At 45.2% G+C, this 72,089-nt stretch overlaps 2 protein-coding genes and 1 pseudogene across 3 annotated transcripts in view; 2 read left to right on the top strand and 1 right to left on the bottom strand.

Annotated features, from left to right (window-relative positions):
- Nucleotides 1–4,730, top strand: part of LOC129825954 (netrin-1-like) — a 41,525-nt gene extending 36,795 nt beyond the window's left edge. For both annotated transcript variants that reach the window (XM_055886133.1, XM_055886123.1), the window contains exon 7: nt 2,060–4,730. In XM_055886133.1, the coding sequence (XP_055742108.1) occupies nt 2,060–2,379 (320 nt within the window). In that variant the 3' untranslated portion in view covers nt 2,380–4,730. The remainder of the gene's footprint in view (nt 1–2,059) is intronic.
- A 22,123-nt stretch (nt 4,731–26,853) lies between these two features.
- On the top strand, nt 26,854–53,598 carry LOC129867389 (cilia- and flagella-associated protein 52-like; annotated as a pseudogene).
- A 5,340-nt stretch (nt 53,599–58,938) lies between these two features.
- LOC129867383 (acyl-coenzyme A thioesterase 6-like) lies at nt 58,939–68,344 on the bottom strand. Its single transcript, XM_055940750.1, has 4 exons — nt 68,267–68,344; nt 65,143–65,534; nt 60,323–60,332; nt 58,939–59,109 (listed from the first exon to the last, which is right to left on the bottom strand). The coding sequence occupies exons 1-4, from the start codon at nt 68,342–68,344 to the stop codon at nt 58,939–58,941; spliced, it is 651 nt and encodes a 216-aa protein (XP_055796725.1).
- Nucleotides 68,345–72,089: the final 3,745 nt, after the last annotated feature.

Below are 72,089 nucleotides of genomic sequence, written 5' to 3'. Positions count from 1 at the left end.
GAGAGGGGACTCAGCGGGAGGCTTGGCTGCCATTGTGTTATTAAACCCCTCTCTTTCTCCCTCTTCCTCTCTCTCTCTCTCTCTCCCTCTTCCTCTCATTCCCTCCCTCTGTGCTACCCTGCTAAGATGGTCCAAGTAGTACTGACGTACCATATTGTCTGCTAACAGAAAAACAGAAGTTTAGTTTCCTAGATCCATTCATGAGCTCAATTCAACACCAGCCCCATGGGCGCTTTGAACTTCATTGGGTGAGAAGCAGGACTGAAGCAATGTGCAGAGGTGTGAGGACTGAGCTGCTTGGTCTTTCCAGCTAACATCCATGATTAGTACTGCATACTTTGGTCCCCTCATGGACTGGAATCTCAGTCCAGTATAACAGTACTTGACTATCTGCTTAGAGAACTACCAATTTCCTGAGCGGCCCATAGAGTGACAGAGGGTTCTGCATTGGTGTCAGACAGCTGAGTCTGGTCCATTCACCCGGGGAGCTCGCTAGCCAGTCGGTCAGTAAGAGCGACCCAGAGAGAAGAGGGCTATCTCTGCTGGATTCTCACGCTGCTCTTGGATGGGGCTCTGGGAGCAGAACCCGGATAGCTCATGAGGTCGGAACACATTCCGATTCTTCTGGAAGCCTCTCTGTGGCTGGGAAGATAAATAGTGGCCCACTCCACCCCCCCACACACCCTTTATGTGTTTGGATGAAGGAGTAGGCTCCAGCCCAGAGACACATTGTTAATGAATGGCAGGACTGTGAGAGCGTGCTCTACTCAGCCCAACAGGCCTCCTTTCTTCTGAAATTGTGTACAATTTGCTCACACTAGCAGAGCCCCCCTTCCTGTTCTCTTAGAACGTTTCAGGCTGTTATGGGGGACAATCGATGCGGCTCCCAATAGAGAGCGTTGGCATTCAGAGAGAGAGAGACAAGGAGAAAGAAAATACTTCCTGTGCTATTTTCAGCCACCTATATTTTTCTAACATTAGTCCACATACAAGTACGTGTGTGTATGTGTCTGCGTGTGCATGTATGCATTTGTGTATGTGTGTGTATTTATTTGTGTGTTTGAAACATTTCACACCATCCACACACTGTTTCCCAAATTGGGTCAATTCAAACAATTGTGAGTGGAAACTATTCAGGTTGGTTCATTTCCCCCCTACTTTAGTCCAATCGTTAATAGCACATTCCCAGCTAAACCACTTCACCTCAAGCACAGATTAGCTCCTACCCCAGTGAGTTCAGTTGTTTTCCAATCAGAGTGATGAAGTAATGGTAGATTTATGTGACAGAGAAATCCATGCAGGGGAGAAAGGTTCAATGGCTACCAGGTCCAGGTTGCTCTAGCCCAGGGTTCTTAAGATGTGCAGCATCCTGCTTAACAGCTGAAAGGCCATTCTATCAAAAGCACAGGAATGGCTTTGCTTCAGAGCTTCTACCTCAAACAGATGTGGTATTTCTTTAGTAAAGGTTGAATGCTGCACTTTCACTGTTGGACTTTCTGAGTTGAACCCAGTATACCCGCCACTTATTTTTCTCTAGGCTTGTCAGTTGAGGAAAGGAAAGCGTTTCTAAGGATACGTCCACAGCAGTCAAACATTACAGCCAGTCTCAGGGAGGTGCTCATTCAAATGTACTCAGCGGGCACCCATTGTCTTTACCCTGGGGAGCACTATGGCAACTGTTGCTGTAATACGGAGCATGCTAGCCAACACAACAAGGAGAGGTCAGTGGTCATGGCTGAGGGGAGGGACCAGGGGAACAATTCACACACACTGGGTCAGCAATTCCTGAATCATACTCAAACATTGGAGCAGTTATTGGAGCTATAGTAAAACAGGACATTTACAGCTGAGGGGTCACGCCCAGGCCAGTCTGGACCCCAGGAACAGAAACCCACAGGCTGCTATGGATTCCCTGCTTAGTTACCCTGTGTGTTATTAAGAGGATCTATGTTTTACTGTACATTCACTTTTAACTGGATCTCTTATACTCAAGAGTTGCTTGCTTTATAGTGACATTTTCTTATTCCCCCTTCACTCCTTCTTCTCATTGGTCATCCAGCTGTCCAAGTGCACGTCCTCAAAGGAGACAAGGCAGGGGAGTGGTGGAAGTTTACCGTGAACATCATCTCTGTCTACAAGCAAGGTGAACAACGCATCCGGCGCGGTGACCAGCTCCTGTGGGTGCGTGCCAAGGACGTGGCCTGCAAGTGCCCCAAGATCAAGCTTGGCAGGAAGTACCTGCTGCTGGGCACGGATGACGACTCCCTCGGGCAGAGTGGCGTGGTGGCGGACAAGGGCAGCCTGCTCATCCCCTGGAAGGACCTATGGGGCCGGAGACTGAGGAAGTTCCAACAGCGCGACAAGAGGGGCAAGTGTTAAGAGGAGCCAGGGAGGAGAGAAAGAGAGGGGGCTCACCTCCAGTCTGAGGAACACAGGAGGAGGAGAAAGAAAGAGGAAACACCAGAGGGAGAGAGGAAAGAGGGAGAGGTGAAGTGAACAGAGAGAGAGAGAGAGAGAAAGTGACTGAGTGCTGCTGCTTTGAGTGGAAGCAAAAAGAGAATATTAGTTTTAGAAACATTTGTGTGAAGGAGCTCTTTTTACAGTTGTTGTTCTGTTTGTCCTTCAAGGTTTGTTTCGTTGTGGAATTGCAGAGTTTGCACCTAATATTTCAGATAAGTTACTTATTTTTTGTTTTATTCGTGATACCATTATTTTTATATTTCCAGTTCATTTCTACAGAACACCAGAAAAAAAATCTACTGTATCACATATGTGTTTAAAGAGGCTCTTTATATATATATATTGTGTAAAGTTGTTTCTAGCAAGCTGAGGTGGCACGGCATGACTTAAGGGGAATCTCTCTCATGTTTAATGAGTGGCTCCTGCTTGCCAGGCCTTGTCAAGATGAACTGTGTAAACTGCTAAGAGTGTTAACACGTTAAATTGATCATTTAAACTAGGTTTTACTGTGGTTTCAGCGTATACTTGTAAAAACAAGCCAGCTATTGCCAGTTACCTTTCTTCTTTAAGAGCTCCTCATGTGGTTGTTACCTCATTATTACTGCTAACTATGTCATCAAAATGAAAGTGCCATGAAGAAGTTGCTCCTCAGATACTAGCATAGGGAAAGAGTCTGTTAAATGATACATTTCCTTGCCATCCTGACAGTATGGTTGTGACCTCAGCAAAATAAAAGTACCAGTAGGCATGATATAATTATACAATATTTTTGTATTTAGACAGCACTCTGTTCTCAACTAGAAGAACTAAAATAGATGAGTTGACCGTGCACTTAATGTTTAGTCCTTTAGTATTCAACAGTATTCAGAACATATAAGATATGTTCAGTGTTTAATGGCACCTTGCAGGATACAAACTGACATACTGTATGGTTTCAGAAAAATCAAAGAACTAATGTATGTCCATTCATGATTGTTCAAATTGAGATCACACATTTGACTGATTATGTGCTGCCTTTGGCCTTTGGTCCCGGAACCTAATGTCCACTGACTCTGTGTCATTGATTGATGCAATTGGTTTGCTATCCGGTTCACGTTTGTTAAAATACTAAGTACTGCTTGAACATTCCTCTGAGCATTGACCTGTTTCTGCTGGTAAAGGACTGATCGTGGGGTGGGGGGGACATTCTGATGTCTTCAACAGTGAATCACCTCATGTGGTTTGATAAGACCTATCAAAATGAACCTACGTTTTGTTAAAATAATAGATGCATGCTGACTACTTAGCTGACTAAGCTAACCAAATTGTGGATGACAATATGTACAGTATGTATATGCTGTATAAAGATAAAATGCATTATGTTGTAAAATAAACCTGTTGGGTGATGAAATATCACAGGAGTCAAGCTGTGTGATCAACACACTGTGTCAGCATCTGATTCTCACTTCACACCTTGCAGACATTCCATTTTCAAGACGTTACTTGGTTCTCAACAAAAGGGGTGACCGGCTGTTAAATGTTATATAGCTGTATAGTTTGTTATTATTTTTTGTTAAACATTTACTAGATTTATGTCCATGTTTTATTAACCAGAGTTTTAAATACCATAGACTTAATAAATGGGTAGACAAATAAACGAAAAAGAGGCAGATTTCTCTTGTTTACAAGTTATGCATACCCAGGAGTGTATTTCAGCAGAGAGAAGCTTATCTACAACCTGTAATAAACATTCTCAAAAATAGTTGGGAAATACATAAACACACATAAATGCAAGCAGATGCACACCTGCACACACACATCCACACACTTTTTTTGACATATTTGTATTGACATTTTTATTGCAATCCATTTCAACTGTTCTTGTGCCAGTGCATCCATCTCTGGATCTACACATATCAAAGCTGTCAGTGGGTCCACTCTGTAAAGTTAGACCAGATTTCCACCCATTTGGAGAATGGTACTCAGTCATGACCAGATATCTGCTACAAAAATATATCTGAATGTTGCTTGTGTTCATACTTGGGCTTGTAAATGTTGTTTAGCTTTGTCCATTGCAAAAGTTTGTGTAATGTCCTGCAATGCATACTAATATATTATGTTTATCACAAATGAATATATTTAATGACACATGAAACAATGTGGCTTTTGTTTTTGCCTGTTTTTATTTTTGGTTACTCTTTGCTTTGGATAATAGACGGCTGTAATGAAAAAGTAAAAGTCTGTAGCTATTGAACAGCCTAGTAAATCTGAAATAAAGCTCTGTAAAAGTACTTGTGGACTTTCAACTGTTTCTCATCATCTCATCTGTGTCTCATTGTTAGTTCTGTACTTCAGTGAGTCATTTGGGATTGACATGGGCTAAATGGTGTGGCCCAATAAGACCACAGTCTCTCATTACCCTATGAGACTGCATCAGCCTTTGTCTGTTTTCCTCCTGCAATAACAGTGAATTACAGTTGGGGAAATTAAATTAAACGTCAAGAGTGGTGCAGCGGTCTAAGGCACTGCAGACACCCTGGTTCGAATCCAGGCTGTATCACAACCGGCCGTGATTGTGAGTCCTATAGGGCAGCGCACAATTGGCCCAGCGTCGTCCGGGTTTGGCCGGGGTAGGCCGACATTGTAAACAAGATTTTGTTCTTAACTGACCGACCTAGTTAAATAATGGTTGAAAGAAATATATATAATAATAATCTAAACAGCACCAAGTTCCTAGTTAAAGGTCATTTCAGTACAGTCAGCACAGAGGGTGACTTCAGAAAACAGCAACACTAAGAGTTGTTCATTGAGTAAATGTATTAAACATTTATTAGACATTACCGCCCAAGAGCTCCAGTCATTTACAACAACACAAAGAAGTTAACTCAGCAATTCCTTATCATCATTGGTTTTAGATCCCTGAACTCTATAATCTTCCCAGACAATAAGTACTCGATATTAAGCTGATTATATCACTAAGCTTTTAGTTAATGCGCAGCACAGATGGAACTATGAGGTGGAGGCATTGTAGTCATTGGATGACATCCTAAACTCCATTCTCAACAATGTGTTCATGGCCAAAAGTAGCCCTGCTTTAACCATCATACAAATTACCCATCCCCAACTCAAGTCCTTAGTTAGTTTTTTGTCTGTTATGGGAGTTTGTAGCAACACTACAGTAGGATTGATTGGTCATAGACTAGGCCTACTCAAGGGAAACACAATCCAAAATACTCCCAAGGATCCAACCAACCGCCCCTTTATAAAAGGCTGTGCTCTTCATTAGTGAAAGGGACCACAACCAATAACATGACTGGCCGACATGGCCGTAAAACGATCCCAACTAACAAGCCTTAAAGATGGAGGAGAGAAAGACAGAGGATGAGGTCACTATGGATGAGTGTAAACTCATAATGCTCATTCAGACATAAGATGTGGTGTGTCTGGAGTTGCACAACAAGCCTCTTGCTCCTTTCTCTATGTGCTGCTATTGGTTTCTATTGGTTTTGCTGGCTGCCAGGATGACTGTTCTTACTATCCAAGCTCCAGGCCTCCTCCACAAAAACACAGTTCAGTCCTGAACACCCAAAACAACTCTTTCACTTCAGACTAAAACGTTCAGACTGTTTTATGATGTGCTCTCCCTCTATTCACTGTGTAATAGGGAGGGATGGGAAATGAGGTGAAAAGGGATCTGGGTGTGTGTGAGTCTCACTCTCAGTGTGAGAACAGGAGGATCTGGAGCAACACATGGCTCTACTCCAGGATGCAGAAAGAGAGGGCTGTGGAGTGACATTGGGAGGAGGAATGATTTCAGCTCGCATGCAGGCAGTCTCCAGTAGACTGCAGCAGGGTGGGATTCCCACCTTTAGCCCTGTACATTCCATAAACATCCAGCCCAGGGCCAGGCACACTCCTGCCATTGTTTCCTGTTAACAGGCTGCAGACTCCTCCGAAAACAAAGGCTTCCGCCAGCACGTCTGAGAGGGACCGAACTAACAGCATGACAGGACAGGGCTGGACAGTGTCCCTATGCCCCCCACTGGTCTACAACAACCACTGACAGTAAATGGGGTAGCCTCCCATCACATTCAGTTCCCAGTCGGTTGTTTTGGTGCCAGAGGACCGTGTTTTTAAGACCATATTTTTTGTCATAATCAGACCTTCAAATGCTTCAAACACTGAAATATCTATTTCGCTCCTTGCTCCCTTGCTTCACTTTGAAACTTTTGAGGGGCATCTGCTTCCCCTTTCTCTGTTACTGTGGAGACAGTGATGTCCAAAGGTGAAATGAGCACATCGCTGTTGAACTTTTCACATCATATCCAGGAATAGATTCCCACCCCCATTCTCCTGGTTCACACCTCTTGTGAAGTACCACTTCACTGTTATGATTAACTACCACACAACTCTGACTCACATACACACTCCAGCCTCCCACCTACACCACCCAACCCCATTGCACACCGTTCGGAGGCTGTTTGAGATGCAAACCATCGACGGGAATACTATGGGGTTGGGTGGATGGTGAAGGGCTGAGGGGAGGTCTGAGGCTTGGAGAGTGGATTAGCCTGGAGAGAAGAGGTGCCGTGAGAAACTCTCAGACCCAATACAGCCAGGGCCCTCAACAGGCTGTAGGGCCTCAAGCGCCACCATGGTTAATCTGACACTAGTAAAGCCCTTCCTTCTCCCCCTCCGCTCCACTCCTCTCTTGAGGGGAAGTGACTCTGTGAGGGGAAGTGACTCCGTGAAACAGAGACTTCATTTAACTTTTTAGAAGAGTGCCTCCACATTTTCTTCGAGGGAAAGCTTTAGGGTGTGTTTAAATCACGTAGAACCAGAGCCATGAGGTTCTGATCCCCTTCTCTCTGAAAGTAGATACAATCAGTGCTTTTGTTTCTGGAAACTCACTACCCTTTGTAGCGCCTTGCGGTCGGATGCCAATCAGTTGCCATACCAAACGGGGATGTAGTCAGTCAAGATGCTCTCAATGGTGTAGCTGTAGAACTTTTTGAGGATCTGAGGGCACATGAAAAATCTTTTCAACCTCCTGAGGGGGAAGAAGCGTTGTAGTGGCTTCTTCACAACTGTGTTGATGTTTGTGGACCAATGTTCCCTCCAAAAAAAATTGTCATCTGAGCAAATTCCAGGTCTGCTGAGCGCAAACTTGAACGTTGTGGAAATTCAGTGCAACTTCTAGCGCACATTTATTGTGAGCACTGAGGCTGAACCTGCTTAAAGTTACAGTTAGAACATTGGTCAAGTAGGCTACTATGGCTATTTGATCATAATGTAGGCCTATCAGAGCGGCCTACCATCAAAAACAATGGAGAAAATGCATCCCATAATATTTTAACATGGAAATAGCTGTTCTATCATTCAGCCTACTGTAGCAGCCAATGTGTGGTGTTCAATGTAGGCCTACATTCCGTGAGACTTTTGGAAAAAATATGCAGGGCTTGACATTAACCTGTTTATCCACTTGTCCTTCTGACAAGGAGGTGACTGAAAATGTTTTGTTTGATGCAAGAAAACACTTTACAAAATAAAGTTTATTATTCCCATACCACTATTACAGAGAATCAGACAAATTATGCTACCCTCTGCCTATTGGCTACTTAGCTTATTTAAGCCTGTTTCAAAATACAACACTGCCCCTTTAAGACAGAAAGGCTTTTCAAAGATGGCTAGAAATGCACATGCTTTGTGCTCTTTTTGGAAGCAACCACTCCCCATTGCTGACTATAAATTAGCTATAACTGGGCTCATAACTCACTTATTAGCAAATAATATGAACAAATGAGCACAAATGGCTACATGCAGCTCTCGCCTTGATCTCAAAACATCTACTCGCGACCACTCATTCTGTAAAAACGGTCCAGTTCAAAATGAATGGCACAGATCAATATATGGCAATGTTCTATTTGCATATAGGGATACTGCAGCTGATTGGTTAAGGCGCACCGGTCTGCAGAGTAGGAGTTGTGCCTGTCAATGCAATAGAATCCTACTCTGGTGCGTTCTGCCTACAAGAACATCTCTTTCATAGTTAGTTTTGCATACTAAGTCTTTGTCACGCCCTGGCCTTAGTTATCTTTGTTTTCTTTATTATTTTAGTTAGGTCAGGGTGTGACATGGGGGATGTATGTGTTTTGTATTGTCTAGGGGTTTTGTATGTTTATGGGACAGTGTCTAGTCTAGGTGTTTGTATGTCTATGGCTGCCTAGATTGGTTCTCAATTAGAGGCAGCTGTTGATCGTTGTCTCTGATTGGGAACCATATTTAGGCAGCCATATTCATTGGGTAGTTCGTGGGTTATTATCTATGTCAATGTGTAGTGTTTGGGTCAGCACTATTTGCTTATAGAGTCACGTTCGTCGTTTTGTTGTTTTGTATAGTTTGTATAGTGTTCTTCGTTTCGCTTAATTAAAAGAAGAATGTATTGTTATCACGCTGCGCCTTGGTCCTCCTCTCTTCCACCATATAACGATCGCGACAGTCTTGCATAGTTCGTTTTGTTTCGGTATGTATTGGTATGCATTGAAAGTGGCTAATATTGTCAATTCCCACAGTAGAGGGAAAGTTGATAGTATTAACTAAAGGGGAAACTAGAAAGTTAAGAGAAGAATCTCGTGCTTCTCTGCATGGGCTGATAATTATTCTGCAAGTCAGTCCCAGGGGAGCTGTGTGCCCACGCACAGCTTAGAGGGAACATTGGTGTGGACCATGTTCATTCTTTAGTGAAGTGGACACAGAGGAACTCGAAGCTCTTAACCTGCTCCACTACAAACCGGTGGATGTGGATGGGGGAATGCTCGGCCATCCATTTTCTGTAGTCCACGATCAGCTCCTTTGTCTTGCTGACTTTGAGGGAAAGGCTGTTGTCCTGGCGCCACACTGCCAGGTCACTGAAATCCTGGGATGACGGTGTTGATGTGAGTCGTGACCAGCCTTTCAAAGAATTTCATGGCTACAGATGAGTGCTACGGGGCGATAGTCATTTAGACAGGTTACCTTGGCATTCAGGGACTATGGTGGTCTGGTTGAAACATATAGGTATTAAAGACATGGTCAGGGAGAAGTTGAAAATGTCAGTAAAGACATTTGCCAGCTGATCAGCGCATGCTCTGAGTATGCGTTCCTGCAGCCTTGTGAATGTTAACCTGTTTAAAGGTCTTACTCACATCGGCTACGGAGAGCGAAATCACACAGTCGTCCGGAACAGCTGGTACCACTCATGCATGGTTCAGTGTTGCTTCCCTCGAAGTGAGCATATAAGGCATTTAGCTCATCTGGTAGGCTCGCATCAATGGCTGGGTTTCCCTTTGTAATCCGTGATAGTTTGCAAGACCTGCCATATCCAATGAGCGTTAGAGCAGGCGTAATAGGATTCGATCTTAGTCCAGTATTGATGCCTGTTTGAAGGCTCATCAGAGGTCGTAGCGGGATTAGTGTTCTTGCCTATAATCCATGGCTTCTATTTGTGATATGTACTTATTAATGAATCCTGTGACTGATGTGGTAAACTCCTCAATGTTATCGGATGGAAACATATTCCAGTCTGTGTGCTAGAGAAACAGTCCTGTAGCTTAGAATCCTCTTCCTCGGACCACTTCCGTATTGAGCGCATCGCTGGTACTTCCTGTTTAACTTTTTACTTGTAAGCAGAAATCAGGAGGATATATATGGTCAAATTTGCCAAAGGCAGGGTGAGGAAAAGCCTTGTATGTGTCTCTGTGTGTGGAGTAAAGGTGATCTAGAGTGGTCTCGCCTCTAGTTGCACAGGTGACATGCTGGTAGAATATAGGGAAGACGTATTTCAGTTGTCATTAAAATCACCGGCCACGAAACAAGCCGCCTCTGGATGTGAATTTTCTTGTTTGCTTATGGCTCTATACAGCTCATTGAGTGCAATCTCAGTGCCGGCATCGGTTTGTGCTATTGAATAGACAGCTATGAAAAATATATACGGTAAATAGTATGGTCTGCAACTTATCATGAGCTATTCTAAATCACACAAGCAAAAACTCAAGATTTCCTTAACATTACAGATCTCGCACCAGCTGCTGTTAACAAAGGAACACAACCCTCCCCCTAGCCTTACCCGGAGCTGCCGTCCTGTTTAGACGACGCATGGAAAAACCCGCAAGATATATATATTACCCATGTCCTTATTCAGCCAAGACTCAGAGAAACATATGATATTACAGTTCTTCAGGTCCTGTTGTATGTGACCAATTGTATTGTAGTGACATATTTAGCAGATGTTATTGCGGGTGTAGCGAAATACGTGTTCCTAGCTCCAACAGTGCAGTAGTATCTAACAATTCACAGAAATATACACAAATCTAAAAGTAAAAGAATGAAATTAAGAAATATATAAATGTAATAAAGAAATATATAAATATTAGGACGAGAACACTCCATACACTGGAGTTTGTTCTCCAGTGACTGTACATTCGTCAACAGAACAGAGGCTAATGGCGATCAATTTGTTTGGCGACGTAATCTCGTCAAGAGGCTGCCTCGACTGCCTCTCTTTCTCCACCACTTCCTCTTTCGAGTCCCGGGGAATAGTGCCTGATAAGCAGAATGTTTAGAGCTGCCGACTCATTGAAGTAGAAATCTTCATCCAAATCGAGGTTAGTGACCGCTGTGCTGATGTCCAGAAGCCGGTTTTGGTCATAGGAAAGGATGGCAGAGAAAGTTAAGATCAGCATAAAAAAAACAAAATAGTCGGAATTGGTCGGGAATGTAAAACGGCTTCTATCCACTGTAACGCCATCACAAATACATTACTGTATTCATTTTACACAAATGTTTTATAGATATCAACTCACAGACATTAAATAGGACTGGCTAGTCTTGTCTCCTTGATGAACTTCTGCACACCAGATCACGTACACATAGAGTAACATGGTTTAGATGCTGCGACACACAATGCCCAGGCCTCCAATTCTACAATACAGTAATTGTCTAATCACCAGTCAATAGTTTACAAATAATACACATACACAACCTTTCCGGTTTCTATTTTCCAGGCCCTCTTCCATCCCTCAATCGTTCACACCCTTCATTCAAAGTGAGGCTTAAGCATGGGAGAATGGGACTCCGTGAAACAGAGAACGAAGCACCTTAATGGAGTCTAAATCGAGGGAGGCCTCAAAGAAGCACTTGATGTCATCCCTCACACACACACACAAACACGCACACACACATAGCTTCTTGGATTCCAAACGTGTTACACCCTCAGCAATTGACACTAACACCCTCAGACCCCCCTTCACTCACTTAATTACTCTCTCCCCCATCTCCCTCTCTATTTCTCTCTTTCTTTCAACGCCTATGGTTCAAAAGCTGTATTTCTGGCTTACTAGATTGGAGCACAAAGGCTTTTCTTATGCATCTTGGAGAAGCCCCACTAGAGGCCTACATTCCTGCCTGGGTACCCAAGAGCACATAGAGAGGGTTGATTTTCTTTCTTCTCATGACCATTTCCATACAGGATTAAGCCACTTTGCTTTTGGATGGTGCATACTATATTTTTCAGCAACCCCCTCACCATTCTCAGAGGCCTGGGGTGAATTATGGTTAAGACAATCAGCTCATAAACTAGCTCTTTTAATGTGTATTCACACACACTGTCAGGGCCAAAGTAGGTATGAGTGGAATACCATCTCAATGGTAGTGAAAGGATCTGCTCAACTAGGAAAGCCTTTCAGCTGCCTCACAGTAAACCGCTGTTCTTCTCCACTGTTTAAATAGACTATCCAAGAGGAAACCAAACAAAGCTAGGAAGAAATTATCAAAAACATTTTGCCACTATTTCGGACACTTGATTGCTGTGAAAATTTCATTCAGACTTTTCTAAGCTTTTCTGCTGTGAGCATTCAGAAATAAAACAGGGAATAGGGTCAGAAAATGGTGGGTGAAATTGGAATGTTCCCGGCCCAGAATCCCCCTCTTTCCCCCTCTTCATCAGAATACATTAATAACCGCAAGTGTTGGATCAGGCGAAAAATACTCATGGACTAAACAAAGTGCACAGTGACTTTGGGGTCTGGGATCTTCAAATAAACCCTCACTTGGTGTCATGGGGACCAGGAAGTGGAATTAACTGCTATATTAGCTGACCTTCATATTGTTGTTTCTCCAGACCTGCCTGGCTGGGCCCCATGGTGGCCTGTAACCACGGTCTCCAGGCCCAACAATGTGGGCATTTCCCTCAGCAAAACACAGGCCTGGGGTTTACTGAGCAAACAAGCCGAGCCCTGACAAATACACTCGCTCCCACATTTCACAATCACTTTTCCCCTTGCCTTTTTTCCCTTTTGCTGTTGCACCACCGAGGAGCCAAAAGAAACCACTGTACAACTCTTGGGATATATGGTGTGACAGGCCTAAAGATGATACTGAGGTTGATTCATGGCGTACATTTAGTGAGAGTGAGGCAGACAACCTTATATTCTCAGGGTGACTTGGTATGTTCAGCGCTTCTAGCATGCTTGTAAGCCTCCAAAAGTGCTGCCCTACGATCTCCATAAAGTAAATGTGCCACAATACATATTGTTGAGACACTGCTGAAGATATCAGTCTCAGCATCTGGAAAGATGGTCTGTGTGGAGAATTAACTTGTACACATTGAATCACTTTGCAATGAAAATGTTAGAAACTGTACCAAGAAAACTCTTACCATGTTGCAGTATGTTTAGGGGCATGGGTCTGGTTTTTCCATTACTGTCTGCCTGTAGTTCCTTCCTACTAAAAGCACAGTCAAAGCAAAGTGCTCATAGGATGCTAATAAATCAGGCCTTTTGGTTGTCGGATTAATACAGGAAGACATCAAACAGTCACAAAGGAACATAACTGTAACTGCAGAACACTGGGGAGAACTAGGAAATCGGTCTCCTTTACTACTTGACTGCCTCATGGTCCCTGTAACGAATAGAGCATCAGGTACTGCATTAATTCTTCATGTAAGAGAGAGATTTACATTAGAAATAGAGTAAAGAGTGCAGAGCTCTGTGGTGACGGTAGGCCAAATCAGCAGTCAGGATCAAAGAGGAACAGACACCTCCACTTTGGACATCAGCTCCAATGCAGCTACTCCAAGAACACGGGGTGATGTTCCAATACAAGTTCAGCATCGGCATTAAAGCAGCACTGACATCAAAAGCCAAACATCAATACAACATCAAAACACCTCTGATGGCAATCTGACGGGGTCAGATAAGGAAGGCTTGGGTCAGACAGGAGGCTTAGCCACGGGGAAGGCCAATTCCAGCCCCCTGCCCTTACTGAGTGAACAACAAACACATCTCTGGAAAATGACCTTAGACTACCAGGACATCAGAAACTTTGATCTGCCTGGTTGCGAAACGAAACAACTGTCACGCTGTATAATGATAGGAGACAGGCGCAGGAATACATAATAGTTTTTTCAATTTCTCCACCCAAAATAAAGTACGTCATGACAACGACGGGGACAAAGCCCAAAACAAACGTGTGTGTGTGTGTGTATATATATATAACAATAGAGCGAGGTGTAAACCTCAAAATAATACATGGGGACGAGACCTGTAATAACAAGTGCGCAAAAACACGTAGCGCGAAAGCCGATACAACAGCGCACAGGTACCAACGGACATGGGACAATAATCGACAAAGACAATGGGGAACAGAGGGCACATGTATACGCATACTAATCAGGGGGAATAGGAACCAGGTGTGCGTAATGAGACAAGACAGACCGGGGTTGGTGGTAATGAATCCAGTTCAGTGACCCATAGAAGACCGGTGACTTAGACCTCAGGAGCTGGTGAACGGAATGAGCAGCAGGACCGGGGGATCCGTGACAGCAACAACTTGTTTTAAATAGGCTATGTCACACTTACAGGCACCATAGTTTCTCCCCCATAGTTTCTCCCCATGGGCATATAATGTTAAAACATTGCAGAATATGGATGGTTTACGTACATCCAAACTTTTCACAGTAGCTGGCCAAGACCCAATATAAATAGAAAGGGAAAATGTCCACTCACCGTTATACTGCTCCCAAATAGGCCTATGTTTTATGAACATAATCGGAACCATTTTGCAGATCAGATCGCATTCACACATCTCCAGAAGTTGCATTGCAAGCGAGCCACGGATATTGTCACCATAATACCAGAAAAGTGAATAAAATGTAATGATATCATAAAATCGGTAGTTTAAAAAAGGCACGCATTGCTGTTGAACCAGCCTTCTTTATAGTAGGTCTAGGGGACGTCTTGGGTTTTGAACATATGAAACGGAAAACAATACATTTTTTCCAGGTTACAGATCAAATCAAATCAAATGTATTTATATAGCCCTTCTTACATCAGCTGATATCTCAAAGTGCTGTACAGAAACCCAGCGTAAAACCCCAAACAGCAAGCAATGCAGGTGTAGAAGCACGGTGGCTAGGAAAAACTCCCTAGAAAGGCCAAAACCTAGGAAGAAACCTAGAGAGGAACCAGGCTATGAGGGGTGGCCAGTCCTCTTCTGGCTGTGCCGGGTGGAGATTATAACAGAACATGGCCAAGATGTTCAAATGTTCATAAATGACCAGCATGGTCAAATAATAATAATCACAGTAGTTGTCGAGGGTGCAGCAAGTCAGCACCTCAGGAGTAAATGTCAGTTGGCTTTTCATAGCCGATCATTAAGAGTATCTCTACCGCTCCTGCTGTCTCTAGAGAGTTGAAAACAGCAGGTCTGGGACAGGTAGCACGTCCGGTGAACAGGTCAGGGTTCCATAGCCGCAGGAAGAACAGTTGAAACTGGAGCAGCAGCACGGCCAGGTGGACTGGGGACAGCAAGGAGTCATCATGCCAGGTAGTCCTGAGGCATGGTCCTAGTGCTCAGGTCCTCCGAGAGAGAGAAAGAAAGAGAGAAAGAGAGAATTAGAGAGAGCATACTTAAATTCACACAGGACACCGGATAAGACAGGAGAAGTACTCCAGATATAACAAACTGACCCTAGCCCCCCGACACAAACTACTGGAGCATAAATACTGGAGGCTGAGACAGGAGGGGTCAGGAGACACTGTGGCCCCATCCGATGATACCCCCGGACAGGGCAAAACAGGAAGGATATAACCCCACCCACTTTGCCAAAGCACAGCCCCCACACCACTAGAAGGATATCTTCAACCACCAACTTACCATCCTGAGACAAGACTGAGTATAGCCCACAAAGATCTCTTCCACGGCACAACCCAAGGGGGGGCGCCAACCCAGACAGGAAGATCATGTCAGTGACTCAACCCACTCAAGTGACGCACCCCTCCTAGGGACGGCATGAAAGAGCACCAGTAAGCCAGTGACTCAGCCCCTGTAATAAGGTTAGAGGCAGAGAATCCCAGTGGAGAGAGAGGAACCGGCCAGACAAAGACAGCAAGGGCGGTTCGTTGCTCCAGAGCCTTTCCGTTCACCTTCACACTCCTGGGCCAGACTACACTCAATCATATGACCCGCTAAAGAGATGAGTCTTCAGTAAAGACTTAAAAGTTGAGACCGAGTCTGCGTCTCTCACATGGGTAGGCAGACCATTCCATAAAAATGGAGCTCTATAGGAGAAAGCCCTGCCTCCAGCTGTTTGCTTAGAAATTCTAGGGACAATTAGGAAGTCTGCGTCTTGTGACTGTAGCGTACGTGTAGGTATGTACGGCAGGACCAAATCGGAAAGATAGGTAGGAGCAAGCCCATGTAATGCTTTGTAGGTTAGCAGTAAAACCTTGAAATCAGCCCTTGCCTTAACAGGAAGCCAGTGTAGGGAGGCTAGCACTGGAGTAATATGATCAAATTTTTTGGTTCTAGTCAGTATTCTAGCAGCCGTATTTAGTACTAACTGAAGTTTATTTAGTGCTTTATCCGGGTAGCCGGAAAGTAGAGCATTGCAGTAGTCTAACCTAGAAGTAACAAAAGCATGGATACATTTTTCTGCATCATTTTTGGACAGAAAGTTTCTGATTTTTGCAATGTTACGTAGATGGAAAAAAGCTGTCCTTGAAACAGTCTTGATATGTTCATCAAAAGAGAGATCAGGGTCCAGAGTAACGCCGAGGTCCTTCACAGTTTTATTTGAGACGACTTACAACATTAATTGTCAGATTCAACAGAAGATCTCTTTGTTTCTTGGGACCTAGAACAAGCATCTCTGTTTTGTCCGAGTTTAAAAGTAGAACGTTTGCAGCCCTCCACTTCCTTATGTCTGAAACACAGGCTTCAAGCGAGGGCAATTTTGGGGCTTCACCATGTTGCATTGAAATGTACAGCTGTGTGTCATCCACATAGCAGTGAAAGTTAACATTATGTTTTCGAATGACATCCCCAAGAGGTAAAATATATAGTGAAAACAGTAGTGGTCCTAAAACGGAACCTTGAGGAACACCGAAATGTACAGTTGATTTGTCAGGACAAACCATTCACAGATAAATTCTTAATACCGGTATTCACCGACAGTTTTTACATTTTTTAGAATGTAATTTTTATTTAAGTCAGTTAAGAACAAATTCGTATTTACAATGAAGGCCTACTGGTTCTTAGGTTAACTGCCTTGTATCTAGTCAGCTCTGGGATTTGGTGTGGTCACCAGCAGCATTAAGTACTGCAGTGCATCTCCTCCTCATGGACTGCAGTCGATTTGCCAGTTCTTGCTGTGAGATGTTACCCAACTCGTCCACCAAGGCACCTGCAAGTTCCCAGACATTTCTGGGGGAATGGCCCTAGCCCTCACCCTCCAATCCAACAGGTCCCAGACGTGCTCAATGGGATTGAGATCCGGGCTCTTCGCTGGCCATGGCAGAACGCTGACATTCCTGTCTGGCAGGAAATCACGCACAGAACGAGCAGTATGGCTGGTGGCATTGTCATGCTGGAGGGTCATGTCAGGATGAGCCTGCAGGAAGGGTACCACATGAGGGAGGAGGATGGCTTCCCTGTAACGCACAGCGTTGAGATTGCCTGCAATGACAACAAGCTCAGTCCGATGATGCTGTGACCCACCACCCCAGACCATGACAGACCCTCCACCTCCAAATCGATCCCGCTCCAGAGTACAGGCCTCAGAGTACAGGCCTCAGAGTACAGGCCTCGGCTAATTCTTTCGACGATAAACGCAAATCAGACTATCACCCCTGGTGAGACAAAACCACGACTCGTGTGAAGAGCACTTTTTGCCAGTCCTGTCTGGTCCAGCGACAGTGGGTTTGTGCCCATAGGCAACGTTGTTGTCTGTGATGTCTGGTGAGGACCTGCCTTAAAACAGGCCTACAAGCACTCAGTCCAGCCTTTCTCGGCCTATTGCGGACAGTCTGAGAACTGATGCAGGGATTGTGCGTTCCTGGTGTAACTCGGGCAATTATTGCCATCCTGTAGCTGTCTCGCATGTGTGATGTTCGGATGTACCGATCCTGTGCAGGTGTTGCTACACGTGGTCTGCCACTGCGAGGACGATCAGCTGTCCGTCCTGTCTCCCTGTAGCGCTGTCTTAGGCGTCTCACAGTACGGACATTGTAATTTATTGCCCTGGCCACATCTGCAGTCCTCATGCCTCATTGCAGCATGCCTAAGGCACGTTCATGCAGATGAGCAGGGATCCTGAGCATCTTTCTTTTGGTGTTTTTCAGAGTCAGTAGAAAGGCCTCTTTAGTGTCCTAAGTTTTCATAACTGTGATCTTAATTGCCTACCGTCTATAAGCTGTTAGTATCTTAACGACCGTTCCACAGGTGCATGTTCATTAATTGTTTATGGTTCATTGAACAAGCATGGGAAACAGTGTTTAAACCCTTTACAATGAAGATCTGTGAAGTTATTTAGATTTTTACGAATTATCTTTGAAAGACAGGGTCCTGAAAAAGGGACGTTTCATTTTTTGCTGAGCTTACAATAGTTAAAGGTTATGGAATCTTTACAAATGGCTCAAATGCCTATTGCCTTGCTCCAATGATCGCCAGCATCCCTTCTCATGCAGGGAAAGGCCTGTGGTGCCAGCTGTGGTCGGGGCAATCCCTGTCATTACAATGCTATGGGAGGGTCGGGAAACCAACACAATAATTCCTGGTCCCATCCAGTGCTGGACATGTCATGTTTGAGATGCCTGACAGAGAGCGGGATGTAGACTGATGGCCCCATCTGGACACAGCTCCTTCTTTCCATTGTGATGGAGGACAGAGTGTGATAAACATGCCCGGGAAATGGCTGTCTTTGTCGGCCCAAAGATACCAGCCCGTCCATCCTCGTGAAAGACCACAGCTCTGAAACCCTTTCAGTTCAATGGTTCTGCATGGGGTGACACTGTGCGACACCTGCTACACGCACATGCCAGCCCACACACAAACAATGGAGAAAGCCATGCGGTATATTTTCTGTTTACTGTACACTGCACGTAAATCAACAGGTATCCTATTTGTTTTGTTGAGAAAATAACAAGCACTCAACATCCAGAACGTTTGAATTTTGAGGCAAACTGATGAACTGAATCTCTCTGATGGCACGGTTCCACTAACGGAGTGTGGCAGTGCATCTCAGCCCAATATACTGCTAATCACACAGAGGGTGGCGTGAATCTTTCAGCATCTTAATAAGCTGTGTCTAGTTGTCTCCACCTGAGTCACTGCACCATGTTATTACCTGTGTCTGGTAAAACAACTCCCGCTAAATGGAAAAATACATTTGATCATATCGTTGAGATTGAAATGCAGAAACTCAAAGTCTAAAGGGAAAGTTCACCCATTTTTACGTGGCCTTATTTTCATTCTTTCTGTGCAAACGTTTTTTTATATACATTTTTTTTGTTTCGTTACATAGACAATTGATTGTCACATTTTGCTGACTTCCCATTCATTATAATGGGATATGCAAATATGTCTAACACATTAGAAAACACTCCACACCAACTCATATTACACTCTTTTTTTTAAAGTTTCCAAAAGGGTTCTTCGGCTGTCCCCATAGGAGAACCCTTTTTGGTTTGAGGTAAAACCCTTCTGGGTTCCATGTAGAACCCTCTGTAGAAAGGGATCTACATGGAACCCTAGAGGGTTCGACTTGGAACCAAAAGGGTTATTCAATGAGTTCTCCGATGAGGACATCTGAAGAACCCTTTAAAATTCTACAATTCTCCTTTTTTTTCTAAGAGTGTACATCAGAATCCCATTCTGAATAAAGACTCTGCACTAACTTTTTGAAAACATTTTCCACTGTGCCATAAATCCATGTTTGAATGATACTGTTTACAACAACAAAAATATGCAAATAAGGGCATTTAAAAAATAAAAACTTTAGTGCAGAGACATGATTCAGAATGGGATTGTGATGTAATAGGAGTTGGTTTGGAGTGTATTAGAGCGTTTTCTAACATGCTTTAGACACATTTTCATACTGCATTATAGTGAGGGCAAGTGATGACTCAGCCAATTGACGGTGTGCATGTTTTGCTGGGTTGCATGTGTTTCAGGGTCAGTCTCCTGGGCTGCTCCTGACTCATTCTCACCCCATTGTTAGTAACTAAGTGATAACCATTAAAGCCTAGTTTTGCTCTTAGATCACTTACACTCTTTTCCCCTTTAAGTCTGTGATTACATCCAGCAGCCAGCTATCCTTTCTGACTCAGAGAATTCATTAGTGCTCACCAGTGGAGACTCCTCAGAGGAGGAAGGGGAGGACCATCCTCCTCAGTGAAATTTAATATAAATACAAATTGTGAAACATTAAGTCATCCTTTTTAGATAAAACTATATTAAATATATTCACATGTCACCAAATAATTGATTAAAACACACTGTTTTGCAATGAAGGTCTATTGTAACTTCAACAGCACTCTCTGGGGTAGCATCATTTTGTAGCCGGAGGACAGCTAGCGTCTGTCCTCCTTTGGGTACATTGACTTCAACACAAAATCTAGGAGGCTCGTAGGCCTCACGCCCTTCCACAGACCTACATGGTAATTATGACGACCTCTAACCAATCAACGCTTTTGCAGTATGAACTCACATGTTGTCCATCCAATCATAGGATTAGGATCAGAGAATTAACTTAGTATGTTGTATTGGGGTTGTGCCGCAGAGCATTATGGGGGGGGTTCTATGTGTGAGAAGCTTGGTGAGTTGGGCAAATTATTGGATAGAGATTGAAAAGTGATAGTTGAGCATTTTTTGGGATATTACTCAATTCAAATTAGTTTCTTGAAATTACAGGAGACGGAGGAGGTAGATTATAAATTGTTTTCTGATTTTAGAACTTTATTTTTGTGTCCAGTTAGTGTAATTTATTTCAATTTGCCTTGCTAACGTCAGTAGCAAGTATCAGAGCTACCAGCTCGAGTGTGCAGTTTTCGCCGCCAACACTACCGACAATTTTGTTGACGAACCCCTTTCATTCTCTGGGGTACACGGAAAAGGTGCGAATTAAAACCAAGGGTCGACCTCTGCCTGAGATCAGTTTCACGAAGGATGAAAAGGTGAGGGCGTTCAATACCAATTGGGATCAAAAGTACAAGCAGCCTGTATTGCTGGCCTTGCCTGCTTTATGGAAAGTCTGAGCCTTGTGTGAAAGGGCGATACAGTAGCCTCCAGAACATCTATCATTCAGCTAAACCGCTAAACAAAAGCAGGGAGCATACAAAAGCCCACATCAGATTTAAGCTTCTGGGAAAAAGCCACATCGATCTTGACGAAGGTCTGCATATTCAAAGAGCGCAACACAACGAGAAAGTAACAAGAAACAGGGATGTTCTCAAGCGGCTTATCAACACCGCTGCGTTTTGGGCATGGAAGTATAGGCTTTTAGAGGATACGAGGGCAACTACACGGAGCTTGCAGTGGCAATTGCACGTTACGATGCTTTTCTGGGATGTCGAAATCAATTCAGAATGATTTGATAGCTTCCATCGCATCATCCATTAAAAGTTAGATGAAAGAGAGAGGTAGACGCAGCGCATAATTTCACACGCCCTCAAGTAGGCTTTCCACTCTCCTCTGGTATTTATTTAGCAAAGAAAACACAATCACTCCAGACAGACACAAGCAAAAACTACTTACATAAATGTTGCAGCAGCCTAGGCTACACCTAACATTAGAGATCTGATATGCTGTATGGGATAAAAACGAGACCATTTTTCATTCTGATCAACTGTAGGCTACTAATAAGAGCAGCTGCATACAGCCTACAGTATGTGCACTGTCCATTTGGTCAGGGTAAAATAATTGGTAACATTATGTATTTATGTCCCATTTAAGGGCTTGTAAGTAAGCATTTCACTGTAAGGTCTACTACACCTGTTGTATTCGGCGAATGTGACACATAACATTTGATTTGAACTCATTCTTAGCATTTTTGTCTAACTGTGTAGTGTGTTGTTATTGTTTTTTGTCTTCCCAGTCAAATCCTGTCCTGCACTGAAGTCAAGCCTCTGAACACCTCAACTCATGCCTCATACCCTCATTCAATCCCTGCTGTGATCCCTTTCCAGCACGGTATGTAGCCCTCTCATTCCCATTCCCCATAACATTGTACTATAAATGTCTTTATTAAATGCTTTAGGTTAAAATAATTAGTCTTTGACGATTTTTGAAACACTCCTTGTCGTCTCCGTGCGTTCCGCGCCTATACCGTGGGTCCTCCTCAATTTTCAAGTCACCAGCCTCCACTGATGCTCACCCCCTTCCTACATCTTTGAGGTGGCCAGGCTCCAATGAGAATCACCCTCTTGGGCTGACTGAGGATGTATGTGATACCTCTCCACTTTGATACTTACAGAACCAGGATGTAATACAGAGAAAAGGAAAGGGTGGTGTCACTCTATCTGTGTTCTCTGGCCTCTGCCAGCCTTCCGGTCTGGATTGGAGTTACATGGGGATTACTGACAGTCACATTCCAACTCTGTGTGCTGTGGTCACTCACAAAGGCATTCTCACAACATCACCACATACTGCATCACTGCTGAATGCCTATCAGGAAGCAATTTTCTCAAAGGAAGAGGTTGGACTCCTCCGTTGGCCTTCCAGGCACGACGCCTTGTTTTCCCCCATCGTTTATATTTTAGTGTCTGTAACAGTGTGACCAAACCCAGTGCTTAAAGACTGAGTGTTATTCACGCTACTGTTTAGAGTTTACAAGGTTTCTATTAACATGTATTTCTCGTAAGCCGCCGCTTATTGGACACAAAGCCCCAAATAACAACATTCAACTAAAGGCTAATATGTGAAAAACTGGCCTTGTTTGAAATTAATAGGCAATGGAGTTTGTGGACAAAGAACTGCATGAAAGCAGAATTAATACTTCACACCCAAGAAATACATCACAGTGCTGTGAGACCCATTATTGGCCATCTATCTGGTTTGGGCATTCATTAAAGCTGCATGTTTCATATTATATCTAAGCCATCACAACACCTCACAAGCACCCAGCCCAGGTATTATGATATTTCCAACAGCCAAAGACCAAATTGAGTAGATCATTGAGTCACTGTTTACTCCTATATCAAGGAGAAGTCATGCACTATTTTGAAAATATTGACCACGTTCAATGGACTTTGCTCAAGAGAATCATAGGTCAAAGTGTCCAGACATTTACTTCCCTTGGAGCGATCCTTCCAATGGGGGATTACCGGTATGACAGCTGTAACACACTGAAAGATGGGAATCATTAACCACTTTAAATAAGATGTCAGATCCTTGAGGTCAGGACAGCATCAATAAGACTGCAGACCACGAGCACCGGAACCTGTACGTGACTTTTACTGGGACAGGCAGATCATATCGAATAGATAGATGTGGGCCAGAATCCTATTTATTAGAGTACATTCCACATCAATGAAAAACTGTCTGGAAGCCGTGGAAACACTCTCCTCATAGACGCAACAAAGGATCGGTCTGAATGTGTATGTGTGTTGTGTGCGTGAGAGTGTGTGCGTGTGTGTCCATGGGTGTGTGTGTGTGTATACACTGATTTGTATGTGACTGCAGTGTGTGCATGTGAGAGGCTTGACCACGCCCCCTCTCCTCTCTGGGGGGCGTGGTGTGAAAACTCCAGGGTGTCTCTTCTCCCCCTCCCAGCATCTGGCTCTCTGAAGTGTCTGTGAACACATGAAGTCATTAGTTCCACCTCCGGCTGGACCCCTGCCTGCCTGATCCACACTGATGTGATCTCACAAAGACCAGGGCGGCAGGGCGAGCCCTCCCTGGAGACCCATAACCACACGGGCACCAGAACAAATAGCTCAGTGCTTACTCATGTCTCTGGACCTCTTTATGGCAGGTGATTTCTACCCTTTTCAGAGAACGCCGAACTTCAAAGTACCGCCAGTCACCCCATTCCTTCTCTCGCCTTTCTCTCTCTTCCCTCCTCATGGCACCACGTAGCTGATTCCTACTCATAACCGAGTAGTGAGACATAAAAACAATAACAGCAGGAATCATTGAGCTATGTGTTAGTATGGCCACTTTGAAGCTGAGGGTGGTCTTCAGCATTGGACCACAAGGTGACTTGGGACATCTGGAGGATGCTGTATAGTGTTGGTCTTAGATATACTACCAGTATTATTCATATGAGAGACATATAGCATATTCTATTGTCAATGCAAACAAAAGTCAATCAGTTTTGATCCATTTGATCAGTTGATCAAGGCGTTTTGAGGAAAACTGGGATAATTAAGCTGTCATTCTTGTCAGCCTTGGAACATGGAGCCAGGAGTTGATCAGTGACCTGATACTATTGAAGCAGAATAAAGGCTGAGAGATGACTGTACTGATACAGATATCCCTTTGAATAGTCAGCTCCCATTCAGTTCGAGTAAATCAACATCTAGCTCAACATCTAGCTCAAGTTGTCAGGAGTGGGTGGTAGATAAACCTGCTGTACAGATGTGAGCCACTCTATCGTTAGCAGCAAAGAACACATGACCTCACCCCTCTAAGGTCAGACCTGTCTTTAACTATTCGCCACAGGACAAATACAACATTCTAAGCCCATACTATATACAAGTTAGGTGACTGTCGGTTGATCTTGTTCAATATGCCACGAACTGTATCTATTAAAGTGTATCTACACTGCTCAAAAAAATAAAGGGAACACTAAAATAACACATCCTAGATCTGAATGAATGAAATATTCTTATTAAATAATTTTTTCTTGACATAGTTGAATGTGCTGACAACAAAATCACACAAAAATTATCAATGGAAATCAAATTTATCAACCCATGGAGGTCTGGATTTGGAGTCTACAGGCTGATCCAACTTTGATGAATGTCCTTAAAACAAGTCAAAATGAGGCTCAGTAGTGTGTGTGGCCTCCACATGCCTGTATGATCTCCCTACAACGCCTGGGCATGCTCCTGATGAGGTGGCGGATGGTCTCCTGAGGCATCTCCTCCCAGACCTGGACTAAAGCATCCGCCAACTCCTGGACAGTCTGTGGTGCAACGTGGCGTTGGTGGATGGAGCGAGACATGATGTCCCAGATGTGCTCAATTGGATTCAGGTCTGGGAAACGGGCGGGCCAGTCCATAGCATCAACGCCTTCTTCTTGCAGGAACTGCTGACACACTCCAGCCACATGAGGTCTAGCATTGTCTTGCATTAGGAGGAACCCAGGGCCAACCGCACCAGCATATGGTCTCACAAGGGGTCTGAGGATCTCATCTCGGTACCTAATGGCAGTCAGGCTACCTCTGGCGAGCACATAAATGCCACCCCACACCATGACTGACCCACCACCAAACCGGTCATGCTGGAGGATGTTGCAGGCAGCAGAACGTTCTGCACGGCGTCTCCAGACTCTGTCACGTCTGTCACGTGCTCAGTGTGTACCTGCTTTCATCTGTGAAGAGCACAGGGCGCCAGTGACGGATTTGCCAGTCTTGGTGTTCTCTGGCAAATGCCAAACGTCCTGCACGGTGTTGGGCTGTAAGCACAAGCCCCACCTGTGGACGTCGGGCCCTCATACCACCCTCATGGAGTCTGTTTCTGACCGTTTGAGCAGACACATGCACATTTGTGGCCTGCTGGAGGTCATTTTGAAGGGCTCTGGCAGTGCTCCTCCTGCTCAAAGGCGGAGGTAGCGGTCCTGCTGCTGGGTTGTTGCCCTCCTACGGCCTCCTCCACGTCTCCTGATGTACTGGCCTGTCTACTGGTAGCGCCTCCATGCTCTGGACACTACGCTGACAGACACAGCAAACCTTCTTGCCACAGCTCGCATTGATGTGCCATCCTGGATGAGCTGCACTACCTGAGCCACTTGTGTGGGTTGTAGACTCTGTCTCATGCTACCACTAGAGTGAAAGCACCGCCAGCATTCAAAAGTGACCAAAACATCAGCCAGGAAGCATAGGAACTGAGAAGTGGTCTGTGGTCACCACCTGCAGAACCACTCCTTTATTGGGGGTGTCTTGCTAATTGCCTATAATTTCCACCTGTTGTCTATTCCATTTGCACAACAGCATGTGAAATGTATTGTCAATCAGTGTCACGTTCCTGACCTGTTTCTGTTAGTTTTGTATGTGTTAGTTGGTCAGGACGTGAGTTTGGGTGGGCAGTCTATGTTTTCTGTTTCTATGTTTGTTTAAGGGTTGCCTGGTATGGCTCTCAATTAGAGGCAGGTGTTTGGCGTTTCCTCTAATTGAGAGTCATATTAAGGTAGGTGTTTTCACACTGTTAGTTTGTGGGTGGTTGTCTCCTGTGTCTGTGTATGTGGTTGCGCCACATGGGACTGTTTCGGTTTTGTTTGTTTGTTCGTTATATGTAGGCAGTTTTCGTGTTCATGCGTTCTTCGTGTTTCATGTGAGTTCGTCGTTCAGGTCTGTCTACATCGTTTATTTGTTTTGTAATTTCAAGTGTTCGTTCGTGTTTTCTGTTTTGTTTAATTAAAAATCATGTCTTATTCAAACGCTGCGTTTTGGTCGAATCCCTGCTCCTCCTCTTCGGGTGAAGAGCCATTACAATCAGTGTTGCTTCCTATGTGGACAGTTTGATTTCACAGAAGTGTGATTGACTTGGAGTTACATTGTGTTGTTTAAGTGTTCCCTTTATTTTTTTGAGCAGTGTATTTAAAAAAAAATAACATGCAATAAATAAATTACTGGTACCTAATTTGTCCTTAACTCCACTATTTGTTGATTTGTAACGAATGCATACATATAATTGGAGGCTGCTGTTGACGTTACTATACCCTAAGCTTTGCATGTCTTAATGTAATCTAGCACTTTCTGGATCAAAGTTCAAATATCAATTTGCTTGATGTGCTTGATTAGGTAGGAATGCCTTTAATTTCATATTATTTTAATTTCCTTCAGCCTGGGATCATGGAACAGAGTCAGCCAGCGTATAGGATGTTGGCCATCTTTTGAAGTGTTGAAAGGGGGGAAAGGAGGAGATGGAGAGCGGGAAATGGATGGCAGAGAAGAGATGCGTGAGGCATTGGAGGTTATCCACCAGCTGAGGAAACACCGAGGCTGGCTGGGAGAGGTTGTTTGTGGTGAACACAAGCTCTGCAGCCAATGAAAATGTTTTGGTAGAAAGCACTTGAAACAACTTCCCATCAGCACAGGAAGAGAGATCCCTCTTCAGTGATAGGAAACACTCGTACTTACACACACAGACAGACATAACTGACATAACTCATGTCATCTTCTTGGCTTGGTGGGTATGATTCATTTGGACCAGAAATAATCTGCACCATATGAAAATAACTCAATACTCAAGAATTGCACTATGGAGCAACTTTTTGCGCACATTCCTCCAGTAACTTCCCCACTATGTCTGAACAATCCCCTAGATCACAGGTTAATAATCCCCATTGCTCCTGGGGGACAACGGGAGCTCCTGTGGTGCCATTGGATAGTGTTTAATAGGCTCCCTGCTGTGACCTACTGCCTCAGCCTCTCCTCCCTCTTCCCAGTCAAACAGGGGAACACGCTTCCTTCACTCTGCCGTGAAATCAGGGACACTGTCCCCTCGCTGAGCCAGCACACAGCACACAGCCTGCTGCGGCCATGCCAACAACTGCCTTACGCTGAGTTACTGATGGCCACTGGCACCCACAAGAAGACAAGCCAAGCAGCCACTGGTGTATCTCTTCTCCCCTTAAACTTTTAAGGGTGAAAATGTATTCAGATGGAAAGGTATTTCAAGGCAGGACATACATATAGTGCCCATTTTACTATTCGTATATTAAACTTCTTAATCTATCCCTGAAAACTGTGAAAATGACTCAATGGCTAAACCAGTCACACAATTCATAACTTAGCAATTCTTTACTTTAAATGAATGGGCATTAAAAAATGATTGAAAATGAATGTATTGTCGTCACTTGATTATTGAAATGCCTGTGCCTTACAATGGTCCAAACCTTGCACCCTATGACACCTAGCAGAGGTAGGGAGAGGGCATTGAAACCTCCAACAGACACACTTTACATGCTCTGTCTCCCAGAATGATAGATGGACCGATGATCCCTTTTCCCTGTCCATCTCTTTTCCAACAACGTTTTCGCTTCCTCCGTAACCTCTGACCTCAGCCGATGTGATGGAGACCCTGGTCCATTCACTATCTGGGCCACAGCCATCCCAGAGCCCCTGGCTACTACTGAAGGCCCCTCCACTGAGCCTAACCTGCCAATAATGGATGCAGTCAAGAAGAGGAGCGAGAGGAGGTGAGAGCCTGGTGGTGCCCACATCTGCTATCCTCAGTGGCTGCCATCCTCAGTGGCTGCCATTCAACTGGGGGAAAGTTTCAAAATCCTCATCCATCAGACCTGTCTATGACTGATCAGGATAGAGGTACGATTCAATCTCCAACTAGTAAAACATCATCCTGTCCGATCATGTCTTATAGGTTGAGGGAAAACAAAAGAGATTGTTCTCAATGACAGAGGAACAGTTGGACAAGGAGCAAGAGAAAAAGCCAAAGGACGAGCCCAAATCTGTTCTGTTGAAACTCCACACAATGGAGGTGAGAAAGACAGAGACTGTGGACCTGTGGATGACATCACTGGTCCAGGCTCTGTTGCCAGACAATCCGTATATGAGAGATTTCTGCCAAAGCTTGGCAAGAGGGATATGTTACACACAAGCCTTTTTCATTGCTCTGCCAAACCTTGTCGAAAGCACATAGTTGGAGAAGATGGATAAATGTGAAACCAAAACGAGACTCCCAGTACAGTACTCTTGCCTGTACAATCACTCAGCCCTCTCTCTGTTAAATCATGAAAATGTCTCTGTCTTGCTGACAGGGACCCAGAGTTTATCATGTAGATACTGTATTTCCCTCCTAAGAGACCACAGAGAGTTGTGCTGTTACAGTACAGTAGTATCTCATCATGCTGCCAGTAGAGGTGCCGAGGGACTGCAGCATCCCACCACTGAGACTGACCCACAACCCGACACTGTTCCGCCACCCCACACTTTTCTAAATATGTACACGAGTGCTGTGGAGAGGGGAGCGGGCCCGGAGGAGATTGGGCCGCCGCTCACCACTCCACCCGCAGGTCATAAATCCATTGTCAGACAGGCAGGCTGAAGCCAGAACGTTTAGGCACTGTGAGTCAGGTGATTTATGGATCGATATAACCTCTGGAGTTTAAAAATAACGAGAGCAAATCTCACAGAGAATGAAGTACTTCTGAACTGATATAACCACTTTGGAGAGTTTATCCACTGTAGAATTGAGATATGTGAGACAAACAGTGATGTTTTAAAATGGCTTCAAGCTTACATTACAATGAAATGGTGGTGTGGAATCAGAATAGCACAGTTGACTTACTCTTCGACTCAGCTAGACACAGAGGCAATTAATAAAAGCCAGATAACAGAATAATTGGACCTTACAGTTAACAGCTCTGTTGCTCACAAGTTCAGCCAAACCAATTTCCTTAGATACTTCAGTGTTTCAGTTTATTTCTCCAGTACCTCCAGTCCAGCATCACTCATTCCTACCAAGACCACCTTCCCACCCTGAAGGCAGGAGCTGCAGGACACGGGGACTGAGTGTAACTCACGTTGTGGCAGGTCCCAGGGTCAGGGTCCGGCTGTGTGAAGATCTTCTCCTGCCCAGCATTTATTCTAAATGACATATCCTGTTCTTCCCTGTGTCCTGCTCTTCAGGGGCCCAGCCTCCCCTGCATATTTCTCCAGGCCAAATGCAGCTAAACCTACAGCCTGAGCCCAGAGGTCTTATTTCATCAACAGAGCTTCTAAATGCTTCTCTGAAAGCTACTGTTGTAAAAGTTGTCTGGTATTCACAGACTAGGTAGACAATCAAATTGTGTAAATCAAAAGAAGTATTTAATGATGACCAACCTAAGTATTCCAGAGTATAATGGTCCACTTGTAGGATGACATATCATTTTGGAAACTAGTTTTAAATCCCTGTCCATACTAGTGCAACACACAAATGTTTTGGGATTGTGTTATGTTCACTCTGCAGCTTCTTTTTTTATAATGACATTCTTTATTCTCAGTAACAGCCTGTTCATCGTCTATGGTAAATTCCTAGTATTGCTGGAACAGCCTGTTTTCTTTCCTTATGTAAAAAAAAAGCGAAGAAAAACATGAAGCAATGTTGAAATGATCCACTTTCTACGAAAGGTAAGAGAAGTGCAAACAACAGTAAAGTGAACAATGCCAGATGCTGTTATCACAGCCTAGTCATACCAGGATTACACATTTTATTTTTGGTATCCTGAGGCTTTGTAAATCAGGAATGTAATATGAAAGAATAGGCCTACAAGACTAAAGGAATAGAGAGCGCTGTTGTTCTACTCATCACTCAGATAGCACACTGTGGTAGGTGGTGTGTACCTGTTATGTTAAAACTTACAGAAAGCCCTGTTCCATCTTCATTGGCAAAGTCTAGATCAGCAGAAAAACACTACTCATATCATTACTGTAACATATAGGGAAGAAAGGCCCTATTTAGTGTCATTGAAGCTAATTACTCTGTCGGCAGGGAGCTTATGAACCTGGGACTTACATCTTAAATCCTTTCAGCATGCTCTACCACACCAGGCTGCTGTCGTTGCCTCTCCTTGTTCGGGCGGTGCTCGGCGGTCGACGTCACCGGTCTTCTAGCCATCATCGATCCATTTTTCGTTTTTCCATTGGTTTTGTCTTGTCTTCCCACACACATGTTTTCAATCCCATCCATTACCTCTTGTGTATTTAGCCCTCTGTTTCCCCTCATGTCTTTGTCAGAGATTGTTTTATGTCAGTATTGTTTCTTGCTGTATAGGTGCGTGACGGGTCCTCGTACCCATGTTTATTTTTATGTATGTACATTTTCGTGTTTGGAGCATGTTAAGTGGATATGTATTAAAAGACTCCATTTACACTCCGTTTGACTCTCCGTCGCCTGACTTCCCTGCCACCTATACACACGACTCTGACATCGTGTCCTGAATGATGCTCTACCACACCAACCTGCTGTCGTGTCCTGAATGATGCTCTACCACACCAACCTGCTGTCGTGTCCTGAATGATGCTCTACCACACCAACCTGCTGTCGTGTCCTGAATGATGCTCTACCACACCAACCTGCTGTCGTGTCCTGAATGATGCTCTACCACACCAACCTGCTGTCGTGTCCTGAATGATGCTCTACCACACCAACCTGCTGTCGTGTCCTGAATGATGCTCTACCACACCAACCTGCTGTCGTGTCCTGAATGATGCTCTACCACACCAGGCTGCTGTCGTGTCCTGAATGATGCTCTACCACACCAACCTGCTGTCGTGTCCTGAATGATGCTCTACCACACCAACCTGCTGTCGTGTCCTGAATGATGCTCTACCACACCAACCTGCTGTCGTGTCCTGAATGATGCTCTACCACACCAACCTGCTGTCGTGTCCTGAATGATGCTCTACCACACCAACCTGCTGTCGTGTCCTGAATGATGCTCTACCACACCAACCTGCTGTCGTGTCCTGAATGATGCTCTACCACACCAACCTGCTGTCGTGTCCTGAATGATGCTCTACCACACCAGGCTGCTGTCGTGTCCTGAATGATGCTCTACCACACCAACCTGCTGTCGTGTCCTGAATGATGCTCTACCACACCAGGCTGCTGTTGTGTCCTGAATGATGCTCTACCACACCAGGCTGCTGTCGTGTCCTAAATGATGCTCTACCACACCAGGCTGCTGTCGTGTCCTGAATGATGCTCTACCACACCAGGCTGCTGTCGTGTCCTAAATGATGCTCTACCACACCAGGCTGCTGTCGTGTCCTGAATGATGCTCTACCACACCAGGCTGCTGTTGTGTCCTGAATGATGCTCTACCACACCAGGCTGCTGTCGTGTCCTGAATGATGCTCTACCCCACCAGGCTGCTGTCGTGTCCTAAATGATGCTCTACCACACCAGGCTGCTGTCGTGTCCTAAATGATGCTCTACCCCACCAGGCTGTTGTCATGTCCTAAATGATGCTCTACCACACTAGGCTGCTGTCGTGTCCTGAATGATGCTATACCACACCAGGCTGCTGTCGTGTCCTAAATGATGCTCTACCACACCAGGCTGCTGTCATGTCCTGAATGATGCTCTACCACACCAGGCTGCTGTCGTGTCCTGAATGATGCTCTACCACACCAGGCTGCTGTCGTGTCCTGAATGATGCTCTACCACACCAGGCTGCTGTCATGTCCTAAATGATGCTCTACCACACTAGGCTGCTGTCGTGTCCTGAATGATGCTCTACCACACCAGGCTGCTGTCGTGTCCTAAATGATGCTCTACCACACCAGGCAGCTGTCGTGTCCTGAATGATGCTCTACCACACCAGGCTGCTGTCATGTCCTAAATGATGCTCTACTACTCCAGGCTGCTGTCATGTCCTAAATGATGCTCTACCACACCAGGCTGCTGTCATGTCCTAAATGATGCTCTACCACACCAGGCTGCTGTCATGTCCTGAATGATGCTCTACCACACTAGGCTGCTGTCATGTCCTGAATGATGCTCTACCACACCAGGCTGTTGTCATGTCCTGAATGATGCTCTACCACACCAGGCTGCTGTCGTGTCCTGAATGATGCTCTACCACACCAGGCTGCTGTCATGTCCTGAATGATGCTCTACCACACCAGGCTGCTGTCATATCCTAAATGATGCTCTACTACTCCAGGCTGCTGTCGTGTCCTAAATGATGCTCTACCACACCAGGCTGCTGTCATGTCCTGAATGATGGTCTCTGGTGATGCTCACTGTTGACAAGTTGATGGTCGTACAACAGAGGACCTTTAGACACACACTAACTCATTCAGACGCACACACATTCACAAAGACATCTCCACCATCTGGAGAAGTTGAACATGTGGCTCAAACAGCTGGCAACAAACCACCACCCCAACGGGAACCCATAGATACCCCCTGTGTCCTCTTCCCTGGTATATGCCATGCCTTAGCCAACATGTTCAGCCACCACTGTGTAACATTGATAGTTTAACATTCATCAGTAATGCATGGTTGTATGCTATGTGTGATTGGACTCCAGATTCATATGGAAACATCTGTACAACGTATGGCTATAGTAACTGGAGAGGGCTGTTTGGAAATGCATTTACAGGACGTAAGAATAAAAAGATTACAACTCGCTCCCGTTTGAACGATCAATTACTCTATTTTGGCCTGTGTGGGTATTTTGGCCTGTGTGGGTATTTTGGCCTGTGTGGGTATTTTGGCCTGTGTGGGTATTTTGGCCTGTGTGGGTATTTTGGCCTGTGTGGGTATTTTGGCCTGTGTGGGTATTTTGGCCTGTGTGGGTATTTTGGCCTGTGTGGGTATACTTTATAAACACTTCTGTGCTGTGTAATAGAAGCCTGCTGGAATGACAGTCTACAGGCAGTGCAGGGCCATTGAGGCCAGATGAGAGAGAGTTTATTTGTGGTTTGGTGAAAACAACTGTATGTCACAGTATGTGGACTTTATGTAAATTGAGGCAATCCAAGTAGCATAACGGAGACTTCAACACTTGTCTACATTCTCCTTTCAGATTTTTTTTTTTTTAAATCTCTTAATTTAATGTTATTTGAATTGTCTGATTCCAATCGAAACATTGATTAAAAAAATATGCTTACATGAGGTCAAAATGCCAGTATAGTATGTTGGTTTTTAACCCCCCCACATACCTCACAGTCCCCAAATCAGATGAAATGATTATCATCTGAATGCCTCCTGTTAGTTATCTTTAGGTAGTCATGTTTCTGTTGTCCAGAAGGTTATTGTGAATATTACACCCCTGAAATGTTTACTAAGTATTTTACCAAAGGACTGATCTCTGTCTCCCAGTGCCTCTGATCCAGCAGGGCGGCGATAGTGTGAAGATTAAAAGCTTATCCAATTAGCCACTCGCTGAGACCTGCTGAGCCAATCAGGCCCATCTAAAGCCTGTGGTCACACTGGAGTGCTGCCGGACAGGCCCAGATCTGCAGGGTCAAACAGAGGAGAATGTCTCAGGGCTGCCCGTGCAAGGGGAACTACAATGTCTTAGAATGGGGGGAGCCCAGTCTCCTCTCTTTCCTGGCTAATCTTCAATGAACACGCTGTTCCTCAAATAATTCCTGAACAACAATATCAGAGGGGGAAAAAGCTTGGATTACTCGAGCGTGAGTAACGTCACCACTGCACACAGAGACCTCACACTGTGCTTTTTAGACCACTGTTTAGGGTGACTTAAAACTGAGGGGTTCTGTGTGACGGATTTGTCTGTTCACTTTCAATTCTATGGGGATCAATTTAAGATCCGCCTATGTTTTGTTGATCTAGATATTTCAGTGACGACATGGTGTCCTATTGTCCTACACCTCTTCTGTCTTTTTACACATCCATCTGCAGGAATTGCTGTGTTCTGACTGTCCTCAGGTTTTATCTTCTGGACTGAAATGTCAGTGTTGCATTCAACAATATGACTCAACAATATCAAACCTGTCTTCATCAAAATAAAGACAGGATAAATATAAGAGAATGAGTCAATGGACACTAAAATTGACACTCACAAAATCACAGTGAGACCCATTGTGAGAAGGTCCCTGACACATTACTATCTACCTAGTCCTCTTCGTCCTGGGTGGGACATAAAGCTGCAACAATCTTCTTCTGTCTTTGGTCACAGTCCCATGTCAGTCATAACAAGCAGGGAGCTCATTCATCAGGATTTGTGCTGACACTGGACACAAAATCTACAGAATGAAAAACAATTCAGTGAACACATCGTTTCCTTCAAAACACTGCCCTCTGCAGGAAATGAGGGGTAAACAGAAATCATGACAGTTTGGCATTTGGCATAAAAGGTCTTTCAGGCTATTATATATAAAGAGGTCTGTATTAGGCTATACCAAATACTTAATCTTTGGTGTGAGACATTCTAAAGAGGGAGTGAGTCTTGTATCTTCGATGTTCTTCGTATTTCTCTTGACGATGCGAGTCTAGAGGTCAAATGCAGCTTTTCACTAAATACGCTCTTTCATTAGGGTGCCAAAGGTCATAGGATTATGACTTTTTTCCCTCATTTGTCATCATGGCAAAGACAAGCCTGCACTCCAGCTCACATGGTCATGAATGGGTGTCTTCAACACAGCTGGGTGGTCTGAGCCGGATGTGACCCCAATAAAGACCCCTACACTGAACGGGGGCTGCCCTTGCATGACCCTCACTTTTGTTGAGGCCTCAAGGGGCACTGAGTCAAAACACATTATGCAAAAAAGGACAGCTATGAAGTCAGCCAATGTTCCCACCTGCGTCCTTCTTGTTCTTGGAGGAGCCATGGAAGGAGAAGCAGAGGAGAGTGTGCATGTCTGGACGGTGGAGCGTAATCTAAAGCACTATAGAAATTAAATATAATATTATTAGAGGTTCTGTCAAACGTATCACACAATTCACGTTGCAGCATGAGTCATTGGACAAAATCATGAGAGAAAATTGAGTCCATTGAAAGGGTTGAAACATTGTAATCTCTCCCTCAACGGGGTCAAATATGGTCCAAACGTTTTGTCTGCGCATGCACAGAGGCTCCTGGGCCAACCATTGCTACCTCGATGGCTATGAAAAAAGTTAAGTTGGCAATCAGTGTTGAAGCTAAAAAGTGAGAGTGCTTCGTAAAGGTTTACCAGTAGGCTGGAGATACACAAGATGTTTCACTTCTTGAGCTTGATGCTGTTTATATTGGTACGCCATTGCTAGGTAACTAGACTTTAGTCATCTCTTCTGAACTGATTACTGTGTTCATAAAATCGATCAGAAAAAAATCCAGATTAATATCACTTAGCTAGTGAACCCTACAAAAATTCCATTAATTTTCCCATAGGCTTTGTTCAATGAACCATGGTGGAGGTAGTGCCAACAACAAGACGCCATTATTGCATTAGTACATTTTCTAAACCCAGAGGTCCAACATAACAGGACTTTCAGGAACACTTGCCAAGCAGACTCTGCAGACCAGACCAGGGTTTGAGAAGTCCATGAGAGAAGTGAACATGTATTCCTAGTTGTTCATTTTTTAAGTCTAAAGGCACAACGTAGACTTGAGGCCAATGTCTTAAAGGAAAATTCCACCCAAAACGAACTTTTTGTATTTGTTTCATTGCTGGTATACAATGGCAAGAAAAAGTATGTGAACCCTTTGGGATTACCTGGACTTTGCATAAATTGGTCATAAAAATGTTTCTGATCTTCATTTAGGTCACAACAATAGACAAACATAGTCTGCTTAAACTAATAACACACAAACAATTATACATGTTCATGTCTTTATTGAACACACTGTGTAAACATTCACAGTGCAGGGTGGGGAAAGTATGTGAAACCTTGGATTTAATAACTGGTTGACCCTCCTTTGGCAGCAATAACCTCAACCAAACGTTTTTTGTAGTTGCGGATCAGACCTGCACAAAGGTCAGGAGGAATTTTGGACCGTTCCTCTTTACAAAACAGTTTCAGCTCAGCAATATTCTTGGGATGTCTGGTGTGAACCGCTCTCTTGAGGTCATGCCACAGCATCTCAATCGGGTTGAGGTCAGGACTCTGACTGGGCCACTCTAGAAGGTGTATTTTCTTCTGGTGAATCTGTTGTTGATTTACTTCTGTGTTTTGGGTCGTTGTCCTGTTGCATCACCCAACTTCTGTTGAGCTTCAATTGGCGGACAGATAGCCTAACATTCTCCTGCAAAATGTCTTGATAAACTTGGGAATTCCTTTTTCCGTTGATGATAGCAAGCTGCCCAGGCCCTGAGGCAGCAAAGCAGCTCCAAACCATGGTGCTCCCTCCACCATACTTTTCAGTTGGGATGAGGTTTTGATGTTGGTGTGCTATGCTTTTTTTTCTCCACACAGTGTTGTGTGTTCCTTCCAAACAACTCAACTTTAGTTTAATCTGTATTTTGCCAGTAGCGCTGTGGAACATCCAGATGCTCTTTTGCAAACTTCAGATGTGCAGCAATGTTTTTTTTGGACAGCAGTGGCTTCTTCCGTGGTGTCCTCCGATGAACACCGTTCTTGTTTAGTGTTTTACGTATCACAGACTCGTCAGCGGAGATGTTTGCATGTTCCAGAGATATCTGTACGTTTTTAGCTGACACTCTAGGATTCTTCTTAACCTCATTGAGCATTCTGCGCTGTGCTCTTGCAGTCATCTTTGCAGGACGGCCACTCCCAGGGAGAGTAGCAACAGTGCTGAACTTTCTCCATTTATAGACAATTTGTCTTACCGTGGACTGATGAACATCAAGGCTTTTAGAGATATTTTTGTAACCCTTTCCAGCTTTATGCAAGTCAACAATTCTTAATCTTAGGTCTAGTGGGATCTCTTTTGTTTGAGGCATGGTTCACATTAGGCAATGCTTCTTGTGAATAGCAAACTCAAATTTGGAGTGTTTTTATAGGGCAAGGCAGCTCTAATCTCGTCTCATTGATTGGACTCCAGGTTAGCTGACTCCTAACTCCAATTAGCATTTGGAGATGTTATTAGCCTAGGGATTCACATGCTTTTTCCAACCTACATTGTGAATGTTTAAATGATGTATTCAATATAGACAAGAAAAATACAATAATTTGTGTGTTATTAGTTTAAGCAGACTGTGTTTGTCTGTTGTGACTTAGATGAAGATCTAATTTTATGACCAATTTATGCAGAAATCCAGATAATTCCAAAGGTTTCACGTACTTTTTCTTGCCACTGTCATCCCAAACGTTTGATGCAAAATGCATCATATGGGCCAGATTTCTGTATTTTGAAAGCTACATATTTTGAAACCTTGATAGCTGACAAGAAAAACACTTGGGACTAAATCAACAACAGACTAATGAAACAAATACCAAAAGACAGTTTTTGGGTGGAGTTGTCCTTTAAGTAGATCAACATATTATTACTCCATCCTTGTGAAAGTAACAAACTGTTTTCGTTTTCGACAAAAACAACTTTATATCAAAGGAGTGCCTTTTATTTGACGGATGCACATGCACAGTTCGGAGAGAGATTGCCATTAGACCCAATGATATGAATAAACCCTGGATTGCTGATGCTATGTATTGCCCATTGAGAGGCTTTGAAGCCACCGTTGGCCACATTGAGCTCCACAGTGGATGCATCATAATACCCATAAAACCTAGCGGTCAAACACAAAAATGGTTCCAATTGTTTTTCCACCATTCATTATTCGCATAGGAGATTTTAGAAACACTTCTGTAACGGGCTTCTTCCATCTCTTCATCCGAAGAGGAGTAGCAAGGATTGGACCAAAGTGCAGCGCGGCTAGTGTTCAACATGTTTAATAAAATAACAAGTGAAACACTACAAACATACAAAATAACAAAATGTGCAGAAACCGAGACAGACCTATCTGGTGCAGACAATCACAGAGACAGGAAACAAACACCCACAAAATCCCAACACAAAACAAGCCTCCTATATATGAGTCTCAATCAGAGACAACGACTACCATCTGTCTCTGATTGAGAACCCACACTAGGCTGACATAGAAACAGACAAACTAGACACACAACATAGAATTCCCACCCAGCTCACGTCCTGACCAACTAAACACATACAAAACAACAGAAAACAGGTCAGGAACGTGACAGAACCCCCCCTCAAGGTGCGAACTCCGGGCGCACCCCTAAAACTCAAGGGGAGGGTCTGGGTGGGCATCTGTCCGCGGTGGCGGCTCCGGCGGTGGACGAGGGCACCACTCCACCATTGTCTTTGTCCACCTCCTTAGCGTCCCTTGAGTGGCGACCCTCGCCCCCGACCATGGTCCAGGAACCTTCACCAACTCCCCTCTACAATAGAGGAGACAACTCCGGACAGAGAGGTAGTTCAGGACAAAGAGGTAGCTCAGGACAGAGAGGTAGCCCAGGACAGAGAGGTAGCTCAGGACAGAGAGGTAGCCAAGGACAGAGAGGTAGCTCAGGACAGAGAGGTAGCTCAGGACAGAGGGACAACTCCGGACTAGTGGCAGCCCGGACTGAGTGGCAGCTCATGACTGGAGGGCAGCTCATGACTGGAGGGCAGCTCATGACTGGAGGGCAGCTCATGACTGGAGGGCAGCTCATGACTGGAGGGCACCTCATGACTGGAGGGCCGCTCATGACTGGAGGGCCGCTCATGACTGGAGGGCCGCTCATGACTGGAGGGCCGCTCATGACTGGAGGGCAGCTCATGACTGAAGGGCAGCTCATGACTGTAGGGCAGCTCATGACTGTAGGGCAGCTCATGACTGTAGGGCAGCTCATGACTGTAGGGCAGCTCATGACTGTAGGGCAGCTCTGGCAGCTCCTGACTGGCTGGTGTCTCTGGCAGCTCCTGACTGGCTGGCGTCTCTGGCAGCTCCTGACTGGCTGGCGTCTCTGGCAGCTCCTGACTGGCTGGCGTCTCTGGCAGCTCCTGACTGGCTGGCGTCTCTGGCAGCTCCTGACTGGCTGGCGTCTCTGGCAGCTCCTGACTGGCTGGCGTCTCTGGCAGCTCCTGACTGGCTGGCGTCTCTGGCAGCTCCTGACTGGCGGGCGTCTCTGGCAGCTCCTGACTGGCGGGCGTCTCTGGCAGCTCCTGACTGGCGGGCGTCTCTGGCAGCTCCTGACTGGCGGGCGTCTCTGGCAGCTCCTGACTGGCTGGCGTCTCTGGCAGCTCCTGACTGGCTGGCGTCTCTGGCAGCTCCTGACTGGCTGGCGTCTCTGGCAGCTCATGACTGGCTGGCGTCTCTGGCAGCTCCTGACTGGCTGGCGTCTCTGGCAGCTCCTGACTGGCTGGCGTCTCTGGCAGCTCCTGACTGGCTGGCGTCTCTGGCAGCTCCTGACTGGCTGGCGTCTCTGGCAGCTCCTGACTGACGGACGGCTCTAATGGCTCGGGACAGACGGGCGGCTCTAATGGCTTGTGGCAGACAGATGACTCAGATGGCGCTGGGCAGACGGATGGCTCAGACGGCGCTGGGCAGACGGATGGCTCAGACGGCGCTGGGCAGACGGATGGCTCAGACGGCGCTGGGCAGACGGAAGGCTCAGACGGCGCTGGGCAGACGGACGGCTCAGACGGCGCTGGGCAGACGGACGGCTCAGACGGCGCTGGGCAGACGGACGGCTCAGACGGCGCTGGGCAGACGGACGGCTCAGACGGCGCTGGGCAGACGGACGGCTCAGACGGCGCTGGGCAGACGGACGGCTCAGACGGCGCTGGGCAGACGGACGGCTCAGACGGCGCTGGGCAGACGGACGGTTCAGACGGCATTGGGCAGACGGACGGTTCAGACGGCATTGGGCAGACGGACGGTTCAGACGGCGTTGGGCAGACGGGCGGTTCCGGCGCCGCTGGGCAGACGGGCAGTTCAGGCACCGCTGGGCAGACGGCAGACTCTGGCCGGCTGAGACGCACTATAGGCCTGATGCGTGGTGCCGGAACTGGAGGTACCGGGCTGAGGGCACGCACCTCAGGGCGAGTGCGGGGAGGAGGAACAGGGCTCTGGCGATGCACTGGAAGCCTGGTGCGTGGTGTAGGCACTGGTGGTACTGGGCTGGGGCGGGAAGGTGGCGCCGGATATACCGGACCGTGAAGGAGGACACACGCTCTTGAGCACCGAGCCTCTCCAACCTTACCAGGTTGAATGGTCCCCGTAGCCCTGCCAGTGCGGCGAGGTGGAACAACCCGCACTGGGCTATGCAGGCGAACCGGGGACACCACCTGTAAGGCTGGTGCCATGTACGCCGGCCCGAGGAGACGTACTGGAGGCCAGATACGTTGGGCCGGCTTCATGACATCCCGCTCGATGCCACACCTAGCCCTCCCAGTGCGGCAAGGTGGAATAGCCCGCACTGGGCTAAGCACGCGTACTGGGGACACCGTGCGCTTTACCGCATAACACGGTGTCTGACCAGTACGACGCCCTCTCACTCCACGGTAAGCCCGGGGAGTTGGCTCAGGTATCCAACCCGGCTTCGCCACACTCCCCTTTAGCCCCCCCCCCGCCCAAGAAATTTTTGGGTGAGCCTCTCGGGTTTCCGTGCTAGCCGCGTACCTTCATAACTCCGGTTCCTCTCTCCGGATGCCTCTGCTCTCCTAACTGCCTCCAGCTGCTCCCATGGGAGGCGATCCCTTCCAGCCAGGATCTCCTCCCATGTGTAGCAACCCTTGCCGTTTATGATTTCCTCCCATGACCATTCCTCCTGGTACCGCTGCTGCTGTTGCTGCTGCCGGTTGCCACGCTGCTTGGTCCGGGTATGGTGGGTGTTTCTGTAACGGGCTTCTTCCATCTCTTCATCCGAAGAGGAGTAGCAAGGATTGGACCAAAGTGCAGCGCGGCTAGTGTTCAACATGTTTAATAAAATAACAAGTGAAACACTACAAACAACATACAAAATAACAAAATGTGCAGAAACCGAGACAGACCTATCTGGTGCAGACAATCACAGAGACAGGAAACAAACACCCACAAAATCCCAACACAAAACAAGCCTCCTATATATGAGTCTCAATCAGAGACAACGACTACCATCTGTCTCTGATTGAGAACCCACACTAGGCTGACGTAGAAACAGACAAACTAGACACACAACATAGAATTCCCACCCAGCTCACGTCCTGACCAACTAAACACATACAAAACAACAGAAAACAGGTCAGGAACGTGACAACTTCAAATGAAGTATGTGTTTGGTGTAGGCTTACCCTGGCGTAACGTTTTGAGAACCGGGTAGGCCGTCATTGTAAATAAGAATTTGTTCTTAACTGACTTGCCTTGTTAAATAAAGGTTAAATAAAAAAAAAATAATCATTAAAAAAAACATGTAATTCTGTCTTGGACAAGGTGAGTTTCATCAATATTTGCCTCAATTTACTCTCAAAAATGTGAAATACTAATTAACAACAGAGAAGACCTCATGCAAGACTTCCTGCAGGAAGCTCCTGCATGTCATCTCTAGCCGACACTGTCAGCTACCATTCACCAGCGCGATCAGAGGCCTTCTGTGCCCAATCCATGTGGAATCCATGTGCTATATTGAAATTAATTGAATAAAGTGTTGAACTTCTTGTCCCCTTTCTGTCTTAGCTAGCCACTGACTACACTTTAGCTAGCTAGCTAGTTAGCAAAGCAGTAGATAAACAATATGTTTGTTTTTTTCTTAGCCTAGATAATTGTTTGTACAGTATGTCAACTATTTCAGACCTTATGGTATTTTGCAAGGATGAGGATGAGCATGAGCATTAGAAGGGGAGAAGACCACTATAAATCTGGCCATGTGGAGGAGGGCAGCTATAATGAGGGGCAACTTACCGGTTTGGTCAGGGCCAGCATGAGGAAAAAAGTGTATCCTGTGTAGCTTTTAAGTAAAGATTGAGCATCTTAGCAGTGTTCTACACAACTGTCAACACTTTCCTGTCAACAGGAAAGAGCCACATAATCAACGTTATATAATCATTAACCAGATTACCCTGGATACCAGACTTAGATGAGTCATAACTCAGTTATAGAATGTTGTCATTGACGAGAATGAATATGTAAAAACACATTTTTATTGTAACCCTGGACAAGCACACCTGATTCAATTTGTCAACTAATCATCAAACCCTCAATGAGTTGAATGAGGTGTGTTTGTCCAGAGCTACAATGAAAATGTGTTCTGTTGGGGTACTGGAGGACCAGGGTTGGTGTACTGTTGGGGTACTGGAGGACCAGGGTTGGTGTACTGTTGGGGGTACTGGAGGACCAGGGTTGGTGTACTGTTGGGGTACTGTAGGACCAGGGTTGGTGTACTGTTGAGGGTACTGGAGGACCAGGGTTGGTGTAATGTTGGGGTACTGGAGGACCAGGGTTGGTGTACTGTTGGGGGTACTGGAGGACCAGGGTTGGTGTACTGTTTGTGTACTGGAGGACCAGGGTTGGTGTACTGTTGGGGTACTGGAGGACCAGGTTGGTGTACTGTTGGGGTACTGGAAGACCAGGGTTGGTGTACTGTTGGGGTACTGGAGGACCAGGGTTGGTGTACTGTTGGGGTACTGGAGGACCAGGGTTGGTGTACTGTTGGGGTACTGGAGGACCAGGCTGGTGTACTGTTGGGGTACTGGAGGACCAGGGTTGGTGTACTGTTGGGGGTTGGGGTACTGGAGGACCAGGGTTGGGAAACACTGACCTGGAAACACATGGAGGAGAGATGTACAGTAAGCAATGACTGAGAATGGCAAGAACTGGCCTATGCTACTTATAGGAGCCATGGGCTTAAGTCAAGTCAGTCATTTGATTAGTCATGCTCAACAGGTGCAGTCATTGGAACAAAACAGTTTTTGCTGTTTGCGTGGCAAAAATGTTGAGCCCATCCCCAACAGCCTGAAGAAACACCTGGAGGGAATAATAAGGACCTTCTAGTGGAAGTGAACCACAACTAGGCTACTAACTAAACACTATGCAGCCAACCCTCACTCACTGGACAACGAGTTGACTCACTCCATGCACTTACAACACAGAGAACATCACTTGTGGCAAATGTTTCCCTAAGAATGCTGAGCTGAAAAATCATATGAGTATTTATGTAACAGTATAACTTCAGACCGTCCCCTCACCCCGATCCGGGCGCGAACCAGGGACCCTCTGCACACATCAACAACGGTCGCCCACGAAGCATCGTTACCCATCGCTCCACAAAGGCCGCGGACCTTGCAGAGCAAGGGGAAACCCTACTTCAAGGTCTCAGAGCAAGTGACGTAACCGATTGAAAGGCTATTATCGTGCACCACCGACTAGCTAGCCATTTCACATCTGTTACATTTAGCACTATGTGGATGGGACATTCCTGCTGGGATGGAGGATTTATCTGGAATGCTCAACTAGATGATCAGGACAGTCTAGGGTACTACTTGCCCGAAAGAGTTGAAGTCTTGCGACGACTCTACTTCTGATTCTGATTGTCAAGAGGAAAGTTAATTAGCTGTGAGATCACTAAGGAGGACCAACAGTGGTTGAGGGATCATCTGAAAGGGACTGACATGTCTAACTGACTTCACAGGTCATTTGATTAGTCATGTACACCAGATGCATTCATGGAACAAAACAGTTTCTGTGGTTTGTATGGAAAAAACATTGAGCCCACAACATGCACCTCAGTGAGAATATTCTGTAACTGTGTCATGGTGGACGTGCCTGAAACGTCAATGTTTCCATTGAGCTCCAAATAAGAAGTAGAATTCGATAGGACTAACCCTAAGAAAATCCTCTGGACTGCTTAACTAGAGAGACAGCGAGAGAGAGAGAGTACATCTAAGGATCGGAGAGCCATCACTTCCAGAAGATCTCCTTGCCGAGGATGGCGTTGAACATCATGCACTGTTTCTCATAGGGGGTGCCTGAAGATGTTCTGCATGTCACGCCTTATGTCTAAAACATGGGAAAAAGGGGAGACAAAATCTCAAAATTCAATGTTTTATCACATTTGACGAGTTACTAACTTGTCCGTCCACATTCTTGATCTGCTGTAGTCCCTACACCTGGACTCTCGCACTCGGATCACACTGACACAGGAGGTCCATGCATCAGATGGCCTCAGGGATACACTCCTGTTGGACTGGAAAACAAAAACTTTTGGTCAGTGGTGGGTCTTTTTCAAAGCTGTATCACTATCTTATCTGGACAGAAAATGCATTGTTTACCACAACACAAACACACCTTGGACACTTAGACAAGTGGTCCCTCAACTCCCAATCCTAAATCATGAGAACCATACACAAACATACATTTCAGCCACACCCATTGCTGACAGGTGTAGAAAATTGAGCACAAAGCCATGCAATCTCCATAGACAAACATTAACAGTAGAATGGCCTTACTGAAGAGCTCAGTGACTTTCAACGTGGCACCATCACAGGATACCACCTTTCCAACAAGTCAGTTCATCAAATTTATGCCCTGCTGTTATTTTGAAGTGAAAACATCTAGGAGCAACAATGGCTCAGCCACAAAGTGGTAGGCCACACAAGCTCACAGAACGGGACTGCCAAATGCTGAAGCACGTAGCCCATAAAAATAGTCTGTCCTCGGTTGCAACACTCACTACCGAGTTCCAAACTGCCTCTGGAAGCAACGATAGCACAAGAACTGTTCGTCGGGAGCTTCATGAAATGGGGTTCCATGGCCGAGCAGCCGCGCACACAAGCCTAAGATCTCCATGCGCAATGCCAAGCGTCGGCTGGAGTGGTGTAAAGCTTCTCACCATTGGACTCTGGAACAGTGAAAACGCGTAATCTGGAGTGATGAATCACTCTTCAGCATCTTGGAGTCCGATGGACGAATCTGGGTTTGGTGGATGCCACGAGAATGCTACCTGCCTGAATGCATAGTGCCAACTGTAAAGTTTGGGGGAGGAGGAATAATGGTTTGGGCTAGGCCCCTTAGTTCCAGTGAAGGGAAATCTTAACGCCACAGCATACAATTACATTCTAGACGATTCTGTGCTTCCAACTCTGTGGCAACAGTTTTGGGAAGGCCCTTTCCTGTTTCAGCATGACAATGCCCCGTGCACAAAGCGAGGTTCATATAGAAATGGTTTGTCGAGATCGGTGTGGAAGAACTTGACTGACCTGAAATTTAACGGACCTCAAAATGATACATTATTTTTAAAGGATTAATGACCTTAGATTTCAGCATTTGTGGCATCCATTTCAGGAAAATCCTTATTTACCTTAAATGTCTCATTGCTCTTACCATCATTGGTGTTACTACTCCTAGTGGTTGCACAAAGTTAAAATAATGGTAAAACAAATATTTAAAGTCATAAAGCTACCACATTAGTTGATTTAGAATGGGAAGATCTCGTCTAAAAAAGTGATGTTTTCCCAAAACGACATGCCCAAATGCCAACATAAAACAAGTCAGCAGCTAGCCATCAACACAATTTCAGTTGATGCAATAATTTTCTCAGTCAAACACATTACCCAAAATGCACTGTGTGTCTTTTGTTTACCAGGTCATGTAATCTTTGGTGTAAAAGTCAACTCTAACAGAGAGCACCCTATCTATCCACTGGGCTGCAATATCATCCTCAAAAGCCTGACAAAAAGAAACAGGAGTTTATGCATGGCCACACCAACGTCTCCTGTGTCACTGTGTCCAAAGGTGGAAAGTATATTGCCTCATGGTCAGGTCACTTTCATGGGCTTCAAGGTAATGGACTAATGCAAAAATGAAATAAAAATGTACGGGCAGAAAACTGTGATAAAAGATAATTAGCTGGTCTTTATCATTCTTTGAACAGGATGATGTTATAATATGGGACTTTGCCAAGAGAGGAATATATGCTCACCTGCAGCTCCACAAAGCCTAAGTGGAAGGATTGGCCTTCTCCCCTCAATGTCAAGTACCTGGTGACCCTTGGGGTCCAGGATGATGGCAGGTTGTGTCAAACTTTGTGAAATACTGACATTTGACTCAGATCCTCTTATAATATAGTAGTTACAAATAGGTGTCATACATTTTAACTGAATAACTGTGTGTGTCTATAATTTCCATATAGTGGTGTGTAAAATAGAAAACAGAGAAGCCATTTGTGGAAGCCCGGCCTCAGCCCACAGTGGTGGTCACTGCCTTAAATCAAATCAAATGTATTTATATAGCCCTTCTTACATCAGCTGATATATCAAAGTGCTGTACAGAAACCCAGCCTAAAACCCCAAACAGCAAGCAATGCAGGTGTAGAAGCCTTACTCTGCAATACTCCAACACAAGTGACAGCATCTTCGTATGGGCAGAACAGTATGTATATCTAAATAGAGCTATTTTTGTATAATTTTGGCTTGGCACACCTTCTAATGAAATGTCACAGCTAAAGGCCTATAAGGATATTGATCATCTCTTGTAGCGACACTCTCCCTGTTTAGGAACTTGATCTTCCCCACAAGATTTCACACACTGAATGTCAGACAGGGCAGCCGAAAACACTTTTGAAGTGCATTTTTGTAATTATAATATCAGAACACATGGCTATACACAGGGCTCTATGCTGACCTTTCATACAAGGAGTACGTGTGCACCTATGTTGAAAAATGTAGCCACACACAAAGAAATTAAGTCGCACTGTAGAGCCCTGAAACATTAAAACACGTGAATAGTATGAGCCTTTGTGAGAGCGTCATTTCCTCAGCACACTGCAGTATGTCTTGCAGCCCGAATAACTTGTTACTTCTTGGTACAGATCCCAGAGGAAGGCAGCTATTTCTACTGTGGCACCAGTGGAGATATCCTGAAAGTCAATCTCAAGACCAAGCTTCTTAATGGGCCGTGGCCCTGTGAAACAGAAGTTTCTGCAAGGTGGCTTCAAAAAAGTTACACGGTAAGAGGAGTTAAATGTCTGGCTTAGTTAGACTGCAGTACAGAACTCAGCATGCATTTCTGCTTGTTGTCTACATGGGGTGAACACAATCTGTGATGAAGACAGGTGTCACGCCCTGGCCTTAGTATTCTTTGTTTTCTTTATTATTTTAGTTAGGTCAGAGTGTGACATGGGGAATGTTTGTGATTTGGGTGGTTATATGGTAAAGGGGGTGTTGGGTTTAGTGTTTGTGTTGAGTGAATGTTTCTAGGTATGTCTATGGTTGAGTGAATGTTTCTAGGTATGTCTATGGTTGCCTGAGTGGTTCTCAATCAGAGACAGATGTCTTTCATTTGTCTCTGATTGGGAGCCATATTTAAGGCAGCCATAGGCGTCATGCATTTGTGGGTAATTGTCTATGTCTGTGTCTATGTTGCATGTTTTTGCACTTAGTCATTTATAGCTTCACGTTCGTCTATTTGTTGTTTTGTTTAGTTTTTCTTCTTCTAAATAAAGAGAAGATGTATTTTTCACACGCTGCGCCTTGGTCCTCTCTCTCTCCCTTTGACGATCGTGACAGAATTACCCACCAACAAGGGATCAAGCAGCGTGTCAAGTGGCAACAGGAGCAAGGAATAAAGGATTCATGGACATGGGAGGAAATATTGGATGGTAAGGGACCTTGGGCACAACCGGGAGAATATCGCCTCCCTCGTGAAGAGCTGGAGGCAGCGAAAGCCGAGAGGAGGAGATATGAGGAGGCAGCACGGAGGCACGGCTGGAAGCCCGCAAGTACAACCCAAAAATTTCTTGGTGGGGGCTAAGAGGTAGTGGGCCGAGGGCAGGTAGGAGACCTGCGCCCACTTCCCAGCCTAACCGTGGAGAGCGGGAGTACGGGCAGACACCGTGTTACGCAGTAGAGCGCACGGTGTCTCCTGTACGTGTTCATAGCCCGGTGCGGGTTATTCCACCTCCCCGCACTGGTAGGGCTAGATTGGGCATTGAGCCAGGTGCCATGAAGCCGGCTCAAGCGTCTGGTCTCCAGTGCGTCTCCTCGGGCCGGCATACATGGCACCAGCCTTACGCATGGTGTCCCCGGTTCGCCTACATAGCCCGGTGCGGGTTATTCCACCTCCCCGCACTGGTTGGGCGACGGGGAGCATTCAACCAGGTAAGGTTGGGCAGGCTCGGTGCTCAAGGGAGCCAGTATGCCTGCACGGTCCGGTATTTCCGGCGCCACCTCCCCGCCCCAGTCCAGTTCCACCAGTGCTACACCACGCACCAGGCTTACAGTGTGTCTCCAGAGCCCTGTTCCTCCTCCACGCACTCGCCCTATGGTGCGTGTCTCCAGCCCGGTACCACCAATTCCGGTACCACGCACCAAGCCTCCTGTGCGTCTCCAGAGTCCTGTGCATCCTGTTGCTGCTCCCCGCACTAGCCCTGAGATGCGTGTCCCCAGCCCGGTACCACCAGTTCCGGCACCACGCACTAGGCCTAATGTGCGTCTCCAGAGCCCTGTACGCACTGTTGCTTCTCCCCGCACTCGGCCTGAGGTGCGTGCCCTCAGCCCGGTACCACCTGTGCCGGTACCACGCACCAGGCCTATAGTGCGCTTTGAGAGCCCAGTGTGTCCTGTTACTGCTCCCCGCACTAGCCCTGAGATGCGTGTCCCCAGCCCGGTACCACCAGTTCCGGCACCACGCACTAGGCCTAATGTGCGTATCCAGGGTCCAGTATGCCCTGTTCCTTCTCCCCGCACTAGCCTTCAGGTGCGTGTCCCCAGCCCGGTACCACCAGTTCCAGCACCACGCACCAGGCCTACAGTGCGCCTCAGCCGGCCAGAGCTGCCCATCTGCCAAGCACCATCTGAGCCATCCGTCTACCCAGTGTCATCTGAGCCATCCGTCTGCCCAGTGCCATCTGAGCCATCCGTCTACCCAGCACCATCTGAGCCATCCGTCTACCCAGCGCCATCTGAGCCATCCGTCTACCCAGCGCCATCTGAGCCATCCGTCTACCAAGCGCCATCTGAGCCATCCGTCTGTCCCGAGCCATTAGAGCCGCCCGTCTGTCCCGAGCCGTCAGAGCCGTTCGTCAGTCAGGAGCCGCTAGAGCCATTCATCAGTCAGGATCTGCCAGAGCCGCCAACCAGACAGGATCTGCCAGAGCCGCCAACCAGACAGGATCTGCCAGAGCCGCCAACCAGACAGGATCTGCCAGAGCCGCCAACCAGACAGGATCTGCCAGAGCCGCCAACCAGACAGGATCTCGCAAGACCCGCCACCAGCCATGAGCAGCCAGAGCCGCCAGCCAGCCATGAGCAGCCAGAGTCGCCAGCCAGCCATGAGCAGCCAGAGTCGCCAGCCAGCCATGAGCAGCCAGAGTCGCCAGCCAGCCATGAGCAGCCAGAGTCGCCAGCCAGCCATGAGCAGCCAGAGTCGCCAGCCAGCCATGAGCAGCCAGAGTCGCCAGCCAGCCAGGATCTTCCGAAGCCGCCAGCCAGCCAGGATCTTCCAGAGCCGCCAGTCAGCCAGGATCTACCAGAGACAACGAAGCGGATATTGACAATGGTGGAGTGGGGGCCACGTCCCGCACCCGAGCCGCCGCCATATTAAGGCCCACCCCGGACCCTCCCTTTATGTGTCAGGTTTTGCGGCCGGAGTCCGCATCTTTTGGGGGGGATACTGTCACGCCCTGGCCTTAGTATTCTTTGTTTTCTTTATTATTTTAGTTAGGTCAGGGTGTGACATGGGGAATGTTTGTGTTTTGGGTGGTTATATGGTAAAGGGGGTGTTGGGTTTAGTGTATGGGTTTGTGTTGAGTGAATGTTTCTAGGTATGTCTATGGTTGAGTGAATGTTTCTAGGTATGTCTATGGTTGCCTGAGTGGTTCTCAATCAGAAACAGATGTCTTTCATTTGTCTCTGATTGGGAGCCATATTTAAGGCAGCCATAGGCATCATGCATTTGTGGGTAATTGTCTATGTCTGTGTCTATGTTGCATGTTTTTGCACTTAGTCATTTATAGCTTCACGGTCGTCTATTTGTTGTTTTGTTTAGTTTTTCTTCTTCTAAATAAAGAGAAGATGTATTTTTCACACGCTGCGCCTTGGTCCTCTCTCTCTCCCTTTGACGATCGTGACAACAGGCAACATATTGTCGGCTCAGGAGATGGCACGTTCACTCTGTTCAGGATCCTCATCCAACTTCAAACACATCAAGTGAGTCAAATGTCTGGAATGGAGGTCTTTATTCACTTTTATAGTTATTCTCTCACTTCAGTAATCCTGTGTGCATCTTCTAAAAGCATCTAATACACCACTGTACTACTCAATGAATACTACCTGTACATGCATTCTTTGGTTTCTACTCTTTGGCAGGAAGGTTCAGCTGAAGAAGGTGTGACATCCATAGCGCCCCGTGGTGATGGTCACCAGTTCTTTGTGGGCACAGAGGCAACACAGATCTACTGGTTCAACAATACTGACTTCAAAGAGGAGCTCATCACCTGATCACCACCAGCCATAACAGTGCTGTGAACAATATGGACTTTCATTGGCAAATGATACAACAGGCTAAAAGGTCACATCATTTACAGCATCACATTCCATTTGTGTCCAGGCTCAGTCCCCTATTGAATGCAAATAGGAAACTGTTTCTGCTTGACTGGCTGTTCATTTTGAAGCCAATTGACACCAGCAGAGGGGGCTACACAATCATTTAGTAACCTGGTATATTTATGTTAAGTATTATGTTTTCCAATAGATGGAAGTATTGACTCAATACAGGTTTTGCCCTATGCTATCCGTTCAAATGTATGCCATGTAACCATGCTCAGAAAAGCCTCCGGTAATATACGTCAGGTGCATTCCGGTAATGTTATTCTACGTGACAATTAAATTCTAAAACGTACTTACATGTCCAGTGCCAACAATCTAAGAAGCAAGATAATACATCCTCCAAAGTTTATCAGAGTCATTGTCAATGGCTAGATCAATTCATTATGGGCTGATAAGTGCTTTAATTTAACATATATATCTTGATGTATATCTCACAGTGGCTCATCTGAGCTCTTTGCCATGTTCTGAGAATGACATCTGGAGGTGGCAAACGGAGACCTCTAAAGAAGTGCTACATATCACTGTGTCCAACATGACCTGGCTGCAACGTTGTGGAATTCATGATTGACGGCAGGGAGCATCATCAGTGGCGGATTTCCCATTCCATTTCTCAGCAGCAGAAACTCAGGGGCTTTCTATTATAAGCCGTGTCTGCTGTCTGGAAATGCAAATGCATTCCTCTGGTGGTGATTTAGTTGGGCAACAACAGTTGTGCCATTTTTAACTCGGATGAAAGAAAAACAATACTTTGTCACGCATTCATGTTTGTATTTCTCCCAGTCATTGACTTTTGTGCTGTTTTCTTTCAGCCTGGAATGATGGGAAGATCCGTGGCTTCACTCCTGAGACTAGCAGGCTGATGATGACTGTGCACAACGCCCACAGCATGGGTGTGAGTGACAGCCATCGCCACCACCAGAGGCTGCAAGAGGGGAGGGACAGGTAAAGATCAAGAAGATAAAGCACCATGGAGATAAAGATAAACAACAATGATGGAGATAAAGCACCATAGAGATAAAGATAAACAACAATGATGGAGATAAAGAACCATGGAGATAAAGATAAACAACATTGATGGAGATAAAGAACCATGAGCATTACAAAGTACAAATAGGGTCGCCGTTGATAATGGCAGACCCTGGCCGTGACACCACTTTCCTAGGGTGTCTCAAGGAGAGTTGGGATATGCAAAAATACACATTTCCAATTCACACATGCATATTAATACACACTTTTACATGCATGAAATAGGACAAATATAAGCACCCACCAAATTATATTATTATAGATACCTTTAGTTAGTGGGCATGAAACCCACATGTTAGGGCTACCAGATAAACGTTTTCAAAAACCACAAGCCTTGCACACCTTGGCTCATGTTTATTCATAACATAATCTGGTTACAATGCTATTGATATGAAGAAAGGACTAATAGTTGAACAAATAGAATCAAACACTAACAGTGAAACAGTGAAACTGATAGTGAAACAGATAGTGAAACAAATAGAAGCAGCAGATACTGTATACTCTGGTTAGAAGTGTCTGCTACCACCCTGATGAGTACCAGATCATCACTAGTAGCACAGACTGAAGGTACATCCACCACCACAGTAGGATATATAGAAGAGCATTTACTGACAGAGAATTCAATTCATTCCAGATTGGGTTAATGACTATCATAGTATTTATTTACAGTTATTACCATGGAAGCACAATGGATGATTGATCGCACAGTGAGACGTGTGTGAGCGCCAGATGTCATAGTAGCGTAATGCGGTGACAACGACAGTGCATTGTATTCTCTGCTAAGGGATTGTTTGTTCCTAAAGCAGACGGCATAGCTATGACTCAGGCGACCAGATGGTCTCTGTGGGCCACATCTAGGATGATGTTTACTTCTTCACAGAAAACCACATTGGAAAATTCTCTCTCCATGTTCAGCTTCAAAAAAATGAATTTCACTGCTTTACCAGAGCAAGCCATTGAGTAGTACACTAACTTAATCTATTTTTATTATTTGAGACTTTCCACAGAGATTCCTTCCCTTGGGGGTTGAAAATCAGAGTTCTTCATGAATACAGTCCATAATGTATTGATGACATTGGGAACATAATGCTAGTTTAGCAGAAACCTATAGTAATGGTATCAAAGCTGACCTTACAGTACCAGTAAATCAAACTGCAACACTTTTAAAGAAACGCTTTGCCCTGTCTTTTTAACTGAGGGGGAGAGTTCTGTGTATACATAGAATGTACTTTTTGCTAGCATCACTTCTTTACATCAAAGGACTAGGTATCTCTAAACTATACAGTACAGCATGTGTTTTTTCATGAAAAGTTGAGGCACAATCACATAGGCTATACAATCTAAACTCTTCCCTCTTCCTGAGCACGTTCTGTGTAACTTTGCAATGACAGAAAAAATGGAAAGGCACTTGCGTTTTAAAAGGGACATGTGGTATTTGTGGTCTAAATCTAACTTAAAGAAACAAGTTGCAACAGGAAGCCAAAGCTGGAAGGAGACAGCTGCCAACCCCAGAGATGATTATTGCTTACTCACACACAAATATATGTTTTAACAACTGCATGTTGCTATTTGATAGACGGTAGTGGCGACCATTTGCATACTGTGAAGGACTCATTAGGATAAAGTCAAGGCCTTAGGTCAAAATCCCCCCAAATTATTTACCAGCCAATAAATGATGGTGTGCACGATACATCTGCTTATAATGTTAAAAACAGGAGGAGAGATTGACACAAATTTGTATTAATTAAAAAGTTTGAATAATGAATACTGGTCATTGTCTTATTTCATAGTGTCACTTTTCTATATAAATGTTACCATATTTCATGTCCTAATGACACATTGTATTTCCCAACTGATTTTTTCATTATAACATTTATCGCTTCATTAATGGCGCTGTATCACATGATCTATTTCCAAATTTCATGGCCTTTTTCATAATTTCATGGTCTTATTCAATATAAAGGGATATGTCAATCAATGTAAGTGGGTGGTCTTTAGCCACTGATTGGCTAATCCTTTACAATCAATTACTTTACCATGTGAATTTGACCTAACATTATAACGGAAAGCGCAAGACATTTGTTTACATTGTAGTAGCATCAGCAACTAATGATAGCATTTCAGTGAACAACTATCCCAGAATATAAATATTTCACACAAATAACAAGTAACAGAATCTCTACCCTCAGTACCTGTTAGTGTTTGTGAATTAAGATGACACCTACCTAGGATTGCAAAGGGTTGGAAATTTTACATGGGAAGATAAGCCCGGGAATTTTGCTTAAATTCATCAAAAAAGTTAGCTTATAACAGTGAACCTTTTTTGTGGGATACACAAAAGGCAATTCTAGGTCTTCTGGCATATTTAGGTTAAACTATACCCAATTCAAAGGAATTGCAGCTCTGCATGCACAGTGCATTCTTCCATTACATGTACAGCTGATTCTCAAGATCTTACACACTTCTAAACAGCTGTATGTACATTTGCAAATACTGTGCCAAATCATATGTGATGAATGGAACAAAGATGCAGAATCATCTGGCCAAGTGCATAAAGTTCCCTCAGCGCTCACAACAAGCAACCTCTGACACAAGACCCTCTACTTCTATTTGAGGTGAAAAAGATGAATCAGATACCTTATCGATAGCAACAGCTCATGGTCCTCCTGGAATCAGAAGTTTTTTTGACTCAATGGAAGAACGTAGTCAGAGAAACGCTGATGAATGTCTTGCTCAAGCTGTGTATGCAACTGGTTCACCTCTGATGCTCATAGGCAATGTGTATTGGAAGACATTTCTGAATGTTCTTCGCCCAGCATATACCCCTCCAACCAGACATGCTTTATCTACTCATTTGCTGGATGCAGAGTTCAACAGAGTTCAAGTGAAGGTCAAGCAAATCATAGAGAAAGCAGACTGTATTGCAATCATCTCTGATGGGTGGTCGAATGTTCGTTGGAAAGAAATAATTAACTACATCTCCACCCCTCAACCAGTATTCTACAAGAGCACAGACACACGGGACAACAGACACACCGGTCTCTACATTGCAGATGAGCTGAAGGCAGTCATCAATGACCTTGGACCACAGACGGTATTTGAACTGGTGACAGACAATGCTGCGAACATGAAGGCTGCTTGGTCTAAAGTGGAGTAGTCCTACCCCCAACATCACACCCATTGGCTGTGCTGCTCATGCATTGAATCTGCTCCTCAAGGATGTCATGGCACTGAAAACAATGGATAAACTCTACAAGAGAGCCAAGGAAATGGTTAGGTATGTGAAGGGTCATCAAGTTATAGCAGCAATCTACCTCACCAAGCAAAGTGAGAAGAATAAGAGCACCACATTGAAACTGCAATGCAACACCCGTTGGGGTGGTGTTGTCATCATGTTTGACAGGCTCCTGGAGGGGAAGCAGTCTCTCCAAGAAATGGCCATATCACAGTCTGCCAATATGAACAGCCCCATCAAGAGGGTCATCCTGGATGATGTATTTTGGGAGAGAGTGGTAAGCAGCCTGAAACTCCTGAAACATATAGCACGAATGCCATTGCACGAATTGAGGGAGACAATGCCATCCTGTCTAATGTTCAGACTCTGCTTGCAAATGTAAGAGAAGAAATCCATACTGCCCTGCCCACTTCACTGTTGCTCCAAGCAGAGGAAATTGCAGTTCTGCCTGAAGCCCACACATGCCACAGCGTACATGTTGGACCCCAAGTATGCTGGCAAGAGCATCCTGTCTGGTGAGAGATCAACAAGGCCCATGGTGTCATCACTATTGTGTCTCGCCACCTTTTCCTGGATAAGGCCAAGGTTCTTGGCAGTCTGGCGAAGTGCACTTCCAAGCAAGGGCTTTGGGATGGAGATGAGATATGTTGGCACAACTGTCATATTGCATCAGCCACCTGGTGGAAGGGACTTTGTGGATCTGAGGCCCTGTTGCCTCTGTAACAGTATAACTTTAGTACGTCCCCTCGCCCCGACCTCGGGCGCGAACCAGGGACCCTCTGCACACATCCACAACTGACAGCCACGAAGCGTCGTTAGCCATCGCTCCACAAAAGCCGCGGCCCTTGCACAGCAAGGGGAAACCCTACTTCAAGTCTCAGAGCAAGTGACGTAACCAATTGAAACGCTATTAGCGTGTACCCGCTAACTAGCTAGCCATTTCACATCCGTTACACTCACCCCCCTTTCGACCTCCTCCTTTTCTGCAGCAACCAGTGATCCGGGTCACGGCACCAATGTAACAGTATAACTTTAGTACGTCCCCTCGCCCTGACCTCGGGCGCGAACCAGGGACCCTCTGCACACATCAGCAACTAACAGCCACGAAGCGTCGTTACCAATCGCTCCACAAAAGCCGCGGCCATTGCACAGCAAGGGGAAACCCTACTTCAAGTCTCAGAGCAAGTGACGTAACCGATTGAAACGCTATTAGCGCGTACCCGCTAACTAGCTAGCCATTTCACATCCGTTACACCTCCATCATCCTCCAAATCCCACCAACATCAGCCGCCTCAGAGCGCAACTGGTCCTTGTTTGGGATAACATGCACCAAAGCACGCAGCAGGCTGACCAATGCAAGGATTGAAAAATTGGTGGCCATCTGGGCAAATTTGAGGCTTTTTGAGCCTGACAACGAGCCATCCTCAACATGGTTGGAAAGTGACAGTGAAGATGAGCCCTCAGAGTCTGATGTTCAAGAGGTGGACATTGAGGAGGTCCAGGGAGAAGATATGGAAGCATGAGAGGAAGACAACAAAAGCTTTAGTTTCCAGACTATCATTTTACAGATGTATGTTGAATTTTTTTTTTAGGAGATGCTATGGATCATTCAATATTCCCTTTCTTTTGTTGTTCAGTGAAATCGTTCCATGTGAAGAGTCAACTCATTTAATTAAAGTTCAATTCGTAACTAAATCGTTTTTAAAAATTTCTATTGGAAGGTAAAAGGTTTGTTCCTAGCAGAACTCGGCTAAGCAAAGTGAACGGCTGTGCCTCGCATACTCCCTTAAAATAAACTAGAAAAAAAATGCAATATTACTGTTTGTCCCTCTTGAGAAGCGGTAACAAAAACATCTAATTAATTTTGACGCCCACGGATCAATTTCCAAAACAGATTCCCAGAATCAGGAGGGAATAAGCAGGAAATCCGGAATCCTCCAACCAGGATAACTGTAAAACCAGGGATTTTTTATTTAAAGTTCCCAGAATTTTGTAACCCTCAGTAAAATACACAAGGTGCAATTTTCAAATTTGGTTGTGCATCAGCAGTTTTAATTTTGATATGTCAGTCACTCAACTAGCCATGTTAGCTAACAATTTTTAGATTGGTAATTTAGTCTTGCCATCTATGTAAACTTGTAGTAACCATGGCTGAATACCACAGGGTTCCATTGATTTTGTTAGTCACTAGCAGGGACAGATTACCGAACGGGCATAGCATATGATAGCAATTTGTGTAGAATTGCAGGAAATTAGCGTTAAAACTGCAACATTTTCTTTTAGCCTCCTGACAAAATGTGTAGAATGGCATTATTAAAAAAACTGCACGTTTTTCTCTCAACACCATGGCAGAATGTAGTGCCCCTGGGCCCCAAACGCGGTAGTCCGGCCCTGCTCAATAGTGCTGAGCGATTAACCAATTTTTTCCTATCCTTCTTCGGTCATTAAGTAAAATGAAAGTTAGAGGGGAAAAGAAGTATGTCTACAGTGAAAGGCTTACAAGGGGAATGTCCTCTGTGTGACCACGTTTTAATATTGTAGTAGACAAAGATTAGAAGAACATTGGCACGTCCAAATGCAGGCTCCTGCGCATCTCGCTATCTCGGAACTTGTATTTATTTTCACATTTATAATAATTTGTTTTATCATTACCCTATTATTGTATATGGCTATTATTGTAGGCCTATTTATTAATCTAAACCCGTTCTTGAAATATTTAAAACGTGTTTTGCATTATTCTGTAGAGACATTTTCGTTTTAAATCCAATCTGTGTGTGCTTCGTATTTAGTTTAAAATAGGTTAAAAAGTGGGCCTGTTGTAAAATAAATATTATTAGCCTATTGCTGTCATTTGTTGGGTACGGTAGGCACTAGCGTTTGTTGGTAATTGCTTCACAAGGGTGTTGTTTAATTCTGTAAAAAAAATCAAAAATTCAATGGCCAAATTATATAACCGTATAATGGTGTGATTACCGCAAAATAATAGCCTGCTCATATTTTCTCTATAAACAATGACTTGACTTTTGATATTTCCCTAATAAAGTGTAGAACATTTTGTGAAAGTTTGGTGTGGCTATTAGGCCAATTAAACTTTGGCTGCTGCAGGACTATGAAGGCAGTGCGCACCGACGCTCCAACCGACTGACAGGTGAAGTTTATGTGAGGAAGAAAGTTTTAGGCCTACCAGAGTTACTCCTATAAACAATATAATGATTATCTTTATAAAAAATATTCTGATTGAAAATGAATGAATAAGCCTCCTTCTGTCCACCTATATCTTGCAGACGCTGTAACCATCTGACAAATGCATGGCGGTGTCGTAGCATGCCACTGGCATATCTCCTCTCTCCGTCTCTGGGGCAAGGAACAAGTTTCTCTTATTTTACATGTATTTTTTAAATATTAATATCATACAGTGGACGTCTAAGCCTATAGGCATATGCATGCAATGCCCTGATGCATTTAGTGCTCAAATCTCCGACGGATGAACCGCGAGGTGGACAATTGTTTTAGGAAAGTAAAAACCAATATAACAATAGGCCATACATGTTTGCTTATGCTACACATCTAAAACACTGAACTGTTTTTGTAATTTGTTATAGGCTGTTAAGGACAATTAAAATGTGGCTCATTTGGCCAATAGGCTATCCCTCGTTTAATGATGGCACTGGCCTCGCCAGGTCAGCAGTTTCTTTCCCTCTCTCTTTTTAGTCGGATCTGAATGCATACGGATGTCCAGTACATTTCTCAATGTCTGGTCAATTAAAATCTTCCCGGTTATGTTGTCCGGTGCCAAATGTTCCTGACGGAAACACTGGTCTTACCCTCTAGTATATAACATAGCTTTCTGGGCAGTGTTGTTCCTGTTCAGGTGTTTCCTGAAGAACTCCTGGACCCTCCTCCACAGGTCCAGCTGAGCCTGATGGTGGGCTTTAGCCTCTCCCCCAAACACCACCACTTGACCAACCGCGGAATGGAAGCCATTTGTTGCCTGCTGGAGGTCATTTTGGAGGGCTCTGGCAGTGCTACTCCTTGCACAAAGGCGGAGGTAGCAGTCCTGCTGCTGGGTTGTTGCCCTCCTACGGCCTCCTCCACGTCTCCTGATGTACTGGCCTGTCTCCTGGTAGCGCCTGCATGCTCTGGACACTACGCTGACAGACACAGCAAACCTTTTTGCCACAGTTCGCATTGATGTACCATCCTGGATGAACTGCACTACCTGAGCCACTTGTGTGGGTTGTAGACTCCGTCTCATGCTACCACTAGAGTGAGAGCACCACCAGCATTCAAAAGTGACCAAAACATCAGCCAGGAAGCATAGGAACTGAGAAGTGGTCTGTGGTCACCACCTGCAGAATCACTCCTGTTTTGAGGGGTGTCTTGCTAATTACCTATAATTTCCACCTTTTGTCTATTCCATTTGCACAACAGCATGGGAAATTTATTGTCAATCAGTGTTGCTTCCTAAGTGGACAGTTTGATTTCACAGAAGTGTGATTGACTTGGAGTTACATTGTGTTATTTAAGTGTTCCCTTTATTTTTTTGAGCAGTGTATATTGGGCCTATAGCATACTGCATAAATAACTGTTTTTAATACGTTAATGTTGCATAGGTTTATGTTTAAGTCATGATTCAAAAAATAATATGAACGGTAGATCTCAGCCTGTATTTTGAAAGTGATCTCGGCTCAAAAAAGGTTAGTGACCACTGTTCTAACATGTATTAACTCAGAGGTGAGAATAATTATGTAAATGAGATATCTGTATCTCACTTTCAATACATTTGCAAAAGTTTTTTTTTAAAGTGTGTAAATGGGTGAGGGAAAAAAATCCATTTAATCCATTTTGAATTCAGGCTCTGACAAAGGCCTCGAGGCTGATAAGCTTGATAAAGAGCAGTGATACTAGCAGGAGTAGTGTGCAGGTTTCTTCTTTTTCTCAGGTTTTAACACAACAAAATTTGGAATAAGGCAAGGGGTATAAATACTTTCTGAAGGCATTGTATGTATGGAAGGTTTCGTTCAAATCAAAGGGGTGTCTCTGCCTTTCAGTGTCTGCCTGCCAGCTAGTTTTCTAGGCTAGTTAAGAATACTATAGTTATCACGGCATTGAGACAACTCTGACTCTCAAAGTTCGTCCATATTTGCCGCTCCTTCATAAGCATCTAGCTAGTATATAATTCAGTGAACTAATTATAAGCCCACTACAAATATCCTAGACACATTAAAATGCAAGTCATACAATGACGCACAGTTGCTCAAGCCTCCTCCATGTCCACCGCTCTCTCTCGCTCTCCCCCTACACAGCAAAATTTCAGTCGCATCTCACACTCATCACTTGTCTGTCATCAAGCATGCAAACAACTAGCTTGCCCGGTCCATAGAAAGCTGCTCTAGTTGCAGATTCTGCACTGATTGGTGTGGTAATTTAATAAGCTAAATGTAGTTAAAAGGAACCAAAAGGAATTCTATAAACCAGTAATTTTTTCTGGTTCGAACCGGTTCAGAACTTTATTATGCTGGTCGAAACAATGGAACGTAACAAAATAAATAGAGGTTCGGTTCAGAACGAAACTATTGGAAGAATAATTTCAGTTTCAACCCCTGCTATTGAGTAAAGGCAATTTAGGCTTAAACATCATGTGATTATCTAGTAGCTTCGCTCCACAGGTAATATTACATTTCATTACAGTACAACGGTTTGATTTGTTTGATCTGAGCAATTTTTCTTAGCTAGCTACATAGCCGTCTTTGTATCAAAGATAATTGTGTAGTTTAGAGTAATTATCAAGGTTAGCTAGCCAGCTATTTTCGTCCTTCTAACGTAGTCAACACTGCTAGCCAGCTAGCCAACTTCTACCGAATAGCAGCACTGTAGAAACTATTACATTACAACGGAACGACTTGATTAGTGTAGTGTTAGCTAGCTACATAGTTGTCTTTGCTGTCTTTGTATCTAAGATAATTGTGTAGTTTAGAGTAACTATCGAGGTTAGCTAGCCAGCTATTTTCGTCCGCCGCGCCACCGTTCTCCTACCTAGTCAACAACTGCCAGCTAGCTAGTCAACTTCTACCGGCTAGCAGCACTGTAGAAACTAATACATTACAACGGAACGATTTGATTAGTGTAGTGTTAGCTAGATACATAGTTGTCTTTGCTGTCTTTGTATCTAAGATAATTGTGTAGTTTAGAGTAATTATCGAGGTTAGCTAGCCAGCTATTTTCGTCCGCCGCGCCGCGCCACCGTTCTCCTACTAAGTCAACAACCGCTAGCTAGCTAGTCAACTTCTATCGACTAGCAGCACTGTAGAAACTTATAATACATGACAACGGAACGATTTGATTAGTGTAGTGTTAGCTAGCTACATAGTTGTCTTTGCTGTCTTTGTATCTAAGATAATTGTGTAGTTTAGAGTAATTATCAAGGTTAGCTAGCCAGCTATTCTCGTCGCCGCGCCACCGTTCTCCTACCTAGTCAACAACTGCTAGCTAGCTAGTCAACTTCTACCGACTAGCAGCACTGTAGAAACTAATAATACATTACAACGGAACGAATTGATTAGTGTAGTGTTAGCTAGATACATAGTTGTCTTTGCTGTCTTTGTATCTAAGATAATTGTGTAGTTTAGAGTAATTATCGAGGTTATCGAGGTTACCTAGCCAGTTGTCGAGGTTACCTAGCCAGCTACACTTTCAAACAAAGTCAACAACGCAGCCACTGCTAGCTAGCCTACTTCACCAGCCAGCAGTACTGTATCATTTTAATCATTTTAGTCAATAAGATTTTTGCAACGTAAGCTTAACTTTCTGAACATTCAAGACGTGTAGTCCACTTGTCATTCCAATCTCCTTTGCATTAGCGTAGCCTCTTCTGTAGCCTGTCAACTATGTGTCTGTCTATCCCTGTTCTCTCCTCTCTGCACAGACCATACAAACGCTTCACACCGCGTGGCCGCTGCCACTCTAACCTGGTGGTCCCAGCGCGCACGACCCACGTGGAGTTCCAGGTCTCCGGCAGCCTCTGGAACTGCCGATCTGCGGCCAACAAGGCAGAGTTCATCTCAGCCTATGCTTCCCTCCAGTCCCTCGACTTCTTGGCACTGACGGAAACATGGATTACCACAGATAACACTGCTACTCCTACTGCTCTCTCCTCGTCTGCCCACGTGTTCTCGCACACCCCGAGAGCTTCTGGTCAGCGGGGTGGTGGCACTGGGATCCTCATCTCTCCCAAGTGGACATTCTCTCTTTCTCCCCTACCCATCTGTCTATCGCCTCCTTTGAATTCCATGCTGTCACAGTTACCAGCCCGTTCAAGCTTAACATCCTTATCATTTATCGCCCTCCAGGTTCCCTTGGAGAGTTCATCAATGAGCTTGACGCCTTGATAAGTTCCTTTCCTGAGGATGGCTCACCTCTCACAGTTCTGGGTGACTTTAACCTCCCCACGTCTACCTTTGACTCATTCCTCTCTGCCTCCTTCTTTCCACTCCTCTCCTCTTTTGACCTCACCCCCCCCCCCCCCTACTCACAAGGCAGGCAATAATACACTTGACCTCATCTTTACTAGATGCTGTTCTTCCACTAATCTCATTGCAACTCCCCTCCAAGTCTCCGACCACTACCTTGTATCCTTTTCCCTCTCGCTCTCATCCAACACTTCCCACTCTGCCCCTACTCGGATGGTATCGCGCCGTCCCAACCTTCGCTCTCTCTCCCCCGCTACTCTCTCCTCTTCCATCCTATCATCTCTTCCCTCTGCTCAAACCTTCTCCAACCTATCTCCTGATTCTGCCTCCTCAACCCTCCTCTCCTCCCTTTCTGCATCCTTTGACTCTCTATGTCCCCTATCCTCCAGGCCGGCTCGGTCCTCCCCTCCTGCTCCGTGGCTCGACGACTCATTGCGAGCTCACAGAACAGGGCTCCGGGCAGCCGAGCGGAAATGGAGGAAAACTCGCCTCCCTGCGGACCTGGCATCCTTTCACTCCCTCCTCTCTACATTTTCCTCTTCTGTCTCTGCTGCTAAAGCCCCTTTCTACCACTCTAAATTCCAAGCATTTGCCTCTAACCCTAGGAAGCTCTTTGCCACCTTCTCCTCCCTCCTGAATCCTCCTCCCCCCCCTCCTCCCTCTCTGCGGATGACTTCGTCAACCATTTTGAAAAGAAGGTCGACGACATCCGATCCTCGTTTGCTAAGTCAAACGACACCGCTGGTTCTGCTCACACTGCCCTACCCTGTGCTTTGACCTCTTTCTCCCCTCTCTCTCCAGATGAAATCTCGCGTCTTGTGACGGCCGGCCGCTCAACAACCTGCCCGCTTGACCCTATCCCCTCCTCTCTTCTCCAGACCATTTCCGGAGACCTTCTCCCTTACCTCACCTCGCTCATCAACTCATCCTTGACCGCTGGCTACGTCCCTTCCGTCTTCAAGAGAGCGAGAGTTGCACCCCTTCTGAAAAAACCTACACTCGATCCCTCCGATGTCAACAACTACAGACCAGTATCCCTTCTTTCTTTTCTCTCCAAAACTCTTGAACGTGCCGTCCTTGGCCAGCTCTCCTGCTATCTCTCTCAGAATTACCTTCTTGATCCAAATCAGTCAGGTTTCAAGACTAGTCATTCAACTGAGACTGCTCTTCTCTGTGCCACGGAGGCGCTCCGCACTGCTAAAGCTAACTCTCTCTCCTCTGCTCTCATCCTTCTAGACCTATCGGCTGCCTTTGATACCGTGAACCATCAGATCCTCCTCTCCACCCTCTCCGAGTTGGGCATCTCCGGCGCGGCCCACGCTTGGATTGCGTCCTACCTGACAGGTCGCTCCTACCAGGTGGCGTGGCGAGAATCTGTCTCCGCACCACGTGCTCTCACCACTGGTGTCCCCCAGGGCTCTGTTCTAGGCCCTCTCCTATTCTCGCTATACACCAAGTCACTTGGCTCTGTCATAACCTCACATGGTCTCTCCTATCATTGCTATGCAGACGACACACAATTAATCTTCTCCTTTCCCCCTTCTGATAACCAGGTGGCGAATCGCATCTCTGCATGTCTGGCAGACATATCAGTGTGGGTGACGGATCACCACCTCAAGCTGAACCTCGGCAAGACGGAGCTGCTCTTCCTCCCGGGGAAGGACTGCCCGTTCCATGATCTCGCCATCACGGTTGACAACTCCATTGTGTCCTCCTCCCAGAGTGCTAAGAACCTTGGCGTGATCCTGGACAACACCCTGTCGTTCTCAACTAACATCAAGGCGGTGACCCGTTCCTGTAGGTTCATGCTCTACAACATTCGCAGAGTACGACCCTGCCTCACACAGGAAGCGGCGCAGGTCCTAATCCAGGCACTTGTCATCTCCCGTCTGGATTACTGCAACTCGCTGTTGGCTGGGGTCCCTGCCTGTGCCATTAAACCCCTACAACTCATCCAGAACGCCGTAGCCCGTCTGGTGTTCAACCTTCCCAAGTTCTCTCACGTCACCCCGCTCCTCCGCTCTCTCCACTGGCTTCCAGTTGAAGCTCGCATCCGCTACAAGACCATGGTGCTTGCCTACGGAGCTGTGAGGGGAACGGCACCTCCGTACCTTCAGGCTCTGATCAGGCCCTACACCCAAACAAGGGCACTGCGTTCATCCACCTCTGGCCTGCTCGCCTCCCTACCTCTGAGGAAGTACAGTTCCCGCTCAGCCCAGTCAAAACTGTTCGCTGCTCTGGCACCCCAATGGTGGAACAAACTCCCTCACGACGCCAGGTCAGCGGAGTCCATCACCACCTTCCGGAGACACCTGAAACCCCACCTCTTTAAGGAATACCTAGGATAGGATAAAGCAATCCTTCTAACCCCCCCACCCTTAAAAGATTTAGATGCACTATTGTAAAGTGGTTGTTCCACTGGATATCATAAGGTGAATGCACCAATTTGTAAGTCGCTCTGGATAAGAGCGTCTGCTAAATGACTTAAATGTAAATGTAAATGTAATTAAACTTTTTTGCTATCAAAATGTTTGTGTACAAGTTTATTTCCTTACCTCAAAGTTCTCTTTCCATGATGCCTCAGCCGGGCGGCGGCCTGTTGGGCGAAGAGACAGCTGTTCCAGTTCCTGTCGTCCTCAGAGGCGGCGAAGAGGAACCTAGAATTGGAACGTTCTATTGGGATCACAGAACCGCGGTTCCCCTCAGTCTCTGGGTCCGGTAAGGCGTCTCGGATGTCGAGGATGCCGGACGGTGAGAAGGTGACGTTCTCAACGATAGGCGTGATGGAAGGGATGATGAGGTCTTTGTAGTGCAGTGGCGCCACCATATTAGCGTTGCTGCCGTTGATCCAGGCTGTGGCTGAGATGCCAGAGAGAAAAGAGGCCATGGACAGAGCCAGGTGCCCACTCTTCGAGATGGACAGGATTCCTATTCCTGGACCCTGTACCTATAAAAACAATAAAACATTTATTTTTTTGTCACAGGGGTTAAAGCAACAAAAAAAACACCAGATCGATTGTCTGTGGCCAAGTTAACCTCCCCTTTAATATAGAAAGTCCCCAGGGCCCCAATTATTCCGATTGATTCTGTCCCTGTCCGAGTCTATAATACCAACATGTTTTAAGCAGACCACCATAGTCCCTGTGCCGAAGAACACTAAGGTAACCTGCCTAAATGACTACCGACCAGTAGCACTCACATCTGTAGCCATGAAGTGCTTTTAAAGGCTGGTCATGGCTCACATCAACACCATCGTCCCAGAAACCCTGGATCCTGGACTTCCTGATGGGTAGCCCTAGGTGGTAAGGGTAGGTAACAACACATCCGCCACGCTGATCCTCAATACAGGGGCCTCTCAGGGGTGCATGCTCAGCCCCCTCCTGTACTCCCTGTGCACTCATGACTGCACGGCCAGGCACTACTCCAACACCATCATTAAATTTGCCAATGACACAACAGTGATCACCAACAACGACGAGACAGCCTATAGGGAGGAGGTCAGAGACCTGGGCGTGTGGTGCCAGGACAACAACCTCTCTCTCAACGTGATCAAGACAAAGGAGATGATTGTGGACTACAGGAAAAGGAGGACCGAGCACACACTCATTCTCATAGACGGGGCTGCAATGGAGCAGTTTGAGAGATTCAATTTCCTTGGTGTCCACATCACCAACAAACTAACATGGTCCAAGCACACCAAGACAGTGGTGAAGAGGGCACGACAAAACCTATTCCCCCTCAGGAGACTGAAAAGATTTGGCATGGGTCCTCAGATCCTCAAAAGGTTCTACAGCTGCACCATTGAGATCATCCTGACTGGTTTTATCACTGCCTGGTATGGCAACTGCTTGGCATCTGACTGTAAGGTGCTACAGAGAGTACTGCGTATGGCCCAGTACATAACTGGGGCCAAGCTTCCTGACATCCAAGACCTATATATTAGGTGTGTCAGAGGAAGGCCCCAAAAATGGTCAAAGACTCCAGTCACCCTAGTCATAGACTGTTCTCTCTGGTACGGAACGGCAAGTGGTTCCGGAGGGCCAAGTCTAGGACCAAAAGGTTCCTTAACAGCTTCAACCCCCAAGCCATAAGACTGCTTAACAGTTACTCAAATGGCTACCTGGACTATTTGCATTGTGCAACCACCACCCCCATTTTTACACTGCTGCCACTCCTTGTTAATTATCCATGCATAATCACTTTACCTCTACCTACATGTAACAGTATAACTTTAAACCGTCCCCTCGCCCCGACACGGGCGCGAACCAGGGACCTTCTGCACACATCAACAACTGACACCCACGAAGCGTCATTACCCATCGCTCCACAAAAGCCGCGGCCCTTGCAGAGCAAGGGGAAACCCTACTTAAAGTCTCAGAGCAAGTGACGTAACTGATTGAAATGCTACTAGCGCGTACCCGCTAACTAGCTAGCCATTTCACATCCGTTACACTCACCCCCCTTTCAACCTCCTCCTTTTCCGCAGCAACCAGTGATCCGGGTCAACAGCATCAATGTAACAGTATAACTTTACGGCGTCCCCTCGCCCCGACACGGGCGCGAACCAGGGACTCTCTGCACACATCAACGACGGTCGCCCACGAAGCATCGTTACCCATCGCTCCACAAAGGCCACAGCCCTTGCAGAGCAAGGGGAAACCCTACTTAAAGTCTCAGAGCAAGTGACGTAACTGATTGAAATGCTACTAGCGCGTACCCGCTAACTAGCTAGCCATTTCACATCCGTTACATACATGTACATATTACCTCAATTACCACGACTTAAAACTGCATTGTTGGTTAAGGGCATTGTTGGTTAAGTATGCACTTCACTGTAAGGTCAACACCTGTTGTATTCGGCGCATGTGAAAAATCAAATTTGATTGGAAACACACACTAACTCATTCAAACGCACACAGACACACACACATTCACAAAGACATCTCCACCATCTGGAGAAGTTGAACATGTGGTTCAAACAGCTGGCAACAAACCACCACCCCAACGGGAACCCATAGATACCCCCTGTGTCCTCTTCCCTGGTATATGCCATGCCTTAGCCAACATGTTCAGCCACCTACTTTGGCCTGTGTGGGTATTTTGGCCTGTGTGGGTATTTTGGCCTGTGTGGGTATTTTGGCCTGTGTGGGTATACTTTATAAACACTTCTGTGCTGTGTAATAGAAGCCTGCTGGAATGACAGTCTACAGGCAGTGCAGGGCCATTGAGGCCAGATGAGAGTTTATTTGTGGTTTGGTAAAAACATAAATTGATGAAATCCAAGTAGAATAACAGAGACTTCAACACTTGTCTGCATTGTTTAATCTCTTAATTTAATGTTATTTTAATTATGTCTGATTCCAATCGAAACATTGATAAAAAAAATATGTTTACATGAGGTCAAAATGCCAGTATAGTATGTTGGTTTTTAACCCCCCCACATACCTCACAATCCCCAAATCAGATGAAATGATTATCATCTGAATGCCTCCTGTTAGTTATCTTTAGGTAGTCATGTTTCTGTTGTCCAGAAGGTTATTGTGAATATTACACCCCTGAAATGTTTACTAAGTATTTTACCAAAGGACTGATCTCTGTCTCCCTGTGCCTCTGATCCAGCAGGGCGGCGATAGTGTGAAGATTAAAAGCTTATTCAATTAGCCACCTGCCGAGACCTACTGAGCCAATCAGGCGCATGTAAGGCCTGTGTTCGTTCACATTGGAGTGCTGCCAGGAGAGGGTCTCAGGGCTGCCCATGCAGGGGGAACAACAATGTCTTAGAATGGGGAGCCCCGTCTCCTCTCTTTACTGGCTATTCTTCAATGAACATGCTGTTTCTCAAATAGTTCTTGAACAACGGTATCAGAGAGGGAAAAAGCTTAGATTACTAGAGCGTAAGTACTGTAACATCCCCACTGCACACGGAGACCCAACACTGGGATTTTTAGACCACTGTTTTTAAGTTTCAACATTCATTTTGAAGGGTTCTATACGACGGATTTGTCTGTTCACTTTCAATTCTATGGGGATCAATTTAAGATCCGCCTATGTTTTGTTGATCTAGATATTTCAGTGACGACATGGTGTCCTATTGTCCTACACCTCTTCTGTCTTTTTCCACATCCATCTGCAGGAATTGCTGTGTTCTGACTGTCCTCAGGTATTCTCTCCTGGACTGAAATGTCATTGTTGCAACAACAAAAATGACATGGTTTGGCATTTGGCACAAAAGGTCTGCATAAAGAGGTGTGTATTAGGCCATACCAAATACTTGGACAGAGGAAGTTAATCTTTGGTGTGAGACATTTTAAAGAGAGAGTGAGTCTTGTATCTTCGATGTTCTTCGTATTTCTCCTGACAATGCAATTCTAGAGGTCAACTGCAGCTTTTCACTAAATACGCTCTTTCATTAAGGTTCCTAAGGTCATACATGACCATGACAGGATAATTACTTTGTCCCCTCATTTGTCATCATGGCAAAGAAGCCTGCGATCCAGCTCACATGGTCATGAATGGGTGTCTTCCACACAGATGAGTGATCTGAGACGGATGTGACCCCAATAAAGACCCCTACACTGAACAGTGGCTGCCCTTGCATGGCCACTTTTATTGAGGTTTCAAGGGGCACTGAGTCACAACACATTATGCAAAACTCCAACAGAGAAGAGCATTCCACGGGTGATATAAGAATAGGTATGAACTTAGCCATAAGGATAAGTTATTATATAATGTCACTACCTGCTTCATTCTGGGTCTTGGAGGAGCCATAGAAGGAGAAGCAGAGGAGAGTGTGCTTGCCTGGATGGTGGAGCGAAATGAAAGCTCTATATAAATTAAATATATTATTTTCAGAGTTTCTGTCAAACTTATCACACATTTCACGCTGCTGCATGAGTTATTGGCCAAAATCATGAGAGAAAATTGAGTCCACTGAAAGGTTTGAAACATTGTAATCTCTCCTTCAATATGGGTCAAATGTTTAGTCTGCGCATGCACAGAGGTGCTCCTGGGCCAAGCGTTGCTACCTGGAGGGCTGTGTAAAAAGTTTTGTTGGCAGTCGGTGTCGAAGCTAAAAAGTGAGTGCTTCGTAAACGTTTACCAGTAGGTTGGATATATACAAAATATTTCACTTATTGATCTTGATGCAGTTATTGGTTATACTGGTACGTCCTTGCTAGCTAGCTAGACTTTAGTCATCTCTTCTGAACTGATTACTGTGTTCATCAATCGATCAGAAAAAAATCCTGAATAATATCACATAGTTAGTGGACCCTACAAAAACTCCATTCATTTTCCCAAGACTTCCGGGAACGCTTGTGAAGCAGGCTCCGCAGACCAGACCGTGGTTTGAGCAGTCAATGAGAGATGTAAACAATTCTTCCTATTAATTGTCTCGAAATCTAAAGGCACAACCTAGATTTGAGACAATGTCTTGTGTAGGTGAACATGTTATTACTCCAACCTCGCCAAAGTGACACGTTTTCATTTTCGTCAAAAACAACTTTATATCGAAAGAGTGCCTTTTGATCTGACGGATGCACATGCATAGTTCTGCGCGAGATGACTGTTAGACCCAAGGATGTGTGTATAAACCCTGGATTGCTAATGCTATGCATTGCCCATTGAGAGGCTTTGAAGCCACCGTCGGCCACATTGGCATTACCCAGTAGGAGCAGTCCACCATAGGAATGAATGGAATTATATAGTATTTCAATTAAATGTTTAAAGGACAAAGTTACATGTATTTAAGTGTTGTCTTGTTGTAGTGGGGACAGTAACATTAGTACAAAAAAGTACTTTAAGGAAAATGTTGTTATATTTATTTTTTATTTGGTAGTTTTATGTTTATCTAACATAATATCATTTTAAAGTATGCATTGAGGTGTCTGTAATGGAATACATGTGTCAAACCTAATGTAGTCATTAAACAATGCATTTCTATAGCTTCCAAAATATTTGTTACAATGGAGGAGTAAGCGCCCCCCCCCCTGTAAGTCATCCAGAGTTTATATACATCATTCGTTAGACCCGATAACGTGATCAAAGATTTCTATTGGAGAGGCAGTTTCTACATATCTTCATAGGTAACCAGTTTTGCTTTTAGTATGTCATACATTTAAGGATTTAATATATCATTTGGTGTTAGCAAAGGTGGAAGGATTGGCCTTCTACCCCCAATGTCTGTAACGGTTTTCCTCCTCCTCTTCATCAGAAGAGGAGGAGCAGGGATCGAACCAAAATGCAGCTGAGTTTGTAGACATGATTTATTAACGAAAAACACGAACTCGACTAATACACTAACAAAACAAATAAACGGTGTAGACAGACCTATACGACGAACTTACATAAAACATGAAGAACGCACGAATAGAGAAAACAGGCTACACAAAATGAACGATGAACAAACAAAACCGAAAACAGTCCCGTGTGGCGTAACGACATACACAAACACAGGAGACAATCACCCACCACGAACACTGTGAAAACACCTACCTAAATATGACTCTTAATTAGAGGAACGCCAAACACCTGCCTCTAATTAAGAGCCATACCAGGCAACCCATAAACCAACATAGAAACAGAAAACATAGAATGCCCACCCAAACTCACGTCCTGACCAACTAACACGTATAACAAACTAACAGAAATAGGTCAGGAACGTGACAATGTCAAGTACTTGGTGACCCTTGGGGGTCACGATGATGGCAGGTACTAGCCATAGCAATAGTGTGTCAAATTTTGTGAAATACTGACATTTGACTCGGATCCTCTGTTATAATATAATAGTTACAAATAGTCGTATTCATACATTTTAACTGAATAACTGTGTGTGTGTCTGTAATTTCCATATAGTGGTATGGAATATAGAAAACAGAGAATCCTTTTGTGGAAGCCCGGCCTCAGCCCACAGTGGTGGTCACTGCCTTACTCTGCAATACTCCAACACAAGTGACAACATCTTTCTATAGGCAGAACAGTACGTATATTTAAATAGCTATTTTTGTATAATTTTGGCTTGGCACACCTTCTAATGAAATATCACAACTAAAGGCCTAAAAGGATCATCTCTTGTAGCGACACTCTCCCCGTTTGGGAATGTAATCTTCCCCACAAGATTAGGTCCACTGAATGTCCGACAGGGCAGCTGAAAACAATTTGTGAAATGCATTTGGGTAATTACAATATCAGAAGAGTTTGTGGTCATACCACATCCTTAAAAACATAGGTGCTGGGCTAATAAAGAATACTAGTATAGAACAAGAAGGCCTGCACATGGTTAAAGCTCCCAGTTCATCGATTTATTGACGTTTTGATCCGAAACGGATCAGGTCCGGTTAGGTCATAAATCGGCTAAGATCCGCTTCAGATCGAAACGTTGTCAATAAATCTGTGAATTGGGAGCTTTAACAGAGTGCGGGCCTTCTTGTTCTATTCAAATTACAATATCAGAACATACAGTGCACTAACACATGGCTATACACAGGGCTCTATGCTAACCTTT

Source organism: Salvelinus fontinalis, chromosome 2 (assembly GCF_029448725.1).
Source record: "Salvelinus fontinalis isolate EN_2023a chromosome 2, ASM2944872v1, whole genome shotgun sequence".
Taxonomy (NCBI): Eukaryota; Metazoa; Chordata; class Actinopteri; order Salmoniformes; family Salmonidae; genus Salvelinus; species Salvelinus fontinalis.
This window is presented reverse-complemented; position numbering and strand designations above follow the sequence as displayed.

What these genes read in the sequence shown, in the direction of transcription:
- LOC129867383 (XM_055940750.1), bottom strand. Translation starts at nt 68,344, where the DNA reads ATGGGCAGCCCTGAGACCCTCTCCTGGCAGCACTCCAATGTGAACGAA. An exon ending in ACATGCGCCTGATTGGCTCA is followed by an intron (nt 65,535 to 68,266) that starts GTAGGTCTCGGC and finishes TTGTTTTTATAG; the next exon opens with GTACAGGGTCCAGGAATAGG.